This window comes from Bubalus kerabau, chromosome 4 (assembly GCF_029407905.1).
Source record: "Bubalus kerabau isolate K-KA32 ecotype Philippines breed swamp buffalo chromosome 4, PCC_UOA_SB_1v2, whole genome shotgun sequence".
In the NCBI taxonomy this organism is placed as follows: Eukaryota; Metazoa; Chordata; class Mammalia; order Artiodactyla; family Bovidae; genus Bubalus; species Bubalus kerabau.
The window spans coordinates 82,092,576-82,149,268 of NC_073627.1; the positions used below are offsets into that span (position 1 = coordinate 82,092,576).

General features: G+C 41.3%; 1 protein-coding gene across 3 annotated transcripts; it reads left to right on the forward strand.

The window, feature by feature from the left end:
• Positions 1–268: 268 nt before the first annotated feature.
• On the forward strand, positions 269–40,466 carry C9orf72 (C9orf72-SMCR8 complex subunit). Of its 3 annotated transcripts, none has more exons than XM_055577831.1 (11): positions 269–287; positions 7,110–7,597; positions 8,923–8,982; positions 15,477–15,572; positions 16,318–16,382; positions 17,637–17,709; positions 19,422–19,538; positions 21,192–21,427; positions 24,397–24,454; positions 38,828–38,935; positions 39,627–40,466. In XM_055577831.1, exons 2-11 carry the CDS (start codon positions 7,154–7,156, stop codon positions 39,642–39,644), a joined length of 1,275 nt encoding a protein of 424 aa, XP_055433806.1. In that variant the 5' UTR covers positions 269–287; positions 7,110–7,153; the 3' UTR covers positions 39,645–40,466. The 3 variants fall into 3 exon arrangements, with proteins under 3 accessions (XP_055433806.1, XP_055433804.1, XP_055433805.1); XM_055577829.1 differs by lacking the exons at positions 269–287; positions 38,828–38,935; positions 39,627–40,466 and adding exons at positions 441–551; positions 25,480–25,589; positions 25,695–27,787; XM_055577830.1 differs by lacking the exon at positions 269–287 and adding an exon at positions 25,480–25,589 and having other exon boundaries at positions 39,627–40,463.
• The last annotated feature ends 16,227 nt before the right edge of the window (positions 40,467–56,693 follow it).

Here is a 56,693-nt window from a genome sequence, read left to right on the forward strand (position 1 = left end):
GTAAACTATAAAATCTTCGCTGCTAACTCCTTTCGCTAACTTTACGGAGCCCGTCTTTGAGCAAAGGGATAGAGCAAGAAGGCCCCTCCCCTCCTCTCGCCGGCCTCGTGCGTTTACGTAATCGTATTTCGAAAACGCCAAGACGTACCTACGGTGTCCCACGAGGAAATGCTAGTGCTGCAACTTGTTCCGCCCGCGTGGAAGATGGCGCTTAATGCGTCAACCATCCCTGCTGCCCGGTTCCTTCCTTACGGGGGCGGGGCCCAGAGAGGATGGGTGTTTAGGAAGTGTGTGGTTTTGTTTTTCCCGCCCTTTCTGTCCTCCCTTTGCTCTCGCTATATTCGCGGAGGGTGAACGAGCAAAGATCGGAAAAAATTTAACCAGGAGAAGAGTACAAGGCGAGAAACGACCGTGGCGTGAAGCCAGTTCGGGAACGCGACGCTCACGGGGGCGGGGCAGGGGCGGGGCCAGAGCTGCGGGGGCGGGGCTGCGGTTGCGGTCCATTTGCCCGCGGCTGCTGCGACGGCGAAGCAGCAGGCGGTGGCGAGTGGGTGAGTGAGAAGCCGGCGTGTAGGTGGCTGTTTGGGCTTCGGTTGCGGGGATCGGGCAGGGCGGCGGCGGCGGAGGCTCTCCCCAGGGCTCGGCTCCGCGGGTCTTCTCTTTACTCCTTTCTCCCCGGACCGAAAGCGGGCATCGGGTTTTCCAGCCCGGCGACTAGTGGAGTTGCCTGCATCCGGGCCCCGGACTTTCCGGCAGCCGGGGCGCAGAGATGGGGCATAGGGTTCCGTCTCCTTTTCTGCTTTCCCGCCCGCAGTCCCCGAGCTGGCTCATTCCCGAGGTCCTGGCGTGAGATCCGAAGAGATCGATCCGTCGGATCCCTGTGCCGCAGGCTCGAGGGGAAGGAGCCTCGGGCACCAAGAGGCCTGGCCCGGGGAAGGCCAGAGAGCTGGCGGCGCGCGGCTGCTCCGGACCGAGTCAGGGTCCGAGAGAGGAAGAAGCGGGATGGGGTGGGCTGGGATCAAACTACTGGCTTACAGAATTGTCTGGGTTTCGAGGTTGCTAAGGATTGCTGATGCCCTGGAATTTGGTGCAGCAGTTCTAGACTGGGTTTTGCTCCCGTTCTGTGGTTCATGACCTGTTTACTTCTCTTCTCCGAGATTGCACAGACTTAAAGGAAGTGACCATTATGATTTGGGCATCACTTGACTAATGGCATCAGTTGCAGAAAGAAGTGCCGTGATTAACGCGTCTGCTTTGACCACACAGTGTCTGACTGGCCCTGGTGATCTCCACCAGGCTTCTGTATTCAGGAGACTGGGAGGTCATGCACTTGCCCCAGTGAGGTGGCCCTTTCCGAAACAATGGAGATTGTTAGGCTTTAGTGAAAACAGTCTGACTGTGGCCAGTGGATAAATTCCGATTCAGACTGTTCTCATCTTGTGATCCAAAGCAAAGGGGGTCAATCCATCTGTTACTTTAATTTGTACAAAGAGCTTGGAAAATACTGTTATATCTTACTGATGATCTTAGACGTTGGAAAACTTTTAACACGATTGGAAGGTCACAGAAGCAGGAATGTAATGTATGGGAAATTAATAGCCTGGAGTCAGAATACTTGAAATACAATGGTGTTATGTGACACAGATAGTATTGCCGGCACCTTGTCAGTCTAGGAAAGCCCTGAATCCGTTGGAAACTAACATCATGATGAATGTACTCTATAAAACAAAAACGAGAGAAGTAGGTGATGGATTGTGCACTAGGCCAGCAGTAACCTGCCCCAGGGAACAATTACATAGGAGCTAAAGGGTTTTTTCCCCCCACCTTATAAAGTTAATAAAATAGTGTCATTTTGTTGTTGTTGTTGTTGTTTTCTGGCTCTGTTACCAATCCAAATTAATTTTCAGAGAAAGAAAAAAACAAAGACTCCTATTTTTCAAGACTGCCCTTGGGCTCTGTTTTAATTAAGTAATTCTAAGGAGTAGTGGGTTAGCCTGCCTATTTGAGAAACTGGAGCTGTGAGAGATGGTCAGATAGGGCTATGGTGAACTACACCTCTGAGTCTTGGAAAGTGTTGCAAAGTCTTTTTTATCTGGCATTACAGGGAGTTTAGTGTCAATAAAATCTGTCTGGGCAGGTCCTATTTTGGAAGTTGGGCTATTTTATTAGGATCCTGCTTCTCTTAGGGCTGTGTGTGTGTGTGTGTGTGCGTGCGCGTTCCGTCACTCAGTTGTGTCTGACACTGTGACCCATGGACTATATAGCCCGCCAGGCTCCTCTCTCCATGGAATTTACCAGACTAGAATACTGGAGTGGGTTGCCATTTCTCCCTCCAGGGAGTCTTTCCAACCCAGGGATTGAACCCAAGTCTCTTTGAGTCTCCTGCATTGCCAGATTCTTTACACCTCGCCATCTGGGAAGCCCTCTCTCAGGATTGTGAAGTCATTCGGTCATGTCCGACTCTTTGTGACCCCGTGGACTGTAGACTACTAGGCTCTTCAGTCCATGGAATTTTCCTGGCAAGGGTATTGGAGTGGGTTGCCATTTCCTTCTCCAGGGCATCTTCCTGCCCCAGGGATCGAACCCAGGTCTCCCGCATTGCAGGCAGATGCTTTACAGTCTGAATGACCAGGAAAGCCCCCTCTTTTAGGATTGGGAGGTAATAAACAGAAAGCATGGTTATGAGAAATGTGGGCCTAATGATGGTTGAGTTCTTATTTACAACAGCTGCTGCTGCTGCTGCTAAGTCGCTTCAGTCGTGTCCGACTCTGTGCGACCCCATAGACGGCAGCCCACCAGGCTTCTCTGTCCCTGGGATTCTCCAGGCAAGAACACTGGAGTGGGTTGCCGTTTCCTTCTCCAATGCATGAAAGTGAAAAGTAAAAGTGAAGTCGCTCAGTCGTGTGTGACTCTTCGCAACCCCATAGACTGCAGCCTACCAGGCTCCTCTGCCCATGGGATTTTCCAGGCAAGAGTCCTGGAGTGGGGTGCCAAAGGGCCAACCAACTTTCTAAATATCAATCAGAGAAGAGATGACTGATTTTTAGCAGAGGTTTAAAAAAAGCAAAACTTTAAAACTTCCCCTGTGCTAACAGTTTTAACGTGTGGTAATTAATCTTTATGTCTGCATGTGTTGGATTATTTTCAGCAAGTTCATTGGGTACACCCTCATGAACCCCGTTCTTTGTTTACAGGAGTGTGGCAAGCCACTGTGTCACCCAATTTGGATCCTGGCTTACCTCAAAACTCTTGTTTCATAACTGTCTGGTGTAGCCAGCACTACATGTAAAAAGATACATTGATGAAAGACTCTTGATTTCGAGCCATTTCTGTATATATGGATTTTCTTTGCCAAAGATGATGACTTTAACTGTTAGTACATTCATTTTACTGCTCTGTTAACTATACTTCTCTATGACTTTAATTTCTTAAGTTATTTCTTCTAGTAGGATTTAAAGCTAAACAATTCAACATAATCTTCATCCTTTATTTTCTTTCTGATGATACTAGCAGTAAGATTGAACATAGTTGCTGCTGCTGCCAAGTCGCGTCAGTCGTGTGCGACTCTGTGCGACCCCATAGACGGCAGCCCACCAGGCTCCCCCGTCCCTGGGATTCTCCAGGCAAAAACACTGGAGTGGGTTGCCGTTTCCTTCTCCAATGCATGAAAGTGAAAAGTGAAAGGGAAGTCGCTCAGACGTGTCCAACTCTTAGCGACCCCATGGACTGTAGCCCACCAGGCTCCTCCGTCCATGGGATTTTCCAGGCAAGGGTACTGGAGTGGGTTGCCGTTGCCTTCTCCGTTGAACATAGTTAGTAGCCTATAATAGAACAGTTTTCACAATTAGGTAAAAGGTTGTGCTATAATCTAACCAGATTTTGTTCCAGGGCTCAATTCCACTTAAGAAGTGTTTTTTATTTTCAATACAATGATGAAATGTTTGAGTGGCAGTATTACCTTTATGATTATTCACCTTTTTATCCAAAAAGAAAGAACAAAAGAATATGTTACAGTATACTGATATGGGTATGTGTTTACTTAATGCATCTCCTTGGCCTCTAAAGTTTGCTGTTATTAATTATCTTAGCATCATTAAATTTTCTATTCATATTATATTCTGGTATTCTGTCATTGTAAAGTATTTAACTTGTATCTGTAACAATGGATTTTTTTTTTTTCCCAACTGAGTCATGTGGGCTGCAGGATCTTAGTTCCCTGACCAGGGATTGAACCCACACTCCCTGCTTTGGGAGCTTGGTGTCCTAACCACTGAACCACCAAGGAAGTCCCAACAGTGGATATTTTAAGCAAGCTATACAACTTATACTTAGTGTAGTCTCTAAAGTCTATTAAATTGAGACAGAATATTTAAAACTGTGAATATTTCCTAAATGAATTTCTAAAATAAAAAATACGCAAGAACTGTCTTTGTGTTAAACCATTTCTGCACATACTTAGAGTAAGGCATTTTGCCAAACGCTGTATATCCATTCTTAACATCATGATAAAAGTGCTCATACAACACTCTAAAATTAGAGTATTTTATTTTTTGCTTTTCATCAGTCTCTGAGCTCTCCTGACAAGGTGTAGATGAAGTTCTTTATTTTAAGTAAAATGGTTTACTTTGACATGAATTTAGTTATAGATCAAATGTTATTTCTAAAGCAATCATACAGGCAAAGATAGATGTATCTAGCTCACCTATTAACTACTATCCTTTACCATTATAATGAATAGATTCCACAATTTTAGACTTGCCTAAATGAAATTGTCACTGAATACGCATAGGTATTAAATTTTAATATTAGGCAGGAATGATTCATTTTGCATTCGACCTCATTGAATGTGGTATGAGTGGATTCATTGGTAGATTCATGTGGTAGAGTGATTCATTGGAGTGGGTTAAGATGTAAAAATGGCACCCACTCCAGTACTCTTGCCAGGAGAACCCCATGGACGGAGGAGCCTGGTGGGCTACAGTCCATGGGGTCACAAAGGGTTGGACACGACTGAGCAACTTCACTTTCACTTTTCACTTTCATGCATTGGAGAAGGCAATGGCACCCCACTCCAGTACTCTTGCCTGGAAAATCCCATGGATGGAGGAGCTTGGTAGGCTGCAGTCCATGGGGTGGCTAAGAGTCGGACACGACTGAGTGACTTCACTTTCACTTTTCACTTTCATGCATTGGAGAAGGAAATGGCAACCCACTCCAGTGTTCTTGCCTGGAGAATCCCAGGGACAGGGGAGCCTGGTGGGCTGCCGTCTGTGGAGTTGCACAGAGTCAGACATGACTGAAGTGACTTGGCAGCAGCAGCAAGATGTCGAAGAGACCTGGATTCTAGTGCAGCTCAGTGACCTTGGGCAGTTCACTCTTCTCTGTTTCTCAGTAGATTGAAAGGGCCCATCCAACCAGTTAGTCCTCTACATGTTTTAAATAATTAAAGGTTTTTTACTTCAGCCATTTAGTATAGAAGCTTCTTTGTAATGATAAAATGCCACACTGCTTTCTTGAATAGCATATTAAATATATTTCCTATTTCTTAAACAGCATATTAAATATACTTAACCTCATTTTAAACACCTGTATTTGGCTTTAATACCCTTGATGCCGAAAGAGTATGTTGAGAATAATCGTGTGCATCATGTTGCCTCATTTTCTCATATGGTTCCAGATTGTTGTGGTCTTATAATCTTTTGTCTTTCTTTTCTCTCCCCCCTCCCATCCCCCACTTCTTAGCAGCTTCTAAGGCTTTCTACTGCCAGGTATGGACTGCCATAACAAAGTACCACAAACTGGGTGATGTAAAAATGTATCCTGCCTCAATTCTGAAAGCTAGAAGCCCAAAATAAGTGGTTGGCAGAGGCATGCTCCTCTAAAGACTCCAGGAAAGAATCTCTCTTTGCCTCTGTTTAGCTTCTCATAGTTACCAGCACACATACCTTGGCTTGCAGCCACATCACTCCAGTTTATCTTCATCTTCACATGGCCCTGTTTCTGTCTGCTTGTCTCCAAAGCTTTCTCTCCTTGTCAGGACACCAGCCATTGTATTAGGACCATCCTGATCCAATATCACCTCATCCTAACTTGATTACACTTATTTCTAAATAAGATCGCAGGGGGTTAGGACTTGAACATCTATTTGGGGTGGGGAAGGACACAGTTCAGCCCACAACAGGGGCCATGGTCTCTAGGTGAGCCCTCCCTTTCCCAGTTGGCTTCTCTTTAATTCCTATGGTTCAGGAACCAAATACCCAATCATATTAGACTTGCAAATAGGCTGGCTATTTAGAAACAGTGAGGATCTATTTAATGAGCTTTAGTATATAATATTGCATATTACTCTTCAAAGGCTTTTTTTAAGGTCATTATTTTGGGTTTCTAAGTGTGTATCCTGATTATAAGTGGTAATTTACTACTGTGTATCATGCAATTATCATCATATCCACAAACACTTAATGTGCACCTGCCATGCATAGCAGGAGACATGCTTTCACATGTTTTTGACTGGAGAGGAGAAAACCACATATGTCTAAATCTTTAAGAATTTTTTTTTTACCTTAGAGTGCACTTTTTTTGTTGTTGTTGTTAATTTTTTTGAAGTATAGTTGATTTACAGTGTTGCATTTCTGTTGTACAGCACATGCATATATCCACTGTTCACGTTATTTTCCCAGATAGGTCATTGCAGAGTATTGAGAAGAGTTTCCCGTGTTATACAGCAGGTCCTTATTAGTTATCCATTTTAAACAGAGTAGTGTATATATGTCAGTGGGCTTCCCAGGTGGCTCAATGTTAAAGAATCTGCCTACCAACGCAGGAGATGTGAGTTTGATCCCTGGGTTGGGAAGATCCCCTGGAGGAGGAAATGGCAACCCACTCCAGTATTCTTCCCTGGAGAATCCCATGGACAGAGGAGCCTGGCGGGCTACAGTCCATGGGATCACAAAGAGATGGACATGACTGAGTATGTGCACACGTGTAGATATCAATACCAACAATTGCGTTTTTGATGGATGACTTTTATTTTTTTTGTTTTTTGTTTTTTGATGGATGACTTTTAAAATCACTGAACTTGATCACTGGTTTTGTATGTCATTGTCCAGATATCCCTGGAGCTTTCAGATAATGTGACAGTTGGGATGCAGTGATGTCGGCCCTCTGTCCACCACCATCTCCAGCAGTTGCCAAGACAGAGATTGCTTTAAGTGGTGAATCTCCTTTATTAGCAGCGACCTTCGCTTACTGGGACAATATTCTTGGTCCCAGAGTAAGGCACATCTGGGCTCCAAAGACAGAACAGGTTCTTCTCAGCGACGGAGAAATAACTTTTCTTGCCAACCATACCCTCAACGGAGAAATCCTTCGAAACGCAGAGAGTGGGGCAATAGACGTGAAGTTCTTTGTTTTATCTGAGAAAGGAGTAATTATTGTTTCGTTAATCTTCGACGGAAACTGGAATGGGGATAGAAGCACCTATGGACTATCGATTATACTTCCCCAGACAGAGCTGAGCTTCTACCTTCCACTTCACAGAGTGTGTGTGGATAGATTAACTCACATTATCCGGAAAGGGAGGATATGGATGCATAAGGTGAGTGGGTTTGGAACTTATTAAGCATGCTAACCTAGCCACTGACAGTTTACCTTCCAATACATTTATGTCTGGCTTCCCAGGTGGCTCAGTGGTAAGAATCTGCCTGCGAATGCAAGAGACTGGATTCATTCCCTAGTTGGGGAGGATCTCCTGGAGAAGGAAATGGCAACCCACTCCAGTATTCCTGGCAAATTCCATGTTCAGAGGAGCCTCTCAGGCTACAGTCCATGAGGTCACGAAGAATCAGACACAACTGAGTGGGCACGCATGCACATTTATATCTAATTTTTAGAAATTATGTACAGTTAACTTCAAACAGGAACTATTATTTGCTTCTACCATATTAGGTACAAATCAATCTAGGCTGGTATTTGTAGTCTTTTAACCCTGGAAGGTAGGAGATGATAGCTCCACATTGTAAACAGAAAACCAAAGCTTAGAGAAATTAAGAAACATAAGCTTCAGAGTCTGGATCTTGCGAAGCATTTGACTCTGAAAGCTTATTTTTGCATTGCATGACCCTGTCTTTCACTTACTGTGTATAGTATAAGCAGTTTAGGACAATTGTTTCATAGCCTTTGCCCATATAACCTTTGGTCCCTTTAAGTTCTTTGCCAAGTTCGCAAATTTTTTAAATGAAGAAGTTGGACCAAATGGTATTCAGAAAATATTCCTTTCGATTTTGTGACTTGATCTAGAGGAAATTATTGTTATCACCTAAATCCTATAGTTTAATAAATAGTGATATTTATATTTCCATATACTGTAATTCTGGCACATGAGAAGAACAAATTTCATTCTTTCTGCTTAGTTTGATACTAACATGGAAATCCACTAAAGCATTACTGATTTTTGTAAGGCTTTTGCCAGATAGTAGGGGAAAGTAATATCTTTTAAAAGAAGAGTTTTTTTTAAAAGTATGTTTGCAGGCGTACCTCCTTAATGCTCATGTTTATAAAAATCATTTAAAATCTAGCTCGGTATTCCCTAGATTCATCTTGATCTTATCCAGTTTGAAAAGTACAAATCATTAGTTTCTTTTGTGAAACTTTGCAGATGTTAGTTACACTGACTGTTTTTCTGTCAAATTATATTTTTAACTGCCAACAAGAAGGGTGTTATTTTATTTCATATTGTCTATGAGAGCATGGATTTGTTGGGTGCTTTCCACCCACCCCTCTTTTTTGGACCCTAAAGTGGAAAGTATTTTCCCATGAACTAAATTACCCAGGAAGATGTCTGCCATTTAACTGTATTGTGGAAAATAAACAAGTATCTAAAGGTTGTGGTTTATTAATTTTAATGAATTTTCTCTTGCTCAGGAGAGGCAAGAAAATGTCCAGAAAATCGTCTTGGAAGGCACAGAGAGAATGGAAGATCAGGTAAGGCGCAGATTTCCCATCCCCGGACACGGCCAGACCCACCACTAAGGGCTGCGTAAAGCTAAGGGGCGCTTCTGTTAAACTGCCCTGGTGGCTCAGATGGCAAAGAGTCTGCCTGCAATGCAGAAGACCCAGGTTCAATCCCTGGGTTGAGAGGATTCCCTGCAGACATTATTAGTTTGACAGAGCGAGCCTGAACGCGAACAGAACCTTCATGGAGATAAATGGAATAAACTGGATGAAAACTTCCATATCTTAGACCTGAAGAGTTAAATAAATAAATGATAATAAGAACTGAATCTACAAATTAATCTTTTGCTACCTTTTTTCAATTTGCATAGGATAAGTTTTAGACAAGTTGCGCATAATAAAAGTTTTAAGTGCTATATATTATTTTTTTTAAGGTATTACTTCTTAAACATTTCCACAGAAGTAGTTGTAGCAGGAGAGTGAGTACCCCTAAGATATCTGGGAGTACACACACAGGTCTAGGCATAATATTTCTTTGAAGTCTCATTTGTATCTTTAAAACTCTTGCAAATTTTTTTTTATTGAAGGATAATTGCTTTACAGTCTTGTGGCAGTCTCTGCTGAACAACAACATGAATCAGGCATCAGTTTATATATATATCTCCCATCCCCATCCCAATGCACCCTTCTAGGTCGTCACAGAGCACCAGGGTAGGCTCCCCGTGTTACACAGCAGCTTCCCACTACTTATCTATTTTACACACTATAATGTATGTCTATGTCAATGCTCCTTTCTCAATTTAAACCTCATGCAGTTTACATTTTATTCTGTGATATATCTATTTGTTTTAATATTACAGTTTGCCATTAGTATTCTTTATCTTCTTACCATCCTGGCTTCTGGTGGTATCAAGTCTCCAAGAAAACATGCCATGTTTATCCCATGGCTTTGAACATCCTTGGGGAACAGGCACCAGGGTTTGAGAAGCATGATTGCAAGGGTATGACTTCCCTCATGGAAACTAATTACAAAGCCTTTCAACCTAGGGCAGAGATTTTCTGAAGGAAGATCTCCCCACAGAGAAAGTGTCCTCTGCTTTTACTCTCATCGCCCCTGGCCACCCTCATTGCTCCTCTGGAAACTCCAGTGTAAACAAGCCTTCTCTCTGGTTCTCTTTGGGATGCCTGAGACAAACAGTATTTTAAACAATAACTTTTTCTAGAAATTTGTCAGGATATAGGAACATAAACAAGGCAAATACAAAATGCTATAAAATGATCCTTACAAAATTTATGTTTGTACTTTTGTAAATAATATTTACAAAAGTCAGAAGGAGGCACATACGGAGAAAGGTCTAAGACTGAACAAGAAAATATTTCCCTTTACTCACAGAAGCCCGGCTTTCCTTGCTAGGCAGTAAGAAGTGTGCCCAGGAACGGGGTGACTTTCACCAACCTCTAGATGTACCTTCTAGTTATGGAGGAACTAGTAGAGTTATGTCAACATAATGAAATTTAGAACCCAGTAAAATTCTGCGTTTTCTGGGGGTTTTTCAAACCAGAAGTCTGTGCTTATAAAGTTAACAGCTATTAATGTTACGGTTTATTTCTCTTTTAAGCTCTCTTCTTAAAAATGTTATCCTCCCCTTTCTGTGTCAGGAGTAAATTATACTTGGGCTTCCCTGGTGGCTCAGACAGTAAAGAATCCACCTGCAATGCGGGAAAACTGGGTTCGATCCCTGGGTTGGGAAGATCCCCTGGAGGAGGGCATGACAACCCACTCCAGTATTCTTGCCTAAAGAATCCCCATGGACAGAGGAGCCTGGCAGGCTACAGTCCATGGGGTCACAAAGAGTGGGACATGACTGAGTGACTAAGCACACTCATACTTGAATAAACAGGAGGTTTTGAAAGGGGAACCGCTTTCCTGCTGAGAAATTTAAGACATTTTAGAGCCTCTTCTTTGTTCAGCCATCTAGTATTTGTTGTTGTTAAGCTTCAGTGAGGATCTCCATTTGCTTATGATGATAAATGTCTGAGATGCTGTGTATAAATAGTATATATGCCTACACCATGGGGTCGAAAAGAGTCAGACACGACTGATCGACTGGACTGAACTGAAAGGGAAGGTGTGTGTTCAGTTGCTCAGTCGTGTCCCACTCTTTGCGACCTCATGGACTGTAGCCTGCCAGGCTCCTCTGTCCATGGGGATTCTCCAGGCAAGAATACTGGAGTGGGTTGCCTTGCCCTCCTGCAGGAGATCTTCCCAACCCAGGGATCAAACCCAGGTCTCCCTCATTGCAGGCGAATTCTTTACCATCTGAGCCGCAAGGGAAGCCCAAGAAGACTAGAGTGGGTAGCCTATCCCTTCTCCAGGCATAATCCCAACCCAGGAATTGAACCGGGGTCTCCTGCATTGCAGGTGGATTCTCTACCAGCTCAACTACCAAGGAAGCCCCAAAGGGACGGTATTCTCCCATAATTATCCTTTCTGAGAAGGAGTTGCCTGATAATTGAGTTCTTGCAAATCTCACATCATGTGGTTGCAGTGACTTTATTTTGAGCAATAAATACTGTTTGACAATGATATATAGTCTAAAACAAGTTTAATCATGCTAGTTTTAGTTGCTTGTAGCTGTCATATGGTAAAATTGTTTTACAAGGAAGCAAATTTAACACAACTTCAATCATTAGTCTTTTTGAATTGCATGTGTTGATTGTTGTAATTATAAACTGACATTTAAAAAATTAAAAAGCAAAAACAATGAAGGTTTTGTATTCATAGGTTACTACAGGATCAAATTTTTTTTATAATAAAACATCCTGAGAGATACAAGGGGGCCTATGACTTAGGATACCATTTCCAGAGGCAGCATCACATTTAAATTCTAAAGCAACTTAACATGATATGGGGCTCTGAAAACTAAGTTAAGTCACTGAAGAAAAGGACGGTCCTAGGAATGCAGAGTTTCTACTTCAAATATGCATGTAAGGAGTATGAGTTCAGTTCAGTCGCTCAGTCATGTCTGACTCTTTGCGACCCCATGGACTGCAGCATGCTGTCCAGCACTAACTCCCAGAGCTTGCTCAAACTCATGTCCATCGAGTCGGTGATGCCATCCAACCATCTCATCCTCTGTCGTCCCCTTCTCCTCCTGCCTTCAATCTTTTCCAGTGAGTCAGCTCTTCATATCAGTTGGCCAAAGTATTGGAGTTTCAGCTTCAACATCAGTCCTTCCAATGAATATTCAGGACTGATTTCCTTTAGGATGGACTGGTTGGATCTCCTTACAGTCCAAGGGACACTCAAGAGTCTTCTCCAACACCACAGTTCAAAAGCATCAGTTCTTTGGTGCTCAGCTTTCTTTATAGTCTAACTCTCACCTCCATACATGACTACTGGAAAAATGATAGTTTTGACTAGACCAACCTTTGTATGCAAAGTGATGTCTCTGCTTTTTAATATGTTGTTAGGTTGGTCATAACTTTTCTTCCAAGGAGCAAGCATCTTTTAATTTCATGGCTGCAGTCACCATCTGCAGTGATTTGGAAGCCCAAGAAAATAAAGTCTGTCACTATTTCCATTGTTTCCCCATCTGTTTACCATGAAGTGATGGGACCAGATGCCATGATCTTAGTTTTCTGAATGTTGAGTTTTAAGCCAACTTTTTCACTCTCCTCTTTCACTTTCATCAAGAGGTTCTTTAGTTCTTCTTCGCTTTCTGCCATAAGGATGGTGTTATTTCTGTATCTGAAGTTATTGATATTTCTCCCGGCAATCTTAATTCAAGCTTATGCTTCATCCAGCCCGTCATTTTGCATGATGTACTCTGCATATAAATTAAATAAGCAGGGTGACAATATACAGTCTTGATGTACTCCTTTCCTGATTTGGAACCAGTCTGTTGTTCCATGTACAGTTCTAACTGTTGCTTCTTGACCCACATACAAATTTCTCAGGAGGCAGTCAGGTGGTCTGATATTCCCGTCTCTTTAAGACTTACCACAGTTTGTTGTGATCCACACAGTCAGAGGCTTTGGCATAGTCAGTGAAGCAGAAGTAGATATTTTTCTGGAACTCTCTTGCTTTTTCTATGATCCAATGGATGGTGGCCATTTGATCTCTGGTTCCTCTGCCTTTTCTAAATCCAGCTTGAACATCTGGCAGTTCACGGTTCATGTACTGTTGAAGCCTGGCTTGGAGAATGTTGAGCATTGCTTTGCTAGCATGTGAGATGCGTAATTGTGCAATAGTTTGAACATTCTTTGGCATTGCGTTGCTTTGGGATTGGAATGAAAACTGACCTTTTCTAGTCCTGTGGCCACTGCTGAGTTTTCCAAAGTTGCTCGCATATCAAGTGCAGCACTCAGAGGATCATCTTTTAGGATTTGAAATAGCTCAACTGGAACTCCATCACTGTGGGAAAGACTAGATACCTCTTCAAGAAAATTAGAGATACCAAGGGAACATTTCATGCAAAGATGGCCACAATAAACAGAATAGTATGGACCTAATAGAAGCAGAAGATATTAAGAAGAGGTGGCAAACTGTACCAAAAAGATCTTCATGTCGAAGATCTTTTTAGTTCTTCTGTGTATTCTTGCCACCTCTTCTTCCCATTCTCTGGTTTTCCTCTGTTTCTTTGCATTGATCACTTAGGCAAGTCTTCTTATCTCTCCTTGCTATTCTTTGGAAAGCTGCATTCAAATGGGTATATCTTTCCTTTTCTCCGTTGCCTTTTGCTTCTCTTCTTATCTCAGCTGTTTGTAAGGCCTCATCAGACAACCATTTTGCCTTTTTGCATTTCTTTTTCTTGAGGATGGTCTTGATCACTGCCTCCTGTACAGTGTCATGAACCTCCATCCGTAGTTCTTCAGGCACTCTATCAGATCTAATCCCTTGAATTTATTTATTTCCACTGTATAATCGTAAGGGATTTGATTTAGGTCATATCTGAATAGTCTAGTGGTTTTCCCTACTTTCTTCAATTTAATGTAAGGAGTTTAAATATCAGAGAAGGCAATGGCACCTCACTCCAGTACTCTTGCCTGGAAAATCCCATGGACGGAGGAGCCTGGTGGGCTGCATCCATGAGGTCACTAAGAGTCAGACACAACTGAGCGACTTCACTTTGACTTTTCACTTTCATGCATTGGAGAAGGAACGGCAACCCACTCCAGTATTCTTGCCTGGAGAATCCCGGGGATGGCGGAGCCTGGTGGGCTGCCTTCTATGGGGTCGCACAGAGTCGGACACGACTGAAGCGACTTAGCAGCAGCAGCAGCAGCAGTTTAAATATAATCATTTCCTGAAATGTGAATGAGGGGATAAGTTTTGTTCTTAGATTGATCTTAATACATGATTTTAAAAACATGTTTAGCTAAAAATTGATAGACCTATGACAGTTTCATCTGCCTCTTTAGAGGTTTGTGATTTCAGCTTGGGCCAAACATGTTGGGGTCACAGTGGCCGTGAATGCATGCGGGAGCCACCCGTACTTGAGGCGCTTCACACGTGCGGTGTTCTCTATTGAGTTTTCAACTTCCTTCTATAAACTGCAGATTTTAAAATTACATTTTTGAGATGTAAGCAGTCATAGTATTATCTTGAAAGAACACTAAAGGAAATTTGTCTTCTTTGTTGATTCTTAAAAATACATGCTATGACTTTGATTTGGGTAGATTATACCTTATTATGAATACAGAGATTGAGTATTGACTCAAGCTTTACTACTGAGTTTTCTACTGAGAATTTTAAAGCCTTTTTACGCTTGTCTTTCCCCATTTTTAATATAAAATGCATCAATGACCTTTGATTAGCAAGAGTTCTTATTTCTCACAATAAAATTGCAAAGGAGAGTCTTTGTAAATTTGGTGTGGTGATTTAATTATTGCATGTAAATGATAAACCAATGATTCCATTCTGACTAAAGAAAATTATTCCTGGAAGAATGAAAAGGAGTTTTAAATAGCATCTAAATCTTTGAGAAATAGAAAGGTTTTGGAATAGACACTGTTTGAGGCTGTATTTGAATATGTGTGCTCAGTTGCTCAGTCGTGTCCAACTCTGCAACCCCATGGACTGTAGCCCACCAGGCTCCTCTGTCCATGGAATTCTCCAGGCAGGAATACTGGGAGGGGTTGTTATTTCCTCCTCCAGTGTTTGAATAAATTATCAAGTATTTATGTGTTCAGATCAGATCAGATCACATCAGTCGCTCAGTCGTGTCCAATTCTTTGCGACCCCATGAATCGCAGCACGCCAGGCCTCCCTGTCCATCACCAACTCCCGGAGTTCACTGAGACTCACATCCATCGAGTCAGTGATGCCATCCAGCCATCTGTCGTCCCCTTCTCCTCCTGCCCCCAATCCCTCCCAGCATCAGAGTCTTTTCCAATGAGTCAACTCTTCCCATGAGGTGTGTTAAAAGGTGTTATTCTTTGCTTTCAGTTTTTGATTTGTTATCGCCAACTTCATCCTATAGTTTGTAATTTTCTTCACCTCATTTTACCTTTTTATGCAGGGTCAGAGTATTATTCCAATGCTTACTGGAGAAGTCATTCCTGTAATGGAACTGCTTTCATCTATGAAATCGCACAGTGTTCCTGAAGAAATAGATGTAAGTTCTCAGTTGTCATGTTAAATCGGAGCAATGGTACCGTTTATTAATTCCCCTAAGTTATATTACTATTACGTATATTAGTAATGTTCTAATTTTAGTAGTACAAATTTTTATCAGACATATCATTCATATGAATTATGAGCCACTTTAACAAACACATTTAGAATTCTGAATTTAATGGCCAAGCAGAGACCTTTTGGTTAGTAATAGCAGTTATGACAAATTTAGTTAAATTCTCCACTCGTGTATTTCCTAGAAGTATGAGAATTTCAGACCTTAGAGAGTCAATCAGTGTTCGGTGCAGTACTTGTAACAAAGCCGTGTACAGATCACTAGCTCTGATGGACGTTCCCCTATCTTCACTAGTGTGATTTCCTTAATCACCCATTTGTTGAGGACATTAGGAATTACACACTATAGATGTGAAGAGAACTCTTCAGGCAACTCATTTAGCAGCTTCCCGACTTTGTAATTAAGATTTGTTGCCTGATTGTGACAGCTCAGAAGAGGAAGTAGTTCTTGTAAAAATGGTTACTTAACCTGTCTCCCCAGCTTTCGCACCACTTGTTCTGCAAGTTTATATTGGTGACACAGATTGTTTTATGGGGATTTGTGATGCTCAGAAATGAGGGCAATGTGTCGCGTTGAACCTAGACTTCAGAGAACTTATGTATTAAAATTGTGATTTCAGTGTTTTGTTAACAGCCAGAATATTCTTTTTTTTCCTTTTGGTGCATTTTAGATAGCTGACACAGTTCTCAATGATGACGATATTGGTGACAGTTGCCATGAAGGCTTTCTTCTCAAGTAAGAATTTTGTTTCTTTTCATAAAAGCTGGATGAAGCAGATGCAGATCTTATGCTCACCTGTGACAAGATTGGGAAGGAAAATAATAAGAGAATGCCTAACTAGATTATTCTAGGGTCAGCAATGCATGATTGAATTATTGCTTAGCTTTGTGTTGCTTCTTTACTTGTTATTTACCTATGATGCATTTGATGTGACTCTTCTTAATATTTAAAGAAGCTGAGTTTCCCATAGTGTTTAGATAAGAATTCTTGGACCCTTGTCTGGTTCTGGTTTCTTGTTTTTCTTCTCATTAAAGCTGAAACAAAGAACCCTTTCTAATTAAGTTGTGTTATAGATGGACGTACTTAGGCCTAGAAAAGACAATTTTCATATTTGTACTGATCCTTTCCTTGTTACAGTAGATTTTAGAATGTGAGCTCTAAAATCAGGCATCCTGGCTTACTGCTGTGTAACCCTGAGCAAGCTACAGGAGCTCTCCATGCCTGCATTTCCTCATCTATAAAATGGGATAATATTACCTACTTCATAGGAGTGTTGTAAGATTGAGTGAGATGACATTAGGCATTTAAAACAGTGCATGGCACATATGGGCACATAATAATAGCAAATAGCTAACATTTTCTGTTTATTTATTCTAAGAAAAATGATAATAACAATGGCCAGTGTTTATTGAGTACCTGCATATTAGACCCCTAAGTGCCCTGCCTGCATTTATAATCTCATCTTCTACTTGAGTGTTTCTTTACAATTACCGATTATCATGAAATTTTGTTTTAAAAAATGAGGAATGAAAGGATAAAGTACTTGCTTTTATGTCTACAGTCTTCTCCTTTAGGTTCATGATGGGGTCTTAAGGGTATGTGTTTAACCTCAAAGCCTTACATGGCTTGAATCAGAAGCTCTTTAGTCCTGATTTTGCTCAGTGTCAGCCATTCATGAGGTTATTTTTAGCCCCATTTGACTTTAAGCAAACCACTTTAACCTCTTTGTACCTCAATTTCTTCCACTATAAAACTGTGATATTTTACTAACTGCATTGTTTTAAGGTTCAGATAGAATCTGTGAAAGGCATGTGGTGGAAAATGCAGAGCACTATAGAAATAAAAGATGGCCTTATGATCAGAACTTTGATGTTCATCATTTAAAGCTATTCAGAGTTTTTTGAAGTTCACTTGTCTTTTTTTTTTTTAGTTTGTGAAATTATTTTACAGTCAACATTTTTTTAATCTTTTTTTTTTTCCAATTCGCAGTGCTATCAGCTCACACCTGCAAACTTGTGGCTGCTCTGTTGTAGTAGGTAGCAGTGCAGAGAAAGTAAATAAGGTAATTTAGTTTGTAATCCAGCAAATAATCTGATTTTTTAATGCTGCTAACATACGTGGATTGTAATTTAAAGGTTAGGTTGCAGTCAAGATGATCTTATCATTTTAGGAGGCAATGTAATCTGACCAAATTACTGGGACACCCTATGGCAAAAATAAGTTTAAACTATCTGAAATGGAAGTCATTTATCAATTTCATCATGATAATTTATAAATACTAGTCTCAGTATTGTATAAATGGTTTTGAGAATATTTTAAAATCAGATGTTTTTAAAAATACTTGTCTTCTCTTTGCTGATGTTATCGTTAATGTATATGAAGATGGCCATGTTCTTTTGGTACTAATTCCAAGGAAATGGAATCTCATCATTCATCTTGATTTCATTACCTTGCTTTTGCCTCTAAATCTTTTCCTTTTAGGAACCTATTGCTAATAAGTGGTCATTGGAGGTTGTATGGCAACATTTGTGACCGCCTCCTTTAGTACTGTATGAGTTAAAAAAGAATTCATGAACCTTTCCAAGTATTAGGTAGTAAACTAAGGGATTTTGTACTTTTCTTCACTGATCAGTAATTAGAAAGAGATAAGTATATGTATCTTATCAATTTAAGCAAACCTAATTTTTCAGGTTTTACACAAGAAGTATGTTAGGAATGATTATTTGCTTGACAAATAATTTCATTATTTTTTTTCTGTGATAAGCTTCCCTGTAGACTTACCCAACCCTTGATTTACCAAGATTATATTTCTGGTATAACCATTTATGACAGATTAACTTACCTGTTATTATATCTAGTGGCTTATTATTATTTCTGCTGCCCCAAAAGGTAGCTTTCAGTTCATGTCCTGCAGAGCTTTCAGATTCCTTAGGACCTTCCCAGTTGCTTCTTGGGGAGAAAAAGCCTCGATGGTTGAGGTTCTGTATTTTGCAAACATTTTTCTTATCTACCATCCTCTTTTCGCTTAATAGCTTCTCTTTTATCTTTTTAATTTGAGGAAAAAAAGGTTGCCACCATTAATTTAAAAAGCACTATTTTAACGTAAAAATTCTGAATATAACCTGAATTCTGAGATAGTTACATGGCTTTTTATTTTTTCCTAATAGATCTGTCACCAAATCTTGTCAGAATGATAGGTTTCTAAACTCTAACCGAATGGATTGCTTATTTCAAATTAAGTTTGATAGAATTAATTCTCATTCTATTCAAAGATTTAGAAACTCTTTGATATTCATTGTGATGAGATTTCACGTATAGAACTTTTAAACAGAAGATATAATTCTGCCTAATTTAACTGCATTTAGTTTTCTCATCCAAATTATTGCCGTGTGGATATATAATCAATAATTACATTAGGTCATTATTTCCTCATATAAGATTAGGAATAAGGTTTCCATGGTAAAATAAGTTTGAGAAAGTCTGCATATTGTATCAGTCACCTAGAGAGTCACAGTGTATATTCAAATGGTATGGTTGTGAGATACCTTACAGTTAACTTTACTAACATTTTCCAAGCTTATTTGACCACAGAATACTTAGATTAAGCAACAGCTGTTATATCCCACAGACTATTCCAGGTTACTGAGAAATACTTATTTTTCAGAATAGGTTTTATTGAAAGTAACACCTGAAATTTCTATTCAGGTCTCTTTCCTAAGCAAACTCGTGGCCTTTTTATCCATATTTTAATGCTAAAATATTTTCATTTTACAGATAGTAAGAACATTATGCCTTTTTCTGACTCCAGCAGAGAGAAAATGCTCCAGATTGTGTGAAGCAGAATCATCATTTAAATACGAGTCAGGGCTCTTTGTACAAGGCCTACTAAAGGTACAGTTTCCATTTATCACAAGTGAAACCAACTTTTTAAAAATCATTTTTGAGATTCTTTATAAATATATGTTGAACATTAGCATTTAATGTGTCTCGTGTTTGTATGGTAAGGAGCTTGACTTCCTTTTCACAGGTCTGAGGATGGAGTGAATATCTTATAAATTTATAGTTTGTATCAGGAAAGCATCACAGAATAGCTTTCTTGGTGTTTCTGTTTGGTTTCCCACACCTGTCTGGTCTCAGGATATTTTTTTTTTGGTATGTGCTTGAATCAGTTTACACAACTAAAATGGGACTATTTCTTATTTACTGAACAGATTTGAATTTTTGTTACCGTTTTATGTTTTATGTACCACGTTCATTTACTGAAAAGGAAATGTTAAGCTGCTTCCTATCTTGAAAAAGTGTATAGGATTTGACCAGTTTCTGTATATCAGTGTGTATGTATATATAAGAAAAAATTTATTTTATATTTTTTCTTTATTTACTTGAGTCTGCTTTTCAAGGACCAAAACAGATAAATATAAATTAACAATTATTTTCATTAATTATGGGGAATCCTTATTCACTTTATTGAATCTATTATTGATGTTTCGATTATCATCAGAGATATGAAGAAGTAGATTTCCTAATGATTCTCTGAGTCTCTCAGAGTGATTGCTTTCTTGAGGATGTAGGCATAGTAAAATGAAAGAATAAATACTAAAAATTGTTGCAAGTAAAAATTACATTCAACTTTTACATTTTCAATAATATGCTTGCTCTGAGTTCAGAATAATATTGTTTAAATACAGAAACTACTTAAGAGAAACTCATTTTTTATTTGATATGTACAGATCTGAAAATTAGAACTTCTCCTATCAAAGGCATAATGAGGTACTTAGTACTTTTATTTCCTCAGCGTCATCTCACTTATTGTATAATTTTATCCCTTAAAGGGACCTATAACAAATGCATAGCAGAGAATTTGAAACTATAATTTAATGAAAACATGTTTGTTAAGAATTTTCCATGCAAGTTTAAATTGTATAGCCTTTTAGAGCATACTTTGATATTATAACAGTAGGTACTTGTTATATGGCAACTGACTACCCAACTGGCTGTACCTGGAAAGAAGTATACTTACTATAAAAATGCATATTCAACTGATACTTAACAGAACATGTGAATAACCAAGAATATAAAAACTCACTTGTAACCTCATAATCCATTGAATAGCCCCTATTAATATTTGGCATATATCTTTCTGGTCTTTTTTTTCCTCTGTAATTTTTTCATATCTTCCCCTTTCCCCAGCCCAGAAAATTAGATTATATTCTTCATGTTTTAAGCTCCTTTTTTCATAATGTATTATGAACATCTTTCAGTATCAACACATAAACATTGGCAACTTAATTTTTAGCAGCTAAACAATAAATTACTTTCATTTCTTTAAATGAATAAATATTTATTTCTCTTTTTGGATGCTCAGGGTGTTTCTGGTGTTTTACTGTTTAATCCAGTGCTGTAGACACACGACACACAACCATGATTCATTTCCTGGGATAAATTTCTAGAGCTGAGTTTGCTAAGTTAAAGCCAATTTTTTAAATTAAAAGATAATCTTCATATCTTTCAGTGTAAAAGACAGTTTTCTTTTCATTCTGACAGGATTCAACTGGAAGCTTTGTGCTTCCCTTCCGGCAAGTCATGTACGCGCCCTACCCGACCACACACATAGATGTGGACGTCAATACCGTCAAGCAGATGCCACCCTGTCACGAACACATTTATAATCAGCGTAGATACATGCGATCAGAGCTGGCAGCATTCTGGCGAGCCACTTCAGAAGAAGACGTAGCTCAGGATACCTTCATCTACACAGATGAAAGCTTTACCCCTGACTTGTACGTCATGCCCTGCTTTCTGATGTTGTCATTAAGCAGCATTAGGAAACTGTCTTTTATGAGTAGAAACAAACAATTCAGTGTTTAAAAGGGAAGACATTAATTATGCTAGAAGAAATCTTTGGTGAATCAAGCATTGTTTTTCTTAAATGTCTATTTTTCTTAGTATGATTGTGTTTGCCATAAGTTAGATTAGTCCTTAAAAATAAGTACTTAAGTACTTAATTAACAGATATACATTGAGCCCCTAGTTACAAGGTGCTAAGGTTTCTTGTTCAGTCGCCAAGTCATGTCCAACTCTGCCACCCCATGGACTGCAGCACGCCAGGCCTCCCCTGTCCCTCACCATCTCCTGGAGTTCACCCAAGTTCATGTCCATTGAATAAGTGATGTTAAGGTTAATAGTGGCCAACCAGACAGCCCCAGACCCAGGTCCTTCCATTGCTTATAGACTAGTGTGTAAAGGTCATTAAGAAGCTTATTTATTAACTAAACCGAAGAGGGAATGCTGTCTTTTTTTCCCCTTGATATAAAGTACAGCAAAACTGTGAAAATACATTAATAGAGCATCCTTTTATATTCTCTTGTATTGTGTTGTTTATTTCTTACCATAAGGTATGATCGGTAAATTAACAGAAAAGTAATGATAATAAAATGTAGAATGTGGACCCAATTAAGAAAAAAAACAGAAATCTGAACTGTAAAACACTTAGTGTTCTGAAATCAGGAAAATAAATTGTCATATACTCTCATGGTTCTCTGTACCCGGTATATAGAATGTGCTCAGTAAATGTTGACTAGTAAATAATCCAGGTTTTAGTGGATAACTCAGCAGTAAAATTGGAGCAAGCAACCCTATCCTGTGTCTTACAGAAAAATTTTGAGCTGAGGCAACAGATATGTGAAGCGCCAATAGTCAGACAGCAGGTGTTGCCCACGAGCATAGCAAAGGAACACCATGTCCCAGGAATCCCCAGTCTCATGTGTCTCTAGGTACGGAGAGATGGCTTCATTAGGAACCAGCTTTTCCTGGCTGTCCATTGTTTCTGGTTTTTTGGTAGGTTGCTGGAGAGCTCTTTGGGGGGAATTTAGTGAACTTTATCTAAAGTTCTGGAATTTTTTTTTAGAGGAGATACATGTATGGTTTTAATATGTCTTACTCATTTTAGCCAGTTATGTTGGCTTCGCTGATCTGACAAACTGATGAGCCACCTATTCTTGTTTTGCTGATCATAACTTTGAAAATTTGTTTTCAGCTGTTAAGTAAATTTTCTAAACATACCATTATCCAAAAATAATATTTTCAGACTCTAGATTGATGTATTATTAACTTTTATGTTTTATGGACATATTTTACTTTTTAGTTTAAGCAATATTACTTATTTTTAAGATATTTTTAATTTTAACTCTTAAAAATAATTTCACTCACTGCCTAAACATGAAAAATCAGTCACTGAAAATACTCTTTTTATGACACTTTGCTTCATCTAATTCCCTTTTGACCAAGACAGTCAAATTATAAAGCAGATATGTTCAGAACACTAGACTTAAATAGCTAAATTCTCTCTCCAGAGCCAGAAAGTGGGTGCTGTCAGTTCCCACTGGCCACCAGTTGAACAGCCAGTAATTGTGAAATGCTGATTTTTTTTTTCCAGTTTTCTGAGTTTCCTTCTTCTGTAGTTGGGAACACCCATTCCCTAAAACTAGGAAGTTTTAGGTACTTTGCTATTTACATCTGCACACACATCTCTTTCCTTGATACTTCGATCAGGTATATTATGATCCCGACTATTTTCTTTCTTTTCAGTTAAAAATTGTTTACCTTAGTAAATGTTATGTTACCCCCTGACTTGAGTATAGCCTAGTATCCCAGTAAATTCCTTAGGGAAGTAGAAGACAAGGAGAGGGAAGGAAGAAGAGAAAGACCAAAAGGGGTTGAGACCTGGGAAATAGACAGTCTTTTTAAAGTGCCTATAATATCTTACGGAGAAGGCAATGGCACCCCACTCCAGTACTCTTGCCTGGAAAATTCCATGGACGGAGGAGCCTGGTAGGCTACAGTCCATGGGGTCTCGAAGAGTCGGACACGACTGAGCGACTTCACTTTCACTTTCATGCATTGGAGAAGGAAATGGCAACCCACTCCAGTGTTCTTGCCTGGAGAATCCCAGGGACGGGGGAGCCTGGTGGGCTGCCGTCTCTGGGGTCGCACAGAGTCGGACACGACTGAAGCAACTTAGCAGCATAATATCTTAAGTTGTATGGTAGATGAACATTATCTCAAGTGTGAATTAGAACGTAATTTCTGACTCTGCTCATTGCCGATGTAGCTAACATTTTCTTAGGTAGCTGATTCATGTTACTCACCAGATGATGGACTTGTGGATGCAAACCCAGTGGGCAAGACATTGGAGATAATCATGTGTGTGTGTTCCTTATTCCCACTTGAATGTTTCCTAACATTCATCCTCTTTTTTTTTCTTCCAAAACTGCTTATTAGGAATTTTTAGTACATGAAGTTAACCTTTTATTTTGTTTGGGTTTTTGATAGTAGTGGCGTATATTTTTGTTTGTTGCTGTTTTATGTTTTTGCAATGGCAGGGATTGGTAGTTGCATTTACCAATTGCCTAAGGCTCTCAATATTCTTTATGAGGTGAGGTATTAAAATACATTGATAGATGCGTACATACCTTTCCTGGGACTGCTTATACTATTAAAAAGAAAATAATCACATTGTGGCCTGACAGACTCCAGTAATAGATAAATGTATACTTGAGTTAAAATGAGTGTATTAATCTATTTTATTGTATTTCCAAATCTATTCATTGTATTTTATTGTATTTATTTATGTAATTCTTATAAATATGTTTATAATCCCATTTCGAATAATTCAGTTTGGCTGGCATGAGAGGTTGTGGAAAACAGCTTTGTATAAGCCATGTCAACATTCGGTCTGTTTTCTTCGTAGGAATATTTTTCAAGATGTCTTACATAGAGACACTCTTGTGAAAGCCTTCCTGGATCAGGTAAGTGTTAAACCTGAGATTGTCAGAGTGAATGATATGACATGTGTTCTGTTCCAGTATATCCCACAATGCCTGTAGAACTAGCTGCTTTTGTAGTTTTATCTCTGGCTTTTCTAAAGTGTCAAAATTATTTTTCTGCTGAATTATTTGTGGAAAGTAGTTTGTATGTTAACAATTGAAGATGCAGCGTCCCCCAGTTCAGATAATAACTTCTAAGCACTAATATATAACCCAAGGATATTTTCTTTTAGTGAAGGGAGGTTTTGTACAAATGTTGTATATTTGCCTTAATTAAGCAAAAAATATCTTTAAGACTGCTTAGATGATAGCATCCTTACTGTCTCATTTCTTTGTAAAAGATCTAGATTTTAAAGAAAATTTTAGATTATATGGGTCTTATTTCTTAAAATAGAGGGACTTTGTTATGATATCACTCTAGGGATCAGGCCAGGAAACAGTTGTCATAGATTTAGCTTTGAAATAATATAATCCTGAGGTTAACTAGAAATTTTGGATCCAGGTCTGTGTGATCTGTGACACGTTGCAAAGTTCAGGGATAATTCAAAGTCATGTAATTCCATGCTTCCCAAGCAGAAATAAAATTGTTCTACCACTACGCATGCACCCCCACCCCTCAAAATAGAAAAATATGAATATCTCAAAACCATAGTGAAAGCACAGTTCAACCTCTAGGAGCTCCAGTTTTATTTGAAGATGTGGGCAGAGAAAAGCTAAGTAACACAACCGGAAGTAACCTATATCATGATTTTTAATAACAAAATAAATATGATTGTAGTCTAAGGTAGAAGGACAATTTTGAGTCCATTCTTAAAAGAGGAAGCAGAACTGTCAGACCGCTCCAGTATGTCCATCCCCTCCTGTCCACCAGGATGTATCGATCTATGGAGACGATTAGGGAGAGCTGCTCAAACGTGGGTTACCTGCCAGGCACTGTCAGCAGAAACATGCTGTGGATAAGCAGAACGGGAGCAAATTATTTATGAGCATGCTGCATTTTCCTGCAGGTCTTTCATTTGAAACCCGGTCTGTCTCTCAGGAGTACTTTCCTTGCACAGTTTCTGCTCGTCCTTCACAGAAAAGCCTTGACGCTAATAAAATATATAGAAGATGATACGTAAGTCAGACTCCTCCATGGAAGAAAAACCTTCATTAATTGCTTTCATTTTGTCCCCTTTGGACCTCTTCTATCTTATAATTTCTCTTGTATCATTATTTGTAGGCAGAAGGGGAAAAAGCCCTTTAAATCGCTTCGGAACCTGAAGATAGACCTTGATTTAACAGCAGAGGGCGATCTTAACATAATAATGGCTCTGGCTGAGAAAATTAAGCCAGGCCTCCACTCCTTTATCTTTGGAAGACCTTTCTATACCAGTGTCCAAGAACGAGATGTTCTAATGACGTTTTAAATGTGTAACCTGTTAAGAATGTTTCGTCACAATCATAATTGCTGCTAACGTAGGTTGGTGATGTTGGGAGAGGTGACTCCCTCCAGTCATGCTCTAGAGCCCTACTTAGCAACGGCAGTTAGTTAGTTACACTACAGTTACCACAAAGAGTTTGTAAGGGGATGTCAGGTGCACGGTTACAATAAATGCACCTTTTCCTGGATGTGCTGTCTTCGGAGACAGACTTATTATGTTTACAATGATAATAAATAGTATTGCTGTCTTTTAAAGATGTAGGATATAAACTTGACCACAACTGCTGTTTTTGAAACTTACATGGTTTACAAGTATCAAAGTGATATCTGAGTTAGCTTTCACAGGCATAAGACTAGTTGACTTTCCATCTCTTGATGTTCCTTGGTATGTGGGGTTACTGAACTACTTTTACAATCAGCTACAAACCAGAGCATTTGGATTCTTTCAGCTCCACGGAAGGTAGCTTGAATATAGATTAAGTTTTAGAAAGAAAATATTGATCAAGCATACGTGTTGTTGAAATCAGTCATAAGATCCTATTTTGCAGACGTACTCCTCAGGATTCAGTCTGGGTAGAAACGTCAGGCACTGTGTATAGTCCTGATGATGGTGAATCACAGTCAGGGTGTTTTTTTCTGTTTGTTTGTTGAGCTCTGTCACAGAAAATACAGAGAATTGGATTTTAATGTTTCCATAGTTATTGCCAACTTTTCCAGTTACTTTTCATTATTTTTGAGCCAAACTGAAATGTGTACCTCCTGTGCCTTTTTTTTCCCCTTGGAAAATGTAATCACTTGGAAGAAATTCAGATTACCCTAGTCACTCATTTTTATCTTGTTTTCCTCTTGTATAGTCTTGCTCTGATTTAGTAATCATTATAACTCAGATTATTAAATGGAATAGAAAAATACTCACTAGTAAGATTTCTTTTCAAGAACGAGAATAGTATCGTCTTCCTTACATTTCTGCCCATGTTTTTGGAGTTGTTGCCATGTCTCTTTGCCTTCATCATACAAGGACTAGCAGGAGAAACTTTACTGACCTGCTGTTTTACTAGGTGCTACTTTGGCAGAACTAAGTGGTCAATTTCTTTTGTTTCCTTCCTGTGTTTGGACCATTGTGCTAGCTATAATATACCCAATTAACCTAATTCTGTGCTAAAACAGTATTGACAAGACAATATACACAATCATAAACTACATTTTTATTTAAAACTGTGAAAGGAACATAAAAGGGAAAGATATGTATAAGAAAGGGAGAAAAGTGGTAGAGCCCCTCCACCCTTGCCCACCGAATTTAACCAGAACCAACATAGGTCCTACCAGCCTTTCAATCACTAATAGGAAAGGTGTAGACATCTCGATTTTTAGACACACACTCAACCAGATGAGGGATGCTATGGCTCAGTCCTGAAACAGTGTACAGACACCACCTTGTTGAACCCCGTATTCAATGCTTTTTACTTGCTAGATTATTTAAGTGCTAATTATTTTCTTTTGCTCATTTATTGTACTGTTGTTTGGGATGCAAGTTGTACAGTGAAATAAGTTATTAAAGCATGTGTGCACATCATTATATGTCTTTGCTCCTAGATGGAGAATTTTGAATAAAATGTCAGAAATTTTGTCTCTTTCAGTTATTTGCTCAGAAAAGCAGTGCTATATTGAATGACTGATTGGCTTCCTTCTTAGCTGATAATCATCATGTATCTAAACGACTTTTATTTTACCGATACTCTCTTTTGAAAGAAAATATATTTAAAGGTTCTATATGATGCTGGAATCATATGTGGTGGTTTTTTTTGTTCATTTGTTTGGTTGGTTTTGTCTATTAACTCCCAAGATTGCATTCTGATTTTTTAATTTATATACTAAAATTGCAGATATAAGATAATGATTGGGCAAATTCTTTTTTCTTAGTTACTATTATAATAATACAACCTAAGCTGACGTTATTCCTTCCAGGTTGCCAGTATAGGTATACAATGTGAAAGTGTAAGAAATCTAAACCCTTCAATCTAGAAAACAAATGACATTTTTACTCCGAGGAAAAAAATTAATTCATAAATATAACAGTTGAGTTGAAAGGTTTCTCTAGAAGAAGACTAATCATTACATTGCTAAATTCTCAAAGAGGAAACCTGAACTTCATATAATGCTGAAAATTAGAAATGAGACAGTTATCACTATGATCTGTTTCTGTAATGTTGCAAGTCAAAGAGGAAGATAGTGAACATCACATTTCTCTAACAGTGTTTTGGTATTGACATGGAATTGTACAAATTGATATTTCTTGTGTGGTCTTCAGGGTAGAGCTAAAAGTAACAACAACAGTTAACCACCCCCATTTAACATACAGTACCCACTGGACTTTCTGAATCTATCATCACAACAACACTGAGGCAGGTATTAGTTTCATTTTACAGATGAGGAAGCTAGGGATTAAGTAAATGTATGTAATACACAGACCATGGTCACTCAGATGGTTAAACTGGACTTCATCTCAAGCAGTTACAGAAGTTGTCATGTGACACAGCTCCATGAAACAGGTACTCAGTGCTGCTGAAATGGAGGGAAGGGAATGAAGCAAGGATTATATGCTCATTAGCACTCTGAAGTGCCCTGCTGTGCTACTTGGAGAACTTACTTAACCTCTCTGAGGCTCATTTTTTAAATATTTGAAATGAAGACATGATGATAACATCATGCTTGTTAAAGAGGATTTCATGAGACTGTGTAAGCTACTTAGCTCAGTACCTGATGAGTGGTTTTATACCTGCTTTTACACAATCTGAAAATCATTACCTTTTAATCAGGGTGTTTGGGGCTTTTGCATTTAATGTGATTGTTGATATGTTTATGTTAAATATATCATCTTGCTGTTTCCATTTTTTCTTTGTTCTCTTTTTCTTCCTTTTCTGCTTTCTTTTGGATTGAGTATTTTTTATGATTGCATTTAATCTCTTTTGTTGGTTTATTACTTACAACTCTTTTATTTCAGTGATTACTTTAGGGTTATAGTATGTACATCTTTAACATACCTGTCTACATTCAAGTGATCTCTTGACATATAGTTTAAGAAGCTTATAATGAAAAACTCATTTATCTCTTCTTGCCTTTGTGCTATTGTGGCCTCATGTTTTACTTCTACATATAGTATAAGCTCCATACTTTGTTATTATTTTTGCTTAAACAGTCAATTATCTTTTGAAAAGAGTTAAATATAAATATTCTAAATACCCCGATTAAAAGGCAGAGATTGTCTAGATTGGATGAAAAAACAAGATCCAACTATATGCTACCAACAAAAAGCATATGTTGAAAATAAAGGGCAAACAGATTAAAAAGGTAGAAAAAGATACACCATACTAACACTAATCAAAAGAAAGCAGGAGTGGCTATATTAATATCAGACCAAGTAGGTTTCCCAGCAAAGAATATTACCAAAGATAAAGAATATTTAATAATGCCAAATAAAGGGTCATTTCAGCAAGAAGACACAAAAATCCTAAATACTTATTTACATAACAGCTTCAAAATGCTTGAAGTAAAAGCTGGTAAAACTATAAGGAGAAATTAACAAATCTGCAATTATAATTGGAGATTTGAAAACTTCTTTCAATGTTAGAACAAGAAGACAAATTCTAGAGCTAGATTATGCATAGGCTCAATTTTAATGAACAACTTAACAGAAAAAAAAATCTAAACAATAAGTATATAGAAGACTTGAGCAAAAACTATCAATTTGATGCACGTGACATAGAATGCAGCAATACCCAACAATGGTAGAATACACATTCTTTCCAAGAGCACATGGAACATGTACTAAGATGATCATATTCTGGGCCATAAAGCAAGTCTCCATAACAATAAAAGGATTCAAGTCATGCAAAGTAAATGGAAATAAAAGTCAGTAACAGATATCTGGGAAAACCTAAAATACTTGGAAAGTAAATAGCATATTAAAGATTATAAATCTTATGTCTTGGGGACAAGAGGAAGTGAATTAGAGAACAACCAGGGAGGTAGCAGAATGCTTTGGAATGATTTTTATGAAGGTTGGAGCTGATCCTGCCTTTGATCTCCCCAACTGCAACCCAATCTTCACACTGACAACAGCATGATCCTTATAAAATCAAATCTGATCATCACTTCTGTTTAATGGCTCCGCATCACTCCCAAATTTAAGGCCAAAATCTTGAGACACAGTTTCTGTTCCTCCCTCTATCCTCACTTCTCACTGTCTCACTTCTAATTTCCTGGTATTTTCTTTTGCTTTGTCTGTTACACCATTTCTTTGCTTCTCTTTATCCACTGCTAAAGTCTGGAGAAGGAAATGGCAGCCCACTCCAGTATTCTGGCCTGGAGAATCCCAGGGATGGAGGAGCCTGGTGGGCTGCCGTCTATGGGGTCGCATGGAGTCGGACACGACTGAAGCGATTTAGCAGCAGCAAAGTCTGGACAAGATAGATGCCTTTTTCATTTCTGTATCTGTGTCTAGCATGGTGTCAGGTCAAAGGGCATGCTTCCAAAAAAGTTAGTTCAATGAATATGAGTTTACTAAAGATTATTTTCTTTGTCCTCTCCAAAAAAAATTAGTTCCTGCAAAAAAAGGAAATTACTTTCTTTATGTAATTGGAAGCATTCCCCCCAAACCAAGAAACTCCCTTAAACTGAGCCTATGCACAGCCTAGCTCTAAAATTTCAAAGATCTCAATGCAGTGATTTTCAGTCCCTTTAAAGTAGTAAGACCCTGTCATTTTCTGTTTCTGCATTTGTGTCTCACTACATCATCTCTTGCTGAAATGTCCTTTTTACATTAGTACCGTGATAAGTTGCTAAGCAGTTTTCATCAGACTCATTAGAACATTAGTAAGCATCCATTTGTGGAGCATGGACATTGAAGAAATCTGATCTAGTATTGAGAAAATCATTCCTGAGCTCAGAATTGGCTCAAACTGGCACCTTCTGGCATTTGCTTGTGGGTGGGGAATGTGGAATGCTTTGAAAGCTGAATAGATTTGTCAAGTTTAAAAACTCCCTTATGGCTAAAGGAAAACAGCATTCATTGTTCGAAAACACCATTGTTTGTTTTTTCTGCTTTTCTGTTTTTTGGAAATTGAATATGCCAAAACATTCACGCCCAGCATTTTGCTTCGTGTACCTCACTTACTTGGAGGAGGAACTGGCACCCCTCTCCAGTATTCCTGCCTGGAGAATCCCATGGACAGAATAGCCCGGTGGGCTACAGTCCATGGGGTCGCAATGAGTCAGATGCAACTTAGCACCTCACTTACTACGTTTCTGGAGGATGTGAGTGGCATGGAAACGTTTTTATTGTGGCTACAATGTTCAGAACAAATTGAAAATCCCCACTTAAGTGCTCGTACTGAATTTTACAGGAAAAGACACTGTATCTGTCATTGTAGGAAAAGAGTAGTTTTGATAGGAGTGTGAGTCCTGGAACGAGACTTCAAATCTGTTTTTCTACTTCTTGGCTGTGTGAGCTTGGACAAGGTATTGAACTTCTCTGTGCTATCTCAATATCCTCATCTATTCCACAGATATAATGGAACTTACATCATAAAGTCATTTAAAAAAAAAAAGTAGGTTGATACACGCAGAACACGTGAAAGGGTAACGGGCGCAGAGTAAGTGAACAATAAGATTCAGTTACCACCGTTGTCAATGGTATCGATGTCATTATCAGCATCATTAAGCAACTGAATATAGAGTTTCCCCATCTGATTATTAAGCTGCAGCAATTCTGCAGCCATAATTCTAAAGGATACCACCTCAGTAGCAAGGTTGTTTTATTAGTGTGAATCCGTCACAACCTGAGAGGTACTATCCAGAGGCTTCACCCTGTTTTTCAAATCTCTCTGCTCCAGCTCCATTGTCATTGCTAGGACTTCATCATCGCTCACCCACACTAACTCAACAGATTCCCCCTCTCTGGTCTTTTCACCTACTAAGCACCATGCCCCTCCACCACTCCAATCCATTTTCTCCACAGAAAGCAAAGCAATCTTTCTAATATCATCTCCTCTTTAACTTTACTCACTTACTTTAGAAAAATAAACCCTCAGTGACAACCTTTGACACAGTATAAAACCTACCATCCTTGGGCGAAGCACAGGGACCTGTGGGATCCGACCCAGCAAACTTCTCCACTCTGCTCTCACCACTCATCCCCATGTAGAGATGGACTGTGTGCTTCCCCACCCACCTTGCTCTCATCACTGCTCTCACTGCCTGGGATACTCACCCCCTTCACCTGGATGGACTTACTTCTCCATCAGGGTTTACTTGTGGCTGGTATCCTGCTCTTCCAGTCCCCTCCCTCAACTTTGGATTTAGAGCATCCAAACTTTAAGCTCCTTGAGGCAAGGACAATGTGCACTCAGTTCAGTTCAGTTGCTCAGTCGTGTCCGACTGCGACCCCATGAATTGCAGCACGCCAGGCCTCCCTGTCCATCACCAACTCCCGGAGTTCACCCAAACTCATGTCCATCGAGTCAGTGATGCCATCCAGCCATCTCATCCTCTTGTCCTCTTCTCCTCCTGCCCCCAATCCCTCCCAGCATCAGAGTCTTTTCCAATGAGTCAGCTCTTCACATGAGGTGGCCAAAGTACTGGAGTTTCAGCTTTAGCATCAGTCCTTCCAAAGAACACCCAGAACTGATCTCCTTTAGAATGGACTGGTTGGATCTCCTTGCAGTCCAAGGGACTCTCAAGAGTCTTCTCCAACACCACAGTTCAAAAGCATCAATTCTTCGGTGCTCAGCTTTCTTCACAATCCAACTCTCACATCCATACATGACCACTGGAAAAACCATAGCCTTCACTAGACAGACCTTTGTTGGCAAAGTAATGTCTCTGCTTTTGAATATGCTATCTAGGTTGGTCATAACTTTCCTTCCAAGGAGTAAGCGTCTTTTAATTTCATGGCTGAAATCACCATCTCTAGTGATTTTGGAGCCCCCCAAAAATAGTCTGACACTGTTTCCACTGTTTCCCCATCTATTTCCTATGAAGTAATGGGACCAGATGCCATGATCTTCATTTTCTGAATGTTGAGCTTTAAGCCAGCTTTTTCACTCTCCACTTTCACTTTCATCAAGAGGCTTTTTAGTTCCTCTTCACTTTCTTTCATAAGGGTAGTGTCATCTGCATATCTGAGGTTATTGATATTACTCCCAGCAATCTTGATTCCAGCTTGTGCTTCTTCCAGCCCAGCGTTTCTCATGATGTACTCTGCATATAAGTTAAATAAGCAGGGTGACAATATACAGCCTTGATGTACTCCTTTTCCTATTTGGAACCAGTCTGTTGTTCCATGTGCACTAGCTTATACCTAATTGTCTAGCACATAATATGTTTATCAAATATGTGTTGAATTAACTACCCTTCATTCAGAGTTCTTAGAGGTTTGCATACTTACAGGCCCAGCATAACACTTAACTCATTATAATCACAGTTATTCTAAGTTTGTCTCCATTAAACTGCAGCCTTCACACAGGACGCTGGATCCTTGTCTTATGCACCACTGTGTCCCCATCGTCCAGTGTAGTTCCTGGAACTCAACAAGTTCCAAAAGAATGAATGGTATCCACATACCATTAATCTCAGTTTTGAAGCTTCCCCAAATTCTGAAGCAATGGGATTTATGCCCCCATTCCCACCTTGGGAGTTCTTGGATATTATCCCAGTGATACCACTGACAAATGTTTGTATGTACATATACTTTTCTGAGTGGTGGAGCCATAGCTTCCATCAGATTCTCAGAGGGGTTTCTGATTCCCCCAAAGGTAAGAATCTAGGTCCTAAAGAGTTATATTTAAAAACCAGTTGTGAAATAAAATGTTTGCAAGGAATCAAAACTACTGTGTACGTACTACCTCTCACCAGTTAGAATCGCCATCTTTAAAAAGTCTACAGTTAACAAATGATGGAGAGAGTGTGGTGAGCAGGGAGCTCTTCAGCACTTGGTGGGAATGTGAACTGGTGCAGCCACAATGGAGAACAGTGTGCAGGTTCCTTAAAGATCTAAAAACAGAGTTGACATATGATGCTCCAATCCCGCTACTGGCCATATATCTGACAAAACTATAAAAAGTTATATGCAGCCCTATGTCCACAGCAGTACTGTCCACAATAGCCAAGACATGGAAGCAACCTAATGTCCACCAACAGATGCATGGATAAAGATGTGCTGCTCATATTCAATGGAATACTACTCATCCATTAAAAAGAAAAAGACATAATGCCATTTGCAGCAACATGAATGGACCTAGAGATTATCATACTAATTGAAAGAAGTCAGAGAAAGACAAGCACCTTACGATGTCACTTATATGTGGGATCTAAAAATGCCACAAACAAACAACTACAAAAGAGAAATAGACACAGACACAGGTCAGACTTGAGGGTGCCAAGGGGGAGGGATGGACCAAGAGTTTGGGATTAGCAGATGCAAATGGTTATATATAGGATGGATAAACAAGGTCTTACTGTATAGCACAGAGAAATATATTCAATACCCTGTGATAAACCATGATGGAAAAGAACATGAAAAAGAATATATGTATCACTTTGCTGTACAGCAGAAATTAATGCAACACTAAATCAATTATTTTTCAATAAAACTTTTTTTAAAAAAAGGAAATAAAGTAAAAGCACACTCATACACACCAAAAAATTGTTTGCAAGGTAGTTTGGTGAATCAGCCCATTTGGCCCAGATGAGGTAGTGGGTGTGTGTGGCCCTACAGCCTCCAGTGGTCTCCCTCCTGGACTGTGGAGCTGCCAACTGACACAGAAGGTATTTTGTTCCCAGTGACTATCCTGAAAGCCTCCTCCAGCATACCTGCAGGAGCAGTCTGAGACTCATTTGCAGGGCCTTCTTGGTTCTGGAAGCATCAAGGATTTCAGCCCTGGGACTAGCACCACTCAGTGTGTTAAGTCAGAATTCAGGGAGGAGAGAATTTTCTGTTCAAAGCTGAGAACCTCCTTTGATCCACGTTGGCTAGACGTTTTTCCTGGCTTCCATCAATAGACTCCGTGTTTTTTGTTTTGTTTTGTTTTGTTTCTGGCCTAGACCCACACAAACAAGAGACTAGAGTGTCTCTAAAAAGCTAAGAAAAAGCACATTTTAAAAATAACTTGAGCAAATGAATTCATTCTGGCAAAAGCAGTCCAACTACGTAAAATAAACTAGGGTTTCGCAATAGCGAGTCCTAAAAACCGTAAACAACCCCAGGGTCCACGTGAGCCAAGCCATTTGCTGAACAGAAAGTCCCTGGCCTAAATTCTGCCAGAATAAAGAATACCTTATAAAACTAGGAGTTGATGGCCATCATGTGAAAAGATGATGGGGAGGGAGGAGGAGGAGGGGTGGGATCAACCCAAGGAAAATGAGAAAGTCTCCTGACTAGATACTCAAAGTGCTAGCTTTCTGAGCCAAAAGCTAGGCTGATGAGGGCCTAGGAGGCAGCTGTGGGTACAAGCTATGCCTCAGGCCCTTGCTCAGACCCCACCAGGCTTCTGCCTTCCCTAGGGAAAGTCAGCATCCACTCTCTCATGAAGTCCCAGGGAGCCCCTGCAGGTTTTACCATGTGTTTTCTTGACAGGATAATGGTTCCACTGAAATTATAATAACACACTTGGCCAAAGAAGCCCACGCTGTTCTAGTAACTTCATAGCCAGCCTGAGTTTTCTGAGCATCATAGTAATACATTCTTTCTAATGAGACCTATACTGTTCTGATGAACTTCTGCACTGTTTCATCTCTATACCAGAACAATACTTGCTATAAATACTAAATATCATGATCATCATTTTATATTTGAATAGTTCCCCTTCCAAAAAAAAAAAAAAAATAGAGTACTCTCTCATCTCTTAGTAGTAGTAAGGGCCTTTCTAGACTGAGAACACTGCTAGAATCCACATCTCAGAACAGATAAAACTTGGAGAAATTCAGAGAAAGCGCACAGGACTCATTTTTAAAGACTAGACAGTGCAATTTATAGAAAAAGGTTGCAGAGCTTGCTATTGTTTATAGTAAGCCTTTATACTATATTTCACCCACTCCAGTGTTCTTGCCTGGAGAATCCCAGGGAGGGGCAGCCTGGTGGGCTGCCGTCTATGGGGTCGCACAGAGTCGGACACAACTGAAGTGACTTAGCAGTATACTATATTTCAGGCATACGAATAAGCCACATTTATGGAATAATGGCTATGTGCCATTTCTCATTTAACCCTCACAACAACCTCAGAAATTGAATACCCCCATGGTACACAGTACTCTTGCCTGGAAAATCCCATGGACGGAGGAGCCTGGTGGGCTGCAGTCCATGGGGTCGTGAAGAGTCGGACACAACTGAGCGCCTTCACTTTCACTTTTCACTTTCATGCATTGGAGAAGGAAACGGCAACCCACTCCAGTGTTCTTGCCTGGAGAATCCCAGGGACGGGGGAGCCTGGTGGGCTGCCATCTATGGGATCACACAGAGTCAGACACGACTGAAGCGACTTAGCAGCAGCAGCATGATACACCACAAAGACAGTGAAACTCAGGTGGAAAGATAGTCCAAACAGACATTTTTCACAGGTGTTTTGCTTTTCGACCTCTCTCTTTTCTCTTACCTAAAAGTTGGATAGTATTTTACCTTCACCTTAAGCAAGAGATATGGGTCGCTTTCAGATAGAATGAACAAAATCAGTGTGAGCTCTGCCTCGTTTTCACTCTGTCACAGCGACCATCAGCATTCTGGAAAGTGGCTGCTCCACAGCCTCAGTTCTGCTGTGGGAGCCTCGGAAGCACAACCTCCCCCACCCCCATCCACCAAATCCAAGCACATCACGTGAGCAAGACATTAGCCGTAGGGTTTTCGGCCGCTGAATCTGGGAGATCATTTCTGCAGCAAAACCAGTGAGACTTAGTCACCCAGCTGACTAGAACCTGACCTGCCTCTATGGCCCACAACTTATTTCAGCTAACACTCTGTGCTGCCTTCCAGGTAGAGAAGGATGGCTGTGTCTTGGTCCTTGCGTAAGCAGCAGGGGGAAAATTCCCCAGGATGCAGTTAAGACTGATGGACAGGGTTTCTTCCTTGGTGGCTCAGTGGTAAAAACTCTGCTTACCAATGCAGGAGACACGAGTTTGATCCCCTGGTCCAGGAGGATCCCACATGCAGTGGAACAACTAAGCGCATGCGCCACAGCTCTCGCGCCTGTGCACTCGAGCCCAGGAGCCGCAGCTCCTGAGTCCACCGTGCCACAACTACCGAAGCCCAAATACCGTAGAGCCTGTGCTCCACAACGAAAGAAGCCACCACAATGAGAAGCCCCTACTTGCCACAACTAGAGAAAAAAACCTGAGAGCAGTAATGAAGACCCAGCACAGCCCAAGAAATAATTTTTAAAAAATAGACTGACAGATAAAGAGAAGTGAGGATGACCAGGGGACTTCTATTGAAGATTTATTCAGAAGAGAAGAACAGTGACTGTTTGGATGTATTGTCTGCCACACATGTTAAGTGAACATTTTGCATGTATTTTCTCAAAGAAAGCTCTACTTAAGGGAAATTTTCTTAATAGAGTTCCTGGCTTGGAATTGTTTCCTCTGCTTCAGGGTTTCTCTCTGGGTTAGTCTATTTTCTTGCAGAACTCAGGACAATAACCGTCTCCCTTACTAATCAGCATGCAAGACGGTTTTCATTTCCAGTCCAGCAGGAACCCAAGGATTTCGGTTTGGATTCCCCTCAAATCAGAGCCTAAGACAAAGACTCCAGGACAATGAGTTTATTTGGGAGGTGATTATAAGAAGCTGGAGTTAGAGAGCAGGCTGACTAAAAGAAAAAAGAGGAAAAGCCACTATGAGGATGAAGCATACCTACCATCCAAGGTCATCGTGAGGATAAGAGGCACTAATAGAAGTGAAAATGCCCAACACAGCCCCTAGCACATACCAGGCACTCAATAAATATGAATCCCCTGCCCTCCATTGCCTGGAAAATTCTGGAGCTGTACTAGACGCTGAAGCAAATCAACTCTAAAGTCCTTCCAGCTCTTCACTTGTGCTTTCTTTTGGGATTCTGGTGAAGACTCTGCCCCAACTTGAGTAGCAATGAGAAACCACTTCAAGTGAAAACCTGATTTAACATCTGCTGAGACAAACAAAAAAGAACCCAGGGAAGCAAAAAGCCATGGAAAGGGAATGGAAGTGTAATTCTATTTTTATAAAAAAGGAGATTTCTTCTTCTGGAATGCTGGGTGGAAATCTTGATGAGGGACCTAGCTGTCATAAATCCTCTCTGGAACAAAGTAACAAAGGAAGGAAGGGAGAGAAAGAAAGGAGGAAGGGAAGAGAGAGGGCTAATGGGAGGGAAGAGGAGAGAATAAATGAAAGAAGGAAGGAAGGAAATAATCCAACAGGGACTCTGCTGAGCAGACCGTAAGACCCAGGGACAGTTTAAAATGAAACTTCCCTGAAAACCTTTCAGAGAGCTGTACTTCTTCAGAAAAGCATCATCAGGGCTGTTCAATGCCCAGGGCAAAGTCTTTTTCATATTATTGGACATGAAACAATATCACATTTGAGGTTGGCTGGAGGCCATTCAGAAATTCAATAATTATTCAACCCAAGGGGCTTTCCAAATGGTGATGTAGCTTCTTAGGAGGAAATTAATATTGAGCAGTATATCAAATCTAATTGGAATCTTGAGGAAAGAAGGTCCCGAGTAGGTGAAACAGCTGGGGGCTAATGTAGAACCGGGTGAGTGATGTCCTCGCTTTTGTGTCTTGCCTTAATTATGATAGGAAAAGGAAAATCTTGTTTATTTTTTATGCTGGGAAGGCAGGGGTTGCTTGGGAGAAGTTCTTCCACGGCACCTTGAGTCTGACAGTAGTTTCTTTTGTTTCTTTGCACAGATATTCAAGGAGAACTGTATCTGCACAACTTCTTGGTTGGCCCTCCAGGGTAGGCAGGGGCTCATGACTGACTTATTGGCCACCCAGTGGGTAGCACTGATCACAAAGGTATGGCAGTGTTTTCTCCTCTTGAAGAGAAGGTCTATTTGATACCCATGTTATGTTCCTATTTGGAAGAAGGAAAGGGATGTAAGCAAGTTCAAAGCATCCATGACACACCAGCCTCTTCTCTATCTTCCTATGCCCTTCTGTATGAACTACTCTGAGAGCATGACTTCCCAAATCCATGAGCATACAATGGTCTGATTTTCCCACTTAAGAGAGATGTTCAAGACTCACTCTTAAATTGATTTGGGGGATCTAGACTACCAGGTCTTTAAAGAAGACTACATTAGTTGCTGGTTCTCCTGGCAACCATCCCTCCTTGGATCATATCTAAGTTGATCTGTTTAACGGTGAGACGATTTCTCTCCGTTGTTCAAGTGCTGAGGCCAGCCACAAGTGTGCCACACTCAGCTTGTGTCAGGCCCGAGCAAAAACAGGCATAATCTTCTGATGAGAAGAGTCGCCCGTTAAAGATTCAAATTATGTTAGAAACCCTAAATCCAGCCTAGTAGGGAAGAGCTGGAATAACATTGGGTCACTATGAAAAGTGCAAACAGATCTTAGAAACAGAAAGAAGGCTCACAGTCTCCTTTCAATAAACGACTTAGGAAAGAATATTCATTCTATGCCTGTAGAATTGAAGGCAGGTAATTATCCACTGTGATTCTAAATTGTACTTTTTTTTTTTTTTTAGCTGCTGCTAGAACTTTGAACAGTACCATGGAGTATCATTTCAGTGGAAATGACTATGGACATCCAGTGTCATTTTAAAAACAACATGGATAACATGGAGTTTTGTCCTGGTTTGAAATTGCTTGATACACACACACACACACACACACACATACACTTTTCTTTGAATTGCCATTATGTCAGTGCTTAGGGGGAAATATGTACCTTTATTTCCAGAACCCAGAATTCACTAACATAAATGCTTGTATCACAGATCCCATAAAGCACTGAGACAATCCCTCCAAACTTGTGACTAGTCAGGATTTTGTAAACAAAATCAAAGTGGGTAAGCCCTTACTTTTGATTTGTTATGTAGACACTTAGCCTTGCAAATCATCATTGCTTGGGATCAAAGGAGAGACTCTGAGAACATCTACTGTTTGTTAGCAAGCCGCCAGTAGTAATCAGTTTAGCACACAATAACTCGGCCAAAATGAACAGAATTTTCACCAAATCTCACCTCTCACCAAACCAAACTGGAGTAGCCCTTGAACTCTGAGCACTGCTCTCCAGGGCAACGTAACTGTGAGCCTATGTTCATCAATGACAAGGCATACACGCTGTCTCCACTTTTACTCTATTGCAGTCTGATTGTTATGTTACTATGGTGATACCCTTCTGACATTCCTTTGCTCTTTCGGTGCCCTCTCAGAGGAATCTGTAATGAAGTGGTCTGGCCACAGGATCTTTCTGGGACTTTTCCCATACACCACTGAAGACCAGCATGACTTTCCTCTTCCAGGAAATGTATGTATAAAGGTTGAACTGAAAATGATGAAAAATAATCTGCACTGACTTGACAAGAAATGTGAATGTTATTCATTCTGTATCGACCTCACCAGAAACCTTCTCTTTTTGTTCCCAGTCCCAGGAGACGTCACCCCAAGGGACAGTGGGTCTTTTGGATTCAGTGTGGAGTGTCACACGCACTGAGAGCTTGGACAGCTTACTCTCCTGGGGGAGGGGCTGTGTGAGGGTGGCTGAGAATGACTGGACGGAAGAGGACACAGGTTTTTGAGCACTTACCTGTCAGCACTTAAAGTGACAGGTACTCTGCTAAGCACGTTACATGCAGCCCTCCACTGAGTCCGTACAATTACTTGTCATTTACCTCATTTTATGAAATGAAGTAAGCTGACTCAGAGAGACTAGACACAGCTAACCTCAGTCTTTCAGACTTCGAAGCCCATTGTCTTAATTACTGTGAACCTTGTGTCTCTGTACTTCATCTTTCAGATAATTCTGGCTTCTCTCTTTTCCCTAGAAGAGCTTGGAAGTGAGATTCATGAGTGGCCACATCCAAATTCCTCAGACTTATCCCATAGGAACCTGGGACGTGAAAGAGCCTAAAAGCTGACGACCTCCTCCTCTGAGACTAATACACCCTGTGGCCCTTTCCACTTATGTATCAGGATACACAGAACACTGATGGTCATGAGAGCCAGATTCAGTGTCTCAATTTTAGTGGTTGTGTCCTCTGGGATGAATCACTTAATCCTTCCAGCCTTAGTTCATTTATCTGTAAAGTGGAAGTGGTGAGAACCATACTTGTCCAAGGGTTGGGAGGGGCCAGTTGATCTCATTGTCCATTTTTGCCCACTTTTAGAAACTTTTGAGCCTCCTATATTTGAGGCTGTGCCCTGAACTCGGATTTGTAGGTCCAGGATTGCCCTGCAAACAGTTAGCAGTTTCTGAACACAGTTTATTCAACAAGATGTTCGTTTTTCTCTACTGCTTGTTGCCTTTTGAGTTACAGCTTCAGACATTACTTTGGAAGCTCCTTGAGGTCATTTTTCTCCATTAAGAACTGTTAACAAAATCATTAAATCCCCCTGATCTCTAGCCTAGCTTTTGGGATCCCAGCCCTCATCCTCTAACTGCATTCTAGTCCCCAAACCAACAAGATGAATCTTGGTTTCTGGAACACATTAGCATTTTTCTCCTTTTGGGTATCCTTACTCCCGTGGCTCCTTCCGTCTGAAACAGCCTTTCCATGCGACTCCACCAATGTCCACCATCTTAAGTGCAGCCCAAATGCCACATCCTCCCTAAAGTTGCCTGTAATCAGCTCCAACCAGAATTAATCTATCCCATCTCTATGCTCCACAAAAACATGCTGGCCTTTTCTACACTACACTCCATAGTCTTTGTGTGTGTGTGTTATTGCTTGTGTTTCTCATGTCATTTTTACTAGATTGGAAGAATCTTGAGGGCAAGATCCAGGTTTGCCCATTGCCATGCGATAGGGGCAGTGGAGTGTGAGGGTTAAGGCCATGGGCTTAAGTCATACTGTCCAGTCTAAAACCCACCTACATGATGTTCTAGCTGCATGACCCTAGGCAAGTTAATTTAACTTCCTAGTCTATAGTGTCTTCACCTGTACCTACCACAGAGGGATCTTCTGAGAATTAAATGGGATATTTCAGGTAAAGTACTTAGCAAGTGTGTGTGTGTTAGTCGCTCAGTCGTGTCCAACTCTTTGCAACTTCATGGACTGCAGTCCACCAGGCTCCTCTGCCCATGGAATTCTCCAGGCAAGAATACTGGAGGGGTTGCCATGCCCTCCTCCAGGAGATCTTCCTGACCCAGGGATCGAACCCTCATCTCCTTCATTTCCTGCATGGGCTGGTGGGTTCTTTACCCACTGAGCCACCTGGGAAGCACTGCACCGCCCCCCCCGCCCCCACCACCATGCCCCTTCAGCTTATCTAACACTAATTACCTCCCAAAGGCCACTTCTTCTAATACTATCACATTGGGGATTAGGGGTTCAATATGTGAATTGCAGCAGGGGAGGGGGCATGGAGTAGGGAACAAAAATTCAGTCCATAGCAAGCATCTACACATTTCCTATACTTTTATTGAGCTAGTCTAGCAATGGCACCCCACTCCAGTACCCTTGCCTGGAGAATCCCATGGACTGCAGTCCATGGGGTCGCTAAGAGTCGGACACGGCTGAGCGATGTCACTTTCACTTTCACTTTCATGCATTGGAGAAGGAAATGGCAACCCACTCCAGTGTTCTTGCCTGGAGAATCCCAGGGACAGGGGAGCCTCGTGGGCTGCCGTCTATGGGGTCTCACAGAGTCGGACACAACTGAAGCGACTTAGCAGCAGCAGCAGCAGCAGGGACAGAGCAATAAACTGAACAGATAAAAATCCTTGTCTCATGGAATTATACTGTAGTGGGAAGAGTAACTAGGCAGCCTGTAGATGAAATAACTGCTTCTCTAGGCATCCACATCCTTATCTCCCTAACCTGTGAATATGTTGCACTACAAAGGGGATTAGGTTGCAGACGGAATTAGTGTTGCTAATCAGCTGACTTTAACATAAGGAGATAATCCTGGATTTTCTGGTTGGCTTCAATGTCATTTCCCCATAAATAGAAGAGAGAAGCAGAAAAGGCCAGAGTGATGCAATATGAGAAAGATTTTACCTACCCTTGCTGATTTTGAAGATGGAGAAGAGGGACTATGAGCCAAGGAATGTGGGTGGCCTCCAGAAGCTAGTAAAAACAAGGAAACTGATTTTCCCCTATTGATTTAAAACAGGAATGCAGCCCTGCTGACATCTTGATTTTAGCCCAGTGAAACTTGTGTAGAACATCTAAGCTCCAGAACCATAAGATAATAATTTTGTATCACTTTAAGCTACTCAGTTTTGGGTAATTTGTTACAGCATCCATAGAGAATGAATACAGGCATTGCTGCTGCTGCTAAGTCGCTTCAGTCGTGTCCAACTCTGTGCGACCCCATAGACAGCAGGCCACCAGGCTCCCTCGTCCCTGGCATTCTCCAGGCAAAAACCCTGGAGTGGGTTGCCATTTCCTTCTCCAATGCATGAAAGTGAAAAGTGAAAGTGAAGTCGCTCATACAGGCATTAGACATGTGCTATTTTGTGCTAAGTTGCTTCAGTCATGTCCAACTCTTTGCGACCCCATGGACTGTAGCCTGCCAGGCTCCACTTTCCTTGAAATTCTCCAGGCAAGAATACTGGAGTGGGTTGCCATTCCCTTCTCATGGGATCTTTCTGGCCCATGGATCAAACCCAGGTCTCCTGCACTGTAGGCAAATTCTTTACTGTCTGAGCCACCGGGGAAGTTTTACAGGCCGTATATATAATGTGGTGACCCAAGGACAAAAGAGCAGAAAAAGCCAAGGAGGGACTTGGAATGCAGGAATGGAAAAACCATACCCTTATCATCCTTCCTCCCCCATGTTGTAACTATTAACAGATTTCAGGTCCTCCTGAGCAGTATAACCTGTCTCCCCTCCTACCCCATAGGGAGAAGATATTTACCTTACTCCCCCCTCCCCCACCGAGTATATGTGCCTCATCCAAGCAGCAAATGACCTGCAAAACCTCTATCCCACTCCTTGTACCCTGGGTATACAAGTGGACTAAGGACCCCTGTTCAACACCAGTTCTCCCTTGAGCTGGCCCACTGTTCTAACAGTGTCTCCCACTCTAATAAACTTTATTTCCCTCTCACTCTGTCTCATGTCTGGAAATTCTTTTCCAACCTGCGCCCGGACCACGACATTTCTGGTGGCCCATATGGGGAACTTGGGGTCTCTTCCCCCACCTCCTCGCTTCTCCTTTCTCACAGGGACTCTCTGCCAACAGGTAAGTGCTATGGAAGCCACTGAGGAACTCTGGCCAGGGTTACCCTCTGGTGTGTCCCAAAGGCTGCGCTGCTCACTGAGCCCCAGTAGCTGCTGCCCAAACGGGTGAGGGTCTCTCCTTTTTCTTCTCTCATGAGGAGTAGGCCAACCAATATTGTGTGGGCACAGGTCAAGCACTTAAAAATCATTAGGGCGCCTGCCACATGAAGACTCCTGTGTGAGGATAAGGCAGACACAGAATGGATCAGGCCACAAGGGCATCCGCCCCCAGCAAGACAACTTCTGTGCACCGAGTCAGGCGCATAGTGGTTGAAGCAAAACAGAGACCATTGTCCCCTGGCCACCGCCTCCCCAGTAGGATTGTAAGGCGGCTTCCTCAGCCTTCTTCCCTGTCACTTTCACTTCTTTCCCTTTTGGTCCAGATTGATTTACAGGAGCCTAGGTGTTGCCTCTGAGCCATCCCGGAGAAGGCAATGGCACCCCACTCCAGTACTCTTCCCTGGAAAATCCCATGGACAGAGGAGCCTGGTAGGCTGCAGTCCATGGGGTCGCTGAGGGTCGGACACAACTGAGTGATTTCACTTTCACTTTTCACTTTCTTGCATTGGAGAAGGAAATGGCAACCCACTCCAGCATTCTTGCCTGGAGAATCCCAGGGACGAGGGAGCCTGGTGGGCTGCCGTCTATGAGGCCACACAGAGTCGGACACGACTGAAGTGACTTAGCAGCAGCAGCAGGTGTTGCCTCTGAGCCATCCCAAGGGCGCCTTCTGCATTTCAGGGGATTGCCAAATGGTGACTCACCCGGTTGCTCCGGGTGAGAAATCTCTTTCTCTGCCTGGGGCACATGGTGCCTTAGCTCTGTCTTTCTTTTCCCAGGTCACATGGTGCCTTAGCCGCACGGTTCTCAGAGATCACCTCTCACTGTCAGACGTGGCTTTTGGGAATGTTGGCCATTTTTGTGCCATTAGTTGCATGGAGACATCGCTGAGACAAAAAGGGACACCTTTTGGCCAGCCGGTGACTCTCAGTACCCCCTCATTCAGTGGCATATAGGCTAAGGATGGGTTCTGATATGTCTCAGGAGCCTCTCTCAGACTCACCTCTTGGCTACCTTCTCAGAAACTGGACAATTTTGACCCTGCAAAAGGCCTGGCCCCAATACAAACTGGGGAACCCAAAAAATGACTAAATGGCACACTAGCTTTTGCCAAAAGCAGGGAAAGGACTCAGAATTTCCTTACGTCAGTCCTTCATGGCCTTCAGTCAGAATCCGGGTTTGAGGGACTCATGCCGCATGTGTCTTTCTGTTGCCCCCCGACCCCCATCTCCTGTCCCCCTCTGTCTCTCTCATCAGACTTCCTAGACGACCCTTACTTGACCTTTCATATCCACATGAGCTCTAGCAAAGAATTCTGAGGTTCCTTTGGTTCAGGTCTTTCTCCTATTTTCAAAAGCCTGAGGGATCAAAAACTCTCTTAACATTCTAAAGAATTCCCTTCTAACTACTCCTGTTTCTCAGGGTGGAGAAAGACCAAGCTTTCCCCACTCCTGCAAATTCCCTTAACCCTTCAGATTTTTCTGATGGGACAAAGACCTCACTTCCCCCCAGAAGGACAATCCAAGATTTTTATCAGCTGATCTGCCCCTGATATCAGAGTCAATTTGAGCACTATTTGCTCTATATTTTAGCTATAAAGCTATGACTACAGAGAGGAAAGATTACTTTTTGACACAGGATGGCCGTGATATTCTTTAGACTCCAGAGAAAACTGGTTAAAATGAATTTTTTTTTTTTCTTGGAAACTGCAAAACCGGTTCCTTTTGCATATGCAATTACAAACAACTAGCTCTTTAAAAGGCCTGCCCAGGGAAAAGCTTGAAGTTAACCCTTTCCATGTCCTTGAAACACACGGCCCACTTTGCCTGAGACCTCAGCCTTGGGCAAATTAGAACTTCAAGCACAATAAAAAGAAAAAAGGGATGTGTCAAAAAGACATTTTAAATCTCAAGCAGAAAGCTATGAGATCTCTGTCTGTCTCTCTGGATTTATGTATGTCTCAGTGTGTGTCTTTTTTAATTTTTTAATAGTATTACTGAAGTTGTAAATGAGTTCTAATTTAATTGGCCTAAAGAAAAGTAAGCACTTACAAATCAGGCAATTCTAAATACAAGAGAAATTAACCTAAATAAATTTCAGATTCACGTGAACTGGGAAATTTTCAATATTATGTATCTAGTGTTAATGTTTGCTAATATAATATAGACATGTCTATACCGGCACCCCACTCCAGTACTCCTGCCTGGAAAATCCCATGGATGGAGGAGCCTGGTGGGCTGCAGTCCATGGGATCGCGAAGAGTCGGACATGACTGAGCGACTTCACTTTCACTTTTCACTTTCATGCACTGGAGAAGGAAATGGCAACTCACTCCAGTGTTCTTGCCTGGAGAATCCCAGGGACGGGGGAGCCTGGTGGGCTGCCGTCTATGGGGGTGTCGCATAGAGTCAGACACGACTAAAGCGACTTAACAGCAGCAGCAGCAGCAAGCTTCATTGACATTAAGCATATTTTCATTGTTCCTAGGTTTCAGTTCAGTTCATTTGCTCAGTTGTGTCTGACTCTTTGCGACCCCATGAACAGCAGCATGCCAGGCTGCCCTGTCCATCACTAAGTCCCAGAGTCCACCCAAACCCATGTCCATCGAGTCAGTGATGCCATCCAACCATCTCATCCTCTGTTGTCCCTGCCTCCTCCTGCCCTCAATCTTTCCAGCATCAAGGTCTTTTCCAATGAGTCAGCTCTTCGCATCAGGTGGCCAAGGGATTGGAGTTTCAGCTTCAACATCAGCCCTTCCAATGAATATCCAGGACTACTCTCCTTTAGGATGGACTGGTTGGATCTCCTTGCAGTCCAAGGGACTCTCAAGAGTCTTCTCCAATACCACAGTTCAAAAGCATCAGTTTTTCTGCACTCAGCTTTCTTTATAGTCCAACTCTCACATCCATACATGACCACTGGAAAAACCATAGCCTTGACTAGACAGACCTTTGTTGGCAAAGTACTGTCTCTGCTTTTGATTATGCTGTCTAGGTTGGTCATAACTTTCCTTCCAAGGAGTAAGTGTATTTTAATTTCATGGCTGCAGTCACCATCTACAGTGATTTTGGAGCCCAGAAAAATAAAGTCAGCCACTGTTCCCACTGTTTCCCCATCTATTTGCCATGAAGTGATGGGACCACATGCCATGATCTTAGTTTTCTGAATGTTGAGCTTTAAGCCAACTTTTTCAGTCTCCTCTTTCACGTCCAAAGTCAGGAGCAGCAGCTGCCCTTTGCTGGAACAGCCATGAAGAGATATCCCACATCCAAGGTAAGAGAAAACCAAGTTTCTCTCAGAAAACTGAGAGAGGGCATCAGAGGGCAGACAGACTGAAAACACAATCACAGTCAACAGGCCAATCTGATCACACTGACCACAGGCTTGTCTGACTCAATGAAACTAAGCCATGTTGTGTGGGGCCACCCAAGATGGACAGGTCATGGTGGAGAGGGCTGACAGAATGTGGTCCACTGGAGAAGGGAATGGCAAACCACTTCAGTATTCTTGCCTTGAGAACCCCCTGAACAGTATGGAAATGCCTAGGTTAAGTATAAGTTAAATATTGTTATATTGTTATATACAAGTTTGTCAGCAAGGAAAGTACCTCAAATGAAGAAACTTCAGAAAAAATGTAAATGAGATATAAGCTTTTAGATAAACTCTTTTAAGAATAATTATAATTTAGAAATGTCTGTCTAAAACAGTCTCTCCAGATTTTGGTAACCTGCGTTTCTAGGGTTGCGCTAAACTAAGTGACAGAAGTTTATTGAATAGCTAGGTAATTTCCAAATAAAATAAGATTCTGAAACTTCTATTACTGAACACTAATTTCCTCTTATAGAGAAACTAGAGATTTTGGACTATTAATGAATAATGTTTGATGCCATCCTGAGATGTTCTCTAGAATTTTTCTTTAAGAAGTTATTGCTGGTATTTATGTTCACCAATCTATAGAATGTTAATATAAAAGTCATTTCTTGGTTGCTTAAGGAAAGTATGATGTGTGTTTTCAGTAAAGAAGGTATGAGGAATGAAATTATATTTTATGAAGGAAAAAGGAAGTAGGTCTGACTTACAGGGGGCTGTTTCAGGATGGGAGAACAAAGTAATGGGTACAGAAAGTGATAAGAAGGTTTTATGGAAAGTGGACCCCAAGGGAAGAGTTTTGTGCATAAATACAAGTTTTCTTGTGATGTTGAACTGCCTTTGATAATGGATTTTAAGTTTCTTTACTTCTGAAGTGATCTGTTCTATGTTTACCTTTGAAATCTTTTGTTAACTTTGGCTAAGTGAATAACTATTGTTTCACCGTGACTTATATGATCCTATCTGACTGAGTGTTATAAACCCTTTTGATATTTATTGAAAACACTTCCTAAATCATTTGACTTCTAGCTAACTTTGAGATGCTCCAGAGGGCTCCTGAAATATCCCAAAGAGAGATGTTAAACTATCTGAGTTCATTTGACATGTTAAATTACATGGGAAGTGTTATTGGAGGAGTGATGAATCTTCTCAGGTAGTATGGTTGATGTCACTTATACAGATATCCTAGAAATTACAAAAAAAAAAAAATCCCTCATGGTTAGACTTTTGCTATCCTGATGTCCTTACAAACATGGCAACAGTCTACTCCTAAATTGGGGAATTAAAAATGGGTGAACAATAGCTGTAAATCAAAGAACAAGGGCTAGGAGAAATCCAAGATGGCCACTTGGCTTTTCCCGGCTCCCTGACAAACCTCATTTTTATTTGATGGGCTAAAGCCTTCCCTGGCTACAGGGTTAATGCCCTCATAATGAAAAAAATCATGTTTCACTGAATATTAAGTTTTGTTAATTGTTAAACTGAGTTTCTAGTTTCATTAATTAAAGTCTAGTGTTTACTAAGACTCACTTCTGAGATAGTTCCTTGTTCTTATGTTATATCACTAAAATATTTAATTAAGTTATTAAAAAGGACACTCTAAGTTTGTTTCTAAAGCTTATCTCAGTAACCAATCTTCAGATAAAGATCAGATGCCCTGTGATGTACAATCAGGAGATTAACACGAGGCTATATGGCACCCCACTCCAGTACTCTTGCCTGGAAAATCCCACGGACGGAGGAGCCTGGTGGGCTGCAGTCCATGGGGTCTGTGAGTCAGACATGACTGAGCGACTTCACTTTCACTTTTCACTTTCATGCAGTGGAGAAGGAAATGGCAACCCACTCCAGTGCTCTTGCCTGGAGAATCCCAGGGACGGGGGAGCCTGGTGGGCTGCCATCTATGGGGTCACACAGAGTCGGACACGACTGAAGCAACTTAGCAGCAGCAGCAGCAGAGTCATTTAACAAATGAAGTCAGATGACCTGGGTTATACTGGGCTGTACCTAATGAAAGTTCTTGACTTATAATTCTTACTTATGATCTTACTAATAACTGCTAGCTATAACTATATTATTTTCTATGTCACTTGTTTCAGAAGATTGTTTCTTATGTTACCAAATGTGTGACTGAGCCTGTGATAAAATGCTGATATGCAGTTCCATATGAGATCAATGATTGTAATAATGTAACTCTAGATACGGGAAGAAGCAACAAGAGGGAATATTTTCCTGGACCAAGAGGCTAGTAAAACAGGTATGGTCCAGAGATTTTTGCTACTCGCAAGGCCTGGTCCAATAACAGCACACTGAGTGGCCTGTCAATGGAATCTTCCCTAGATCTGGGAAGGACCCTTCCCAGCACCGCAGGACACAGTGGCCATGAAATGCCCCCAAAGCATGGTCAAATATGTGGCTATGAAGGGACCCCACTGACTGGAAGCTGGCACTTGCCAGCTGCCTCTACAAAGATTACATTATAACCACTGCAAGCCGCTGACCTTCAACACCCCCTGAAAGGAGTTCACGATGCGGATCAGAAATAAGCACCCTGTGCTCTGGGAAAAACCCAGAAGAACCGGCCTTCAGATAGATGTTTTCAGGTAAAGATTTTATGAGCCCAAATTCTTGCATCTTCTCATACCTAGAGAAACACTAATGACATGAGCCAATGTCTCTGATCCTGGTTCTCCTGGCTAGGTCCTCAGAAGCTTTTCCACTTCTGTTCATCTCTGGGCCACGTACTTTTAACTTTCTTGTTAAGTTTGTTTCTTTTAGAATACAACAAATCTCTAAGTGATAGTATGACAAGAATATTCTCTGGCCAACACCCAGACAATGCTGAAACAAGTCGCCTTATCATTCCATGGATTCCCATCTCCCTCTGTAAATCGTAAACGCACCCTGGAAGAGAGCAGGCAAAGGGAACCCAGAGCCTCACGATACCCCTGTACAGCCTGAAGAAGCCTGAGTGGTCATTACCCCTTTTCCTTTGAGACTGGGTTTCCAAATGTCTGAGAAGGGAAATAGGTAGATAATTAGACACGAGCAGGGTATCCAAAGGGGCCAAAGAACTGGCTGTAAAAATAAAGAGAGGGAAGAATGTGGTGACCCAAGGGCGAAAGAGCAGATAAAACCAAGGAGCATCTTGGAATGCAGGAACAGAAAAACCATACCCTTATCGTCCTTCCTTCCCCCATGTTGTAACTATTAACAGATTTCAGGTCCTCCTGAGCAGTATAACCTGTCTCCCCTCCTACCCTATAGAGAGAAGATATTTATCTTACTTCCCTCTCCCCCACCCAGTATATGTGCCTCATCCAAGCAGCAAATGACCTGCAAGACCCCTATCCCACTGCTTGTACCTAGGTATACAAGTGGACTAAGGACCCCTGTTCAACACCAGTTCTCCCTTGAGCTGGCCCGCTGTTCTAACAGTGTCTCCCACTCTAATAAACTTTATTTCCCTCTCATTCTGCCTCATGTCTGGAAATTCTTTTCCAACCCGCGCCCGGACCACGACATATAATGTATATCACATGGCAACAAATCCAATGGAGGAAACTGGAGAGGCGGGTGGGAGTTGATTGTAATTTTAAACAGACTTGAAAGAGGAGGCTCCAGTGAGTTTTGAGTAAGTGCTGAAGGAAATGAGGTAGTTAGCCACGAAGTATCTGCTTGAAGAGTGTTCCTGGCAGAGGGTGCAGCAAGTGTCGAGGTAGAAGTTTACTTGGTATTTGGGGGAATCAAAGGGGGCAGTGTGGATGGAGTGGAATTTGTGATGGGGAAAGTAAGAGGAGACAAAGTCAGAGATGAAGGAATGCTGATTTGTGTTGGGTTTACTCTGAGTAAGACAGGAAGGCCCGGGAGGGTTTTTGAGTAGCAGAGTGACAAAATGCAACACACATTTTAAAGGAATGACACCGGTGACATATGGGCAGGAAAGCAGATACAGGGTGGGCAGTAAGCAGAGGAACCAGTTCGCACGCTATTGCAGTATTCCAGGCTGCCTGTATCTGTGGCTGGACCATGGTGGCAATTGTGGGGGTGGTGGGCTGAGATCTGCTTCTGGATATCTCTTGAAGATAAAATCAGTGAGATTTTCAGATAGTGTAGAGGTGGAATAGAAAAGGAGAAAAGTCAAAGATGATTCCGCGGGGCCCTTACGCAACTGACAGGTTGGAGCAGCCCTTCCCAGAGATGGGGAAGACAGCAGTGTGAGCGAGTCTGATGGGGAGGATCCAATCAGTGTGGGTGAATTTTGGGTATCTGAATCCTTCCCACTCCCCCATTCTTTGCATTTAGCTTACTTTCCCAAACAACCTAAGACACATATGCATAAGGAATAATAAATAGTCAGTGGGAAACAATATCTACTTCAATTCATGATGGGATTGGTTTTCTGTACAAAAAGGGTTCTGACAAAACCTGGATTGGAGAAGAGATGTAGCCCAAGATGCTCTACAGTGAATGCTTGTGTCGCCCCCAAACAAAATTCATACGTTTGAATTACAGCCCACAAGGTGATGGTGCTGAGAGGTGGGGCCTTTAGGAGGTGATTAGGTTACAAGGTTCTCAAGGCAAGAATACTGAAGTGGTTTGCCATTCCCTTCTCCAGTGGACCACATTCTGTCAGACCTCTCCACCATGATCCGCATGTCTTGGGTGACCCCACACGGTTGGCTTAGTGTCATGAGTTAGACAAGGCTGTGGTCCGTGTGATTAGATTGACTAGTTTTCTGTGATTATGGTTTCAGTGTGTCTGCCTTCTGATGCCCTCGCAACACCTACCGTGTTCCTTGGGTTTCTCTTGTCTTGGACGAGGGGCATCTCCTCACCGCCGCCCCTCCTGACCTTGAACGTGGAGTAGCTCCTCTCAGCCCTCTTGCACCAGCACAGCCACCACTCCTTGGACCGCCCCATGAACAGTATGAAAAGGCAAAATGATAGGATACTGAAGGAGGAACTCCCCAGGTTGGTAGGTACCTAATATGCTACTGGAGATCAGTGGAGAAATAACTCCAGAAAGAATAAAGGGATGGAGCCAAAGCAAAAACAATACCCAGTTGTGTATGTGACTGGCGATAGAAGCAAGGTCTGATGCTGTAAAGAGCAATATTGCATAGGAACCTGGAATGTTAGGTCCATGAATCAAGGCAAATTGGAAGTGGTCAAACAGGAGATGGCAAGAGTGAATGTCAACATTCTAGTAATCGGCAAACTAAAATGGACTGGAATGGGTGAATTTAACTCAGATGACCATTATATCTACTACTGTGGACAGGAATCCCTCAGAAGAAATGGAGTAGCCATCATGGTCAACAAAAGAGTCCGAAATGCAGTACTTGGATGCAATCTCAAAAACGACAGAATGATCTCAGTTTGTTTCCAAAGCAAACCATTCAGTATCACAGTAATCCAAGTCTATGCCCCAACCAGTAACACTGAAGAAGCTGAAGCTGAACAGTTCTATGAAGACCTACAAGACCTTTAAGAACTAACACCCCCAAAAGATGTCCTTTTCATTATAGAAGACTGGAATGCAAAAGCAGGAAGTCAAGAAACATCTGGAGTATAGAATGAAGCAGGGCAAAGGCTAATAGAATTTTGCCAAGAGAAGTCACTGGTCATAGCAAACACCCTCTTCCAACAACACAAGAGAAGACTCTGCACATGGACATCAACAGATGGTCAACACCGAAACCAGATTGATTACATTCTTTACAGCCAAAGAAGGAGAAGCTCTATACAGTCAGCTAAAACAAGACCAGAAGCTGACTGTGGCTCATACCATGAGCTTCTTATTGCCAAATTCAGACTTAAATAGAAGAAAGTAGGTGAAACCACTAGACCATTCAGGTATGACCTAAATCAAATCCCTTATGATTATACAGTGGAAGTGAGAAGTAGATTTAAAGGACTAGATCTGATAGATAGATAGATAGATAGAGTGCCTGATGAACTATGGACGGAGGTTCGTGACATTGTACAGGAGACAGGGATCAAGACCATCCCCATGGAAAAGAAATGCAAAAAAGCAAAATGGCTGTCTGAGGAGGCCTTACAAATAGCTGTGAAAAGAAGAGAAGCGAAAAGCAAAGGAGAAAAGGAAAGATATAAGCATCTAAATGCAGAGTTCCAAAGAATAGCAAGGAGAGATAAGAAAGCCTTCCTCAGAGATCAATGCAAAGAAATAGAGGAAAACAACAGAGTGGGAAAGACTAGAGATCTCTTCAAGAAAATTAGAGATACCAAGGGAACATTTCATGCAAAGATGGGCTCGATAAAGGACAGAAATGGTATGGACCTACAGAAGCAGAAGATATTAAGAAGAGGTGGCAAGAATATACAGAAGAACTATACAAAAAAGATCTTCATGACCCAGATAATCTCGATGGTGTGATCACTCACCTAGAGCCAGACATCCTGGAATGTGAAGTCAAGTGGGCCTTAGGAAGCATCACTACAAACAAAGCTAGTGGAGATGATGGAATTCCAGTTGAGCTATTTCAAATCCTGAAAGATGATGCTGTGAAAGTGCTGCACTCAATATGCCAGCAACTTTGGAAAACACAAGAGTGGCCACAGGACTGGAAAAGGTCAGTTTTCATTCCAATCCCAAAGAAAGGCAATGCCAAAGAATGCTCAAACTACCACACGATTGCACTCATCTCACACATTGGTAAAATAATGCTCAAAATTCTCCAAGCCAGTCTTCAGCAATACGTGAACTGTGAACTTCCAGATGTTCAAGCTGGTTTTAGAAAAGGCAGAGGAACCAGAGATCAAATTGCCAACATCCGCTGGATCATCAAAAAGGCAAGAGAGTTCCAGAAAAACATCTATTTCTGCTTTACTGACTATGCCAAAGCCTTTGACTGTGTGGTTCACAATAAACTGTGGAAAATTCTGAAAGAGATGGGAATACCAGACCACTTGACCTGCCTCTTGAGAAACCTATATACAGGTCAGGAAGCAACAGTTAGAACTGGATATGGAACAACAGACTGGTTCCAAATAGGAAAAGGAGTATATCAAGGCTGTATATTGTCACCCTGCTTATTTAACTTCTATGCAGAGTATATCATGAGACACGCTGGGCTGGAAGAAGCACAAGCTGGAATCAAGATTGCCGGGAGAAATAGCAATAACCTCAGATATGCAGATGATACCACCTTTATGGCCCAAAGTGAAGAGGAACTCAAAAGCCTGTTGATGAAAGTGAAAGAGGAGAGTGAAAAAGTTGGCTTAAAGCTCAACATTCAGAAAACGAAGATCATGGCATCCGGTCCCATCACTTCATGGGAAATAGATGGGGAAACAGTGTCAGACTTTATTTTGGGGGGCTCCAAAATCACTGCAGATGGTAACTGCAGGCATGAAATTAAAAGACGCTTACTCCTTGGAAGGAAAGTTATGACCAACCTAGAGAACATATTGAAAAGCAGAGACACTACTTAGCCAACAAAGGTCCGTCTAGTCAAGGCTATGGTTTTTCCAGTGGTCATGTATGGATGTGAGAGTTGGACTGTGAAGAAAGCTGAGCGCTGAAGAATTGATGCTTTTGAACTGTGGTGTTGGAGAAGACTCTTGAGAGTCCCTTGGACTGCAAGGAGGTCCAACCAGTCCATTCTAAAGGAGATCAGTTCTGGGTGTTCTTTGGAAGGAATGATGCTAAAGCTGAAACTCCAGTACTTTGGCCACCTCATGCGAAGAGTTGACTCATTGGAAGAGACTCTGATGCTGGGAGGGATTGGGGGCAGGAGGAGAAGGGGATGACAGAGGACGAGATGGCTGGATGGCATCACCGACTCGATGGACGTGAGTCTGGGTGAACTCCGGGAGTTGGTGATGGACAGGGTAGCCTGGCATGCTGCAATTCATGGGGTTGCAAAGAGTAGGACATGGCTGAGTGGCTGAACTGAACTAGGTCACAAGTCAGAGACCCTTATGAATAGAATTAGTGCCCTTATCAAAGAGGCCTGAGAGGACTTCCATGGTGGTTCAGTGGATAAGAATCTGCCTGCCAGTGTAGGAGACATAGGTTCAATTCCTGTTCCAGGAAGATTCCACATGCCTCATAGCATGCACCACAACTACTGAACCTGTGCTCTAGAGCCTGGGAGTTGCAACTGCTGAGCCCATATGCCATAACTACTGAAGTCTGGAGCCTTAGGCCTGCATTCTGCAACAAGAGACACAACCAAATAAGAAGTTTGTGCACGATAACGAAAAGTAGCCCCCCACTTGCCACAGCTAGAGAAAGCCTGTGTGCAGCAAAAATTAAATTATTAAAAACAACAACAACAAAAAACAACAAAGAGGCCTGAGAAAGCTTCCTTGCCCCCTTCTGCCATGTGAGGACACAGAGAAAAGATGTCAGTGAGGAAATGGGCCACCATCAAACACCAAATCTGCCAGGGCTCTCCTCTTGGACATCCCAGGCTCTAGAACTGTGAGAAGTCATTTCTGTTTATCAGCCACCCAGTCTGCAGTATTTCCTTTCATTAGCTTGAATAGACTAAGAAACTGGACCAAGGAGGGCTTGGATTTAAAATGCTGGCCTTTCAGAGCAGATTCTGAAGGTTGAGCCATCCTCTTCCAGTCACCAGCTCACAGGCAAGGAAGCTGGATCAGGAAGATGGGATGTGATTCATCATACTGACCCCACCCACTGGTGAAAGTTAGCCCAGGAAATAATGAAGTCTCCCCCCAAACCCACCAGCTTCACTGTTGCTCCCCATTGAAGGGGCCACTAAGGGAAGGAAGTGGGATGAGGCAAGGCTGAAACCCAAGCAGAGAGGCAGAGACAGTTCCATGAATGCTTATTGATTAGAATCCAGTGTTTTCTTTGCCCTACACATACTCTGCCTGTCTGTGCCCTGGAGCTTGAGCCTTTTCTTCAAGGGCAGAAGTTGGCTCTTGATGTTCTT

What these genes read in the sequence shown, in the direction of transcription:
- C9orf72 (XM_055577829.1), top strand. Translation starts at nt 7,154, where the DNA reads ATGTCGGCCCTCTGTCCACCACCATCTCCAGCAGTTGCCAAGACAGAG. An exon ending in CAGAGAGAATGGAAGATCAG is followed by an intron (nt 8,983 to 15,476) that starts GTAAGGCGCAGA and finishes CTTTTTATGCAG; the next exon opens with GGTCAGAGTATTATTCCAAT. An exon ending in AAATATATAGAAGATGATAC is followed by an intron (nt 25,590 to 25,694) that starts GTAAGTCAGACT and finishes CATTATTTGTAG; the next exon opens with GCAGAAGGGGAAAAAGCCCT.